Genomic DNA, 64,623 nt, shown 5'->3' on the forward strand with positions numbered 1-64,623 from the left:
AAGTCGGCTTGGACTGACTTGGATATTGTTGAACTGTAACTTTTTTGTAGCTCTGTAACTTTTCACTAGCTGCTGGGAAGATAATACTTTTAACAGGAACATGTGAGTTCTGGAGCACAGACATGCCTTGATGGGAGAGTGGGGATGGCAAGGAAGGGCAACAGACATGAAATGCAGAGTTAATGGCTTTCCTGAATATTTTAGGGAAGGGTGATGTGCTGGTTACAGGCTGGTGAATTCAAGTATGTATTTAACATTCAAAGTCAAGCTCTGCTCTGTGTAGGGCCGGTCAGAGCTTGCAGGGTTTTACCAGGTGTGTGGCCCAGAGCAAGATATGTATTCCTGTTGGTGACCATCTAAACTAAGATCATGTGCCACAGCACAATGTTTATGGTGAAAGCACTGATTTTTGCAGTGCCAGCCAATTCCTCTGCTTCATCAACTGGAAGGAGCAATGCTGAGGAAAAAGGCATGCCCTTCCTTTGCCCAGAGCAGGTGGGTGCTATATGTATAGATCTGAACTACAGCTTCTTTGGATTTCCAAGCCAAACCTGTAGTGGTATCCAAGGCGAGGGCGTAGCACCTGAACATGAGCTGTCAGAGGGGAATTGATGCCTGTGCCATAGTTCCCTGCTGCACTGAAAGGCCTTAAGTTCTCTATTGCTTTGTATTTGATACGGTGCATTTTTCCAGGTGGGAAAAGTGAACGGAAAAACTCTACCCAGGGCAGTGTATTGTGAGGGATGGCTCTAGGCCTGAAGGAAGAAAAGCAAGAGAAAGTGGGAGGCTAGAAAGCTGTAAAATAAAAAGGGGTAAGGGACAGTCTTCATACACCCTTTCCACCTTTCTTTTAATTTCCTTGTCTGCTAAACCTTAGAGCAAAAGCTTAGTTGGTTTATAATGACATTATGCAACAGTATAGCATACATCCTCCATAAGATCTTTGTCTTTGCCACAGTAAAAAAACCACAGAGAATTTAGTGTGATTATTGCCCCTTTTATTAAGCAAATATTTTGTCTGTGATTCCAACGGAGGCGAACTCACAGCATTGTTCTTCTTTGCCAGCTACTCTCATAGACTGCGAGGACCCACAAGACAGTACTAGTTATGATTTTTGTTACCACGTCAGGGAAGAGCTTTCCTCACCAATTAGCCAGCTTCTGGACCTGTGAAACTTTCAGTGTGAATCTGGCATCATGGTTCATTTTCTTAAGTGCTGCATGGCTTGCAAAAGAGGAATACTGATTTGACTGTTCCTGTGTCATCCACATCTGTGAAATGATAATGTTACAAAATAAGGATCCAAAATACAGATATAATATTTATTTTTAAACTAATTGTGAAAAAAAGCAACTATCTGATGTAGAATACCTTCACTGGTGACTTTTCACCGTTTAATGTCCCAAAATACTGAATCACAATTGAAAGTTAGATGCATTGAAGAATACGTTTATAGACTCTGAGCCCAAACAACCATGTTTTTACTGCGCTTGAGTCCCAGCTTTATCTTCCTCCTTTACCCAGGTCCAAAGCCTTACTCCCTCACTGCCACTAGCTATTTTGTTGCTGCTGGTTGCTCATGTGGTTCTTATTTATTGTCATTTGACAGAAACTAGAAATGCAGTTCAGAAAATGCTTTACCAAGAGTAATTTGTTCCCAGCAAGACCTTTTTAGCTACACAGTAACATGAAAGCATCAAATGCCAGGAGAACTTTTTAAAAATAAACTGCCCTGATGCTAAAATATGCTTTAATTGATTGAGAATTGCACTGAGCCTGACAAACTGAACAATTTATTATTATTTTTCCTTTCACGCTTCAGCTTCATGTGATTTAAAGTGACTGAATTACAGTTCCCACATACCTTCCTACCCACACTGCATGAAAAAAACCCCACGCACAAACTTCTTAGCTCCAGAGAAGCTGCTGGATACACCTGGAAGAAAATAAAAAAGCTGATTGAAAGTGAACTTTAAATAAAGGTGATGATGTTCTGGATGAATGTTCTGGAAAAAAGCCCTATTCTGGCTAAATGCCATGCTGTGCTTCCCTCTCCTCAGAGCAGAGCTCTCCTGGGGATGTCTCTCCCTGTCACAGGCATTTCTTTAATGCCTGCTTGCAGAGCACTGGATCACGTAGGCCAGATGCTGTCGTGACTCCCTGCGTTGGAGATTAACAATAGGCTGTGGATAAACTACCACTCTGTCTTCCCCATTTTAGGTTTTTAAAGAAAAAAGCACAACCGAGTGGCTGTACTCGGCTATTTAAATAAATAACCTGTTGCAGGCTCTCTAGCAAAAGGTCAACACCACCAACAAAGACTGCTGACAAATGTGCAGAACTTTCTGGCCGATGGAAGGGAGGCTGTACTGGCGGTCCTACGCTAGAGAGAAGTAAGCACTGGAAGTAGGTGGAATATACCAAATGTCATGGGGTCAGTTAGGGGGTTTCTTCTTGGCAGTACGTTGTGGAGGACGGAAGTCTGGTCAGACATTCATTAGTGATAACGAGTGATTCTTTTAAAAGTATGTCAGCCGTGCTCATGGCATGTTTGGGTGTACAAACAGGGAAAGTATGGATCACTGCCTTCGGCCTGGGGAGTGTTTTTAGGCTCAGGCCAGTGTAATGGGGCTCATGGGTCATGGGTAGCTGCAGTTTCCCCAAGGGCTATGCTTCGTTCGGGTTAGAACAACTCCCAAGCTAGCCCCAAGCTTTGGTTGAGTTTAAGAGCTCACTGTAAGTCCTCATCTGAATCGTAGCCCTGGACAATTCACTGCAGCCAAGAGCCAAACAAGGATTTTCATTTAACTCTCAAAATTTCAAGAGGAGGAAGATGCTTAAATACCCCTTTGGCTGCGGCCCTCAATCTCCGTTGCCATGTCAGCACTGACTGTGATAGTGCTGTGACATTTACGTTCACAGAGCCAGCAAAGCTCAAACTGCTGGTAGAGGTTAGGGGGTGATCCAGGCCCTGTCTACGGATGAGTTTCTTGGTCTGGGTGGCTGGCTGTCTCCTCGGGACTCCCAGACTTGTTTGTCAGCAAAATGGACCATCGTCGCCTTGGGTTTGCATCCTCATACGTGTTTGCAAGCTGAATAAGTTGCATGCTATCAAACATCACCTCTAAATTGCCATTCCTGCCCTCTGTCAAAAGAGCTAATAAATCCCTCTCTCACCTTTCCTTCTTGCCTGCTTAAATTATAAATTCTCATGGCAAGAACTGGCTCTGCTAATGCCCAGCTGCAGTCCTGCTCCAGGAGTGGTCTCCATTTGCTACCCTAATACAAATAAGCATGACCCAGGAATTCATGGCAGATCGCAGATCCAAGGGAAGGAATTTGAAAGGGTCGCCAGTTTTATTAATAGTAACCGCATGCAGGTCAGACCGGACACGGTGCAGAGCTTAAAAGCTGAATCCACGCTATCACAGGAGGGGTAGAAAGATGTGCCTAGTCACAGTATTGTAGGGATAGAGATTTCTTTCTTTAGGGTTGGTTGTCCAGATTTCCAGTGAGCACTTCCACAGTGCCAGAAGAGTGAAATAAAATGTATTTCAGGAAGAGTGGGAATTTTTGAAGACGGCAGAAGCCAGCTGGATCTTTTTTTATTTATAATTTTTGTCATGGACTGAACTAAGCATGGACTAGCACGGACTATTTAAAAAATCATGATGTGTCTGAAAATATATTGGCTTTGCCTAGAAGAGTAACTCAGGTAAACAGGTAGGCTACCCAAGTCAACACTTGTTGCCTACGGCGTATAGTTAGTAATGTAATCAGTGCTGTAGGAGGACATCATGAAGAATGGTTTGAAAGCTGATTGTCTGGACTGCTTGAAAGTGTGTGTGAATTGAAGCTGATGATTAATTCAAGAGGAATATACTTCATTCCTTTGAATGTAAAATCAATGCAGAACTGTGGTAAAAAGGCAAAGGTAACTTTTCTTAAATCATTTTCTATAATAGGTCTGTTCTACATCTTAATTATAAGCATAGTGTAAAATTTTTGAAGTACATAATTAGCTGATTATTCAGAGGAATATTTTCTTTTTTCCTATTTACCCCCATTCTGATTAGTACTACTCACTGGCACCGCAAAACATATTCCAAGATAAGATTCATCGTCTCCGTGAATTACATCTAACTTTATATGCCGTATTATAGGTTTTTTAAATATCTTAGATTAACATTTTTATTTTTGCTGTAAAAATGTGTTGTTAAAATAGTGAAATATTTATTAATTGGCTTTTTCAGCATTAGATAATGTGTGATCCTTATTCTGACCATGGGAAATATTTGTTCATTGTCGTTAATGCTAGAATATTTTCAGGGAAAAGAAATGTCAAAACTTTCAACTGTGTGCTGGTTTTGGCTGGGATAGAGTTAATTTTCTTCCCAGTAGCTGGTATAGGGTTGTGTTTTGGATTTGTGCTGGAAACAGTATTGATAACACAGGGATGTTTTTGTTCCTGCTGAGCAGTGCTGACACAGAGTCAAGGCCTTTTCTGCTCCTCACCCCACCCCACCAGCGAGCAGGCTGGGGGGACACAAGAATCTGGGAGGGGACACAGCCGGGACAGCTGACCCCAGCTGACCAAAGGGATATCCCACACCGTATGGCGTCATGCTCAGCGTGTAATACTGGGGGAAGAAGAAGGAAGGGGGGGACATTCAGAGTGATGGCGTTTGTCTTCCCAAGGCGTGATGGAGCCCTGCTTTCCTGGGGATGGCTGAACACCTGCCTGCCCATGGGGAGGAGTGAATGGATCCCTTGTTTTGCTTTGCTTGCGTGCGCGGCTTTTGCTTTACCGGTTAAACTGTCTTTATCTCAACCCATGAGTTTTCTCACTTTTACCCTTCCGATTCTCTCCCCCATCCCACCACGGGGGAGTAAGCAAGCAGCTGGGTGGTGCTTGGTTGCCAGCTGGGGTTAAACTGTGACAAACTGCCATTAAACTTGTAAAGTGAGTGCCACTGATTCCAGCACTTTCCAGGCTTTCATTAGAAGGTTTTAGGATTGGTTTTCATGAACTAGGTGGGAGTTATGACTTCCCTGGGATAGAGGCAGGATCATGTTCCTATTCTGAGAGCAAGTGTTGGCCATGGAAACCCTTTGACCCCTCTCAGTCCTGTTGATTTGGTGCTAAATCCAGGGCTCCCATGCAGTGCTCTGAAATCAAACTAATGCTTTTAACAGATGAGTCCTGTAAAAGTAATTTGGTCCTGTTTCTTTTTCCCTGCAGAGAAACTGAGCTTCCATCGTTCTCAGTTATTTGCAGGGTTGTTGTGAGCCTGTAAAGGATCATAACAATCACACTAAACTTCCAATATTTTCTAGAAGCCTGGAAATGCCGCTGGGGAAGCAAGGCTGCCCCTAGCATCCAGCCCAGCTTAGTTTTGCACTTTGCTATACGTTTTGGCAAGCCCTGCCATAAGGAACTGTGAATAGTAAATGTGCAGCTCTATAGCCATGGCAGCCTCTGCATTGGAGCTTCCTACCAGCGAGAGGAAGACCTCGCTTCTTTTCCATCAGAGATGGTGTCAGCAGTGTAAAAAAGGGATATTTCATTTCTTCTCCAGTGCCTATGTGACCCATAATTGGAAGGAAACTGGTCATGATTCAATAGATGATGTAATGTATATCCAGTGTACAGACCATATGCTATCTTCAGGACACTTCCTCCAATTCAGGCAGCTCCACAGGTAGGAGGCCTGGTGCCAATGTAGGCGTTGTCATCTCCTCGTGGTTTAGCCCAGCTCAGGAGGAAATAAATGTTTACAGCTTAACTGAATCCTTTCAGCTTCCTTTAATATCCCAGTTTAAGACATACGGATTTGTGGCAGTGATGGGGGACTAGACATTGTGTTAACCACTAGATTATGCTAATAAATTCATGTTTTATATCTTCAAAAGAATTGATATTGATAAGCATATGTTTATGAGTTTCATACTTAGCAGAACCTTCCAGACATATACCTAATGTGCCAGTGCTTTGCAAAATCAGGGATCTAGCAGTTGACATAGGCATCGTAGAAACTGTAAATAGACTTGATTTAATTTTAAGTTAGGGAAAGAAAAGATACTAGAATGAGATGTAAAAAGTGTTCTGCTAAAACCTTTTACAGCCCATAGTATTCTGCTGTGCTGTGTGTGAAGTTCTTTAATCTGCCTAACAGTCATGAAGAGGAGTGGAGAGTGGCTGAGCAGGCTGGGAGAGAAAAAATCCTGAAGGGGAATGTGAAGCATGTTTTGCTTTAGTCTGAACCTGTACAATACTGTGAGTTTAACATGTTTAGTTATGTATACCGTAATTTAAACAACCAACAGACAGATCCTGCTAACCGAGGCACTGAACACCCTTGCTTTCAGCTGAAATTAGAGTGCATAATCAGTCAAACACTGATTCAAATGACAGGTTCAGTGAAAGGTACTTAAGGAAATTCCTAATCAGACCTGCCCATCAGAATTGAATTTTTCTGTTTCATTTGCATTAAAAAATAAACTGCAGCTTAGAAATAAGGGCTGCATATTGTCCTTTCAGCAGAGAGAGAGATGTGCTTGTTCCCTGCACAAGAGAAGTAGAGTCTGACTCCTACCACGTTTTGTCCTTTTGCTAATTCAGCTTTCCTTGTGTGGAGCTTCAGAAACATGGTCTTGGTGGTTAGCCAAGATTTCTTTGTCTTTGAGATTCAATTTTAACTTCTTTTTTTTTTAATTCAGTTCTGCTTCATTTGGACTTAAGAGCAAACGATGAGCTCCCATTGGAGGGTATCACTGTCTGGAGCATATTCATGTCTGTGTTAGAGGGCTCAGAGTCTCACTGCTCAGCCTGGAGGAGTTTCTTGTGATAGATTCTCTCTGGTGATATTTATCAAGCAGGTCACATACAACATATAAAGGGCAGCAATGTGTAAGATGGGCTGCTTCTGGCAGCTTCATATTATGATAGGCTATGAGCAGTTCCATTTTGCCACTGTTGCTTTAGCCTCTGAAGTCTATACTCCAAGAAACAATATAGGAATACCCTGTCTGAGCTTGTGCATATCGTGCAGCTTATCCATCTCTCTCTCACCATCTCATAAGAGGTATTTTGAGTAGCTGATACTAGTTAAGTGATACTTGATCCTCTGGCGATGGAAGAGATCTTATTTACTGGGTTCCTGTGCTCTGGCATGATGCTGACTGGAGTATAGCGTGATGTGGCCTGGAGTCCCTGTATGTTACCAGTGTCATTGTAGCTACACTGCCCGTTGCAGGGTCAATGCCTACGTGACTAGCAGTCAGTGCTGTACACAGCACTTGAGGCCCAGTCATGCCCAGCAAATCTGTGTTTGCAACACAACTTACTGTAATGTCCTTTTCCCCAAGCCCTTCTCAAAATCTGGAGGGGCTCTTTTGTTGGTCGTTGCTTGCTTAAGTGCACGGTGCAAAATCATTTAAAAAAATGTAAATTGTTCTCTGCAGAGGCCTGATGCTTTCAAGGAGGCCTGTAGCTGACAAGCCAAACTCTCAAAGCATCCCTGGGGAGGAGTGCTGGCATTGCTCGTTCAGCCCTTCTGCATGCACCATGTGACTATTTTCACTCACGACAAATATTGCAGGCAACCTTGAGCATCCTTTAAAAATTTGTCGAGAGACATCCTATTTCTTTATGCTTGCACAGAGCTGCTCTGCTTCCAGTTCTGCAGTGTTATTGTAGTACTGGGCTGAAGGCAGCAAACATTTCTTTTACATATGACATCAGGAACGGTGTCTGTGCAAGATCTGGCACAGAAAGCCCTCTCCACTTGTAAAATATATCTTCGTCCTTTGCCTTTTGCTTTAGGTGTGCAGCTCTCCTGCACATAGGCCTCTCAGGTGCTGTATCTTCTGGCCAGCTCTGGTATAGAAGAGAAGGATGAGAAGGCACAGAAAATCAAAGACTGACTGAGAGTATATGGTGCTTCTGGGCTGTCTACTGCAGCTCAGGCTGACCATCAGTCCAGGAGAAAGAATAGCTGCGAAGCGTATGAGTTTGGTGCACTACAGCACAGATATCTCAAGAAAAAATCACTTTGAATGGAGGGGAATAGAGTAAGAAAGGCTGAAAGTGTGTTTTCACCAAAACCTAGGTGGTACTAAAATCTGCAAAACTGGCATCACACCCATAGAAGGTCATAAGTAGCCAAATTCTGCTCTCTGATACTTTGCTGTTATTGTAAAATAACTCCTGGAGCAAATGAGACAAATTTCTTGGAGAGGATTTTCAAAGCTATCAGTAAAAATCCAATAAATCAAAGCATTAAGTACCTTTTCCTTCATATCTGCCCTTGCTGGCCTTACCTCTCAGCTTCCCCATACAAATCTGCCTGTCTAGTATCTTGTGGGGTCCCAGCCTGGGATTTCTGATGGCCAGACTGCTTTTCCTGTTACTGAGAAGGGTATGTGGTTAGATCCATCTAAATGGTACGGTTCCTATATGGAAACACTCTCTTATATGGGCTTACGTGAACTGGTTCTTAAAAGAAACATATTTGGCCCTAGAGCTGATGACTTTGACAAGAGGGAATCAAACTGCTTTTGCTATTTAATTTGCAGTCCCCTGGTATGTGCATTATTCCCAGTACAGTACAAATGAGTGCATCCAACTCAGTTATTTTTCTAACCAAAATACTGTTTTTCTTCCCCCGGTTGAGGAAGACCCTGAACCACAAAATAGTGGGAGAGCATTTCCAAGGAAGTATCTGTATGTCCTTGTCCTCTTCTAGTTTTCACTGTGTATCCATCACTGGCCAGTCAGGGACAAGGCACTGGGCTGGATAATCTTTGATCTGACCCGGGATCACCACTCTTTTTATATGCACAGGTGATAATTGAAGCATTTAGCAGGGTTCACAAATGCATGTGTGGGAGCTTTGGAAGGGACTGAAGAAGGACGTGTCAGAGGCTGGATCCCTACACCTTCTCTGCAAAGGCAAGGGTGTCTGAAGGGCTGGTCTCCCCTGGGGTTCCAGCCTGCAGGAGTTCAGGGCGACCAGGTTCCTACCTTAAACACTTTTGATACTTTTGTTGCTTAAAATTAGGTAAGGCAAAGACTGCTTTAGCCCTTGATTGTCTTTCCTGAATTGCCATAGGTCATGCTGAAGACTAGCCCTGGCAACAGGAACTGGGTTGAAAGGGTTGCACAAAGTTACCTTTGGCCCTTCTTCCCATGCAGCACCAATTACAGCTGAGACAAAGTCCAGAAACAGTCCGTTTGCTGCTTCGCACATCTGGGCTGCTGGCACACTAGAATATTTAGCATACACTGATTTAACTGCTGGAAAATTTATTCACACAAAAATCTTGCCATTCTCTTAGACAAAGGATTTTTTTTCTACATTTTGTTGTCAAAATCCTTTTCCCGTCTGCTATGGGGGCAAACCAACCTCCTAACCAGGACGTTTCATTCATGGATAAAGCTTTTATTGGAACTTACTGTAACAAGCTAAGGGTTGGGGGCAGATTTTTCTCCCAGTGAAATCAGCAACAAAACTCCCATTGATCTCCCTGTGGGCTGAGTTGAGCCTCTCCTGACAATGGGGAGATTTTTAGAGGAGTTATGATGGCCGTGGACAAGGTCTTGTTGCTTTGCCCTTTCAAAAGAGAACTGTTTCTGGTGGAGGAACAATCAGAATATTTGTCTCTTTAAATGAATGGTTCTTAGAGCCTGCACTGAGAGGCAGTCTCCCTCTCTGCGGCTGTGAGGCTACTCAGAGCCTCCAATAAATCAGCATGCAGGAACCGAGAGCTCTGTCCTTGAAGAGATGCACAGTGACCTTGCTTATGCTTACTCTGGAGGAATAACCAGGGGAAATATAGGAGCCCAAATAGTGAGTGGTCTATGACTAAAGGCACTGCATTCTGCATGCAAATGCTACGGTACCAAAGGCACGGTACGGACGGCACGCTGCTACACAAAATGCAGCTTTCCTGCTAGTCTGACCAGATTGCTGCTGTTGTTTTTTGCAGGGGACTGAATGAAATCCTCATGATTGTTACATGCTTGTTCAATAATAGCACACCCCAGTCACGTCTTCTTGCAAGCACATTTCGTTGGAATCACTGAGCAGAAGCAAAGAAGAGCTGACGACTATGTGTTTCCAACGCGGGTTGCCGGAGCCCTGTGTTTGCCATTGGCTGCAGTTTTCTGGTTTATTTGCAGCTTCCCCCATCTGGAATATGAAAATGGGATTGAAGTAGATAATTGCTAGCAGCGGGTTTTCAAGAGAGGCTTAGAGGGAACAGAATGCTTCTTGCACAGCACAGGCTGCCTGCGCTGAAAGAGCTCTGAGAGATGATTTTAGATGTTACCCACGTCTGAATCTCCTGGAAACTTTACCGTGGAAGCAAGCCATTGCACACAATCCTGGAGCTAACATCCAAAAGGGGCAAGGAAGGGGCAGCAGGGCCGAACAATGGAATACCTTGTCCTTGGATTGCTCAGAGAAAAGCCAGCGAGCGTTCCCCTCCGCTTCCCAGCAAAAAGGGCATGAAGGTGACAATGAACTGAATTTTACCCAGCAGAGCTTCAGTGGCTTTTCGTAAGGATGGGATACACTGACCCTTCGTCAAGCAGGGATTTGCTGGGAAACAGAACTTTGTTCTTCATATTCATCTGCGCCTTTGCCGTGGTCACCTTGCTGCAGCAGATCCTCTATGGGAGAAACTATCTCAAAAGGTAAGGGGGGATTTGAGGGAACAGGAAAAGTTGTCTGATGGGGCTGAATGGAGACAGAGATCCAGCCATACCATTATACCGGTTCAAACCACTTCTTGGTGGTGTGCTGACAATATTAATCTCTTGTCAATCTGGGAAGATGCATCCGGCATCTGTAATGTCTGTTAGATTATTAATAAAGGAGAATGTTAGGCAGAATATAACAATTTGTGTGTTTCTTAGATTGTGTTCTAGTCCTCAGCTGTTGTAAAAATCTGGGTCTTACTTAAGCTAGACTGACTTGTACCATCTGAGCATTTGCCCCGGTCAGACCCTGCCAGATAGGCTTTTCACCCTATGTAAGTTCCAGCTGAAATAGCTTGAGAGGTTGAATTAAGGCAGCATGCTCGTTGCCTAAACTTTAATGTGTTTAGAAACAAACATGCCGATGCAATTCCTAAAATCAAAGTGGCTATATTAGTGTTCCAAATAACAGAGAGAGCACTTTATTTTTTCACTGCTGTATTCTCATGAATTACTGCTGAGACTGCTTTGTTGTAGAGCACATCAGTCCTTGATCTGAAAATGGTACTTCTCTTTTTTACAGCAAACACCAGTGGGGATCTTCAAGTGTTTAACCTTGACCCATGCAGAGTTTATTTTGCTTAAATCTAGTTTGAGGTGTTACAGCTTGTATGATTTTATAAAGGGGAATATTTCTCTTACATGCTTTGAGGTAAGTGGGTTTCAGTAGTGTAGGCAGCTGCTGTGGAATTTTTTATTGGAATTTAGCTGCATTTTGCCAGAAGAGATCAATGGTTTGGTTCTTTCCTGGTTTGCAACTCATGTGGTTGTTTGCCTTGTGCCAAGAGCAAGCAAAATGTTGACAAATCAGCAAATGTTTCTTGCTGGGGGGGAACAGCAAGCATAATATTAATACGTATAGACAGGAGTGTTGTAGTTTATCCACAGAGCAATTTGTGTGCCTTGCTTAGCAGTGAGGCCTTGGCTGGGGGACTCTGTCTGGTTTTGGGCACCTCATTTCCAGCAAGATGTGACTCAGTTGGAAGGAGCCAAAGGAAAGCAGCAAGAATAAGCAGAGGTGTAGAACACCTGTGTTTGGCTTGGAGAAAATTGAGGGGAGATATGACAACTGTCTTGACACACCCAGACTATTTCTGCCAAGAGGAAGGTAATAAACACATCCCTGTGAAGACTCACGAGGTGACAAGAAGTCATGGGCTTAAGTTGCAGCAGGAAAAATTTGGCTTTAACTGTGAAGGGAAACTTTTAAAGAATAAGGCTACCTGAAGAGGTATAAAATCTCCATCTTTGGGGGCTTCAGGAACCTGTTAGGTAGACAAGGGTAGTACCGAGCTGCCTTGGTGTTGAGAGGATGACTTTATGACCAGTTCAGGTCTCATCTTGCCTTATTTTCTCAGTTTCTCCTATTTGTGCTAGAGGCCTTGCAGCCCTACCAATACTTGCTTTTCTAACTTGAAATGACTGCAACAGGATTACAGCAATGAAAAGTAAATCCAAAGTATAGATTGAAATGAAAAATAGCAAAGTAAAGATAAAATGGTGAGAAGATGCAACTAAAACTCTTCCACTGAGTGATGTCTGTGGCCAGTCTCTGTCCTGCCTCGTGCCCAGGGAGCCTCTCCTGTCATCAGCGGGCTGCAGGGAATGCAAAAAAGGGTGATGTCCAATTCCCAGGCTTGCTAGGAGAAAGTCTGATTCTGAGCACTCTGCCATCAAAGGGGCTCAAGCAGGGAGATGTGCGTACGTTTTGACACTTTGACTAGAAAATACTGTTTATTTAATTTTTTTATTCCAGCTTGTAATGATTTGTTTCTTTTCCTTTTTTTTTTATCACATGAAAGAGTCTCAAAGAGGGTTCCCCCCGACTCAGTGCAGAGAAAAAGCACTTTGACTCCTTTCTGCTGGGAAGTGGTAGTTCCCATCTTTCATGGAAATAAAAAAGCAGGATGTGGCAGTCTCAGGCTGTCAGTTATTAATGATAGAAAGGTGATTTAGCTTACATCGTTACCATAATATTATCATGAAGGTACTTTTTCACTTTTTCTTTCCCTCTCTCACTCTCATGCCCTGTAGTATGTTATGGTGACCATTCCCGGGCAGTTTGATTGCCAGTCCGCTCCGTGCAGGGGTAGCTGTAACCTTTAATTAGTCTTTTCTTTCACAAACCTCCGGTGTTAAGTCCCCTGTTAGAAGCTGATGCCGGCTGTGAGGTTCCTTGGACACGTTACAGCTTGCACCTCCAGGGACCACGGTGGAGCTGGTGGTTTTGGAGAGCATCCTTGCAGAGGGGAAGTGGGATATTTATAGCTTTGGTGCCGCTTGCCAAGCTGGAGCCTGGGGACGCTGCCTAAACCTAAAGCCATTTATTTACTCACTAGGATTCAACATACTGCTTGTTTTATGATAGCCTTTGCTTGCATCCCAACATCTGCAACAGTAACAGGCCTCTGGGCCTCTTCCCAAGGCAGTGGGAAAAAATTCCCTAGTGTATTTAGAGAAACCTGAAAATTGCCCTAAAGTACTATTCCAGTAAATGTACAATGCTTTTAAGCCTAAATATAACACAGGGCTAGCGTTTGTCTCTGCAAGAAGATGGTGGAAATGGGTAAAGGCCAGCAAGGCAGGGGGAATCTGACCTAAAACAAGCAGCTTGGGCACAACGCAGGGGACAGCATAGACTAGAGACTGGTCCCAATAAGTGGTGTGGACAAAGGCACCCTTTTCTGGGAGAAAGATGGGAAAGTTAGCTCTATGGCTGTAAGCTGTGCCATGCCACTTGCCCTTACAAGCAGGGAATGGGCTGGTTTTATTGCCATAAAAACCCGCCTGAAGCTCTCCATGGAGGGTGCCATGGAGGCTCGTGGTCCTGCGTTTGCTCACGGCCATGCTCCCAAAGCCTGGCTGTGGGGATGGCAGGACTGCAGGCGGGAGAGCATGCTCCAGGAAATAAACTCTGCTCGGTGAAATTTGATAAGGGGCCCAGCCTCTGGTCAAGTCCTCTCTTTCCCCTTAATGAGATATTAATGAGTTCCTGGCATTGCTGGAAGAAGGGGAGAATATAGAGATTGAATTTCTAGGTATTCACACAATTTTCACCCACCATATAATGTTCTCTGCTCCTTCCCCTGTTGTTTTGTACCGTGTCACTGGAAAGCAGAATCCTGCCCACCTTTTTTTTCCCTTTTTCAGTTTTCCCCCAAGTGGGATGGATGTGGGTGCTCTCAGCAAGGCCAGTGCCTCATCCCCGTAGTAGCAGCTAAAGTCCTAACGAGAGAGTTAAACTGCAAGCTGGAAAATGACATCGGGAAACTCTGGTCTCTGTAGCTTCTGATCCTGAGTAAAAAGGATGATGAAATGAGATATAATTAAGGGACTTTAATACGGATCTCTGGGGTGATTATTTTTATTTTAGGATTAATGTGATGATTAAAAATCCACTGCATTGATCTGCTAAAGTAGGTTAAACGCTGTGGACTTCTGCTTAAATCCAGAGCTGCTGCTTGCTTTTGTATTGACTCATCTTTCCAATGTTCGGCTTTCAGCTGAATTTTCTTTTGAATCAGATGCTCAGCTGAGGGCTGGCCTTTTTTTGTGAGCTTTTGTTTGGCCAGCAGGGAATAATCCTGGATTACATCAGGAAACTGCCAGTACAGTAAAAAATGTTGAAACGGTCCCTGTCTTCATCTCCCAACCTGTAGCATAGGAGAGATCAATAGGACGGTCCTTGCCTGCTTTGGCAAGGGAAAAATATCAGAGCAATACTTTGCTATATACCAATATTCTATTGACAGGGAATTCACTAAATACTGTTCTTTTAACAGCCTGATTTCTGCACAGGGTGAGAGTCAGCTGAAGAAGGGAATCTGCTCCTTTAAAACTTTTGTTTTTTTTCAGCCGAGTGAGGAGAACACATTTTCAAAGCTATTAAAGGCTTTAAACAAAGATTACCCTGGGGTCTGTCAGAGCGGGCACTACAATAACTCAGAGAATCACACAGCAGGAAACAGCAAACCTTCCCATGCAGGCAGCCTGCATTATTTGAAAGCTTTACATCTCTTAAATGAGAATAAAACATCACTCCTATGTGTGTGTACCCTATAATTAATATCAGACTTGAGGTTATACCACCATTTTGGTATTTCTGAAGCAGCTTTTATCCAACAGTTGCAAATCAATCCCCAGACATCTTTACCCCTTTCCTTACCCGCATAAGAAAGATAGCTTATGATCATTTTTTGCACAGCATGGGCAAATAAGGAATAAACTCACAGAGAATAAACCTAGACTACACCTTGAGAGATCTTTTAGTCTGTACCATGCTATAAAACAAGATCATATCTTACTTATACCAGCGACAGCAGTAGTTGTGATGTGGGTACAGAGGCTGCATGTGGCCTGAGTTGTATTTTGTCCTAGGCTGGGCTCTTGAGGAACTACAGCCAGCTCATGTCAGTTGAGAGCTCCTGCCCCATACCTGGCATGTGCTCCTCTGGCCTGTTCATAACACCCTGTGAAGATGTTAACCGTAACCTAAGACCATCTATTCCAGTGTTAAAAGTCTCTTTCCATTTAAATATTTTTCCCAAGAGACGTAAGCTGAAGGTCACCTAGTGAGTCATCTCTCAACACACAGCTCTGTGCCCCCTCCATTTCTAACCAGAGTGAAATATTATCCCAGCGAAATGACATGCGACCCGTGAGTCACCTTGCTGAATCCCTGATGGGGCTGCAGAGCAGGTCTTGGTTTCGGTCGGTTTTCTTCAGAGGAGAAGAGCACTGGAAACTTCAGGAGACAGCAAAGTCTTGAAGCTATATACACCAATATGTGTATATATGGCATATGGCCATCACCTTAAAGTGACCAGATCTAGTCTAGCATAATAGGAGAAGCTGAGAATCCAGCCATGCTGTTCTTGCTACAGGGTATTCCCAAGTGCATTTCAAGGGGATGGGAACTGGGGAGCTGGCATCCCCATCGTGCCTAACTAACCTTGCAAAGACAAGGAGCTGAACCAGCTCCCCGACAGGTCAGAGGAGCACTGGAGCCTGTGCTGGGGGAGAGATGGCAATGGGATGGAGGGGGCAGAACAGACAGGCAGCTGGTAGATTAACTCAGCTGCCTGCAAAGTCATCCCCCGCTGGTCATCCCATTCCCTTTCTCATTGCTGCTGTTGGTTGCTTTATGTAATGCTCCTGTCTCCCCACATCAAATAAAAGGGGAGAGCTCACAAGCACGTGGCATGTGAATTAAAGCTCTGCAAAACTTTGCAAACAATCACAGCTCCATCACAGGCTGCAACAGAGACTTTTATTGTGAAAAGTGTCCCAAAGCCAAATTCTTACCTTCTGCTACTTGGAGTTGTTTTCTGACTCATAACTTTCATTTGCTTTTAAAGGAAAGCATCAAGTGGCTGAAGTTTTAGTACCAGAGCATGAAGGTATGTTATTTCCTCTCGTGAGCTCCCTGGCAGTGCTCTCTATGGCTCTGGTGTAGAAAACAGGCAGGGTTTGAATCCCTGCTCCCTCTAGACTTGCTTTATTTCTAGCATTGCTGAGTTGCACCTCTGCTGTTAAGATGGCAAAAACACTTGCTGATCTAGTCTGTGAATTGCCAGTCCTTCTCCATTTCCCAGATGACAGTAAATTAAGGTAATGGAAGTCAGTTATTTCAATATTTTACATGTGCAAATTGCATTATTCTGAGTGTGTCATTCCCCGGTGTGTTACACCACGGTCCTTCCTGAGCTCAAACCCTGGGCGATGTGAGTCACTACAGAGTGACCTACAGACGCTTGCCCCTTTCGCTGTGGCTGTGGCCACCCGGCAGTCCCTAATCCAATTCCCACAAGTCCACCCTGCACAGGAGTCGTTGGTTTGCCTAGGGTTTGAATCATGTTGGGCTGTAGGAGCTCTTCAGAAGCTTCTTGCCCTGGAGTGGTGAATTATAGGTGTCCCGTTTACCAGCCAAAAGGTGGCCATTACCCTCGCTGATTAGTACAGAGACAATTAAATCCTAATTCATGTAATACCCAGTAGCAGCTTGCTTCAGTCTCTAACTTTGTTCTGTGGGGATCTAGGCCTACTTCTGTCCATGCAAACAGCTCTTTTTGAATATTTGGCTGAATATCTAGGCTGACTCCGCTTTCTGCACTTTACACAGATCTGTTGCCTCTGTATGACAAAGTAATGGTTGAGTTTTGCCAACGCCCAGCATTCAACAGCTGTGAATCAAAGCCCTTTCATCCAAAGTGGTTTAAACCCTGTGGCATTTCTTTCAAAAACATCTCTGTTATAATCTGCCATCAACATGTTTTATGTCGTTTTGAAAAAATTAGCTGCATGCCCTCTACATGTATGGGCAGGTACAAAGTTCAGTCTTATCTATGTTTGTAGACAGCCAAATCCAGAAGCCAGTCTTCTTGTTGTGAGTGGGGCTACACCCATGTCCCCCACAACCCCAGCTGTGAGCGATCACATCCGTGACCGCTGACCTCTGTGGCCAGTGTTGCAGACCTCCTGGTAATTGTCTTTTATTTTTGACCTCATTGGAGCTTCCTGATCGTTCTTACACTTGCTGAATTTGGTTCAGACATAATCGCTGTGTAAAGCTTTGTATTTTCTTACTTTTGCTGTGCCTCATTCTTACCCTTGATTGCTTTTTAATTTCATTTCTCATTTTTTAATTCAAGTGTATTCATTGCTCAGCAGTCCATGCCTCCCTCAGGCAAACTGCGGACTTAACCTCTCATTTCTTTGAGGCATCCTTGGCCTCCCGTTGCTTGCATCCATTTTGCTTTTTCATCAGCCCCACAGATAGTCACTGTCCTTCCATGTCCTCTTTATTTAGTTAGTTTTACGCTTTAGTTCTCATGATGAAAACCTTAAAAGCAATCTCTGTCACTGATGGTTTCATCTCACTTTCCATAAGAACAAATATAACCAAGGCTAGGCTTTTCACAGTCCCAGCTGAAAATCTTGGGCAGTCAACAGTTTGGAGGGCTTGCACAAATGGTAGGAGGAGATTGCGCCCTCCACTTCTATGCGTGGAGAGAGGGAATATTGCCTACTCCCGTGGCTGATACTGCATACAGAGACATTGACTCTAAATGGCATTTTGCTCATTGTCTTCAGCATGAGTCCTCGGTGCAATTGGGACTCTGTGTGTATGATTACACAGAAGAATATAGTGCAGTGTAGGGACACTTGACCTGGTGCTAAATATATTAGTTTTGGAAACATGAGATGCAAAGCAATTAGCTCACTCAGATCTCTAATGCTATGATGAGATTGCTTGTGGTACCCATGCTGCGTCAAGTATCTTTGCACTGAGCTACTGTCTCAAATGTCAGAATTTGCTGGTATCTTAAAATACTTGGGATTTCCTGTGAGCCTCTGTGCTTGAGGCTTGATTGGCCTTTTTTCTTGAAAAGTTCACAACCTGCCTCAATGTCAATTCATTCTGTTGTGGGCCTTGTGCTGCGCCTAATTATTACAAATAATAATATTTTAATTATGAATAATTATTACAAATAGAATTGATACAGATTATCTATTACTCCTTGGATGTTTATCTTCCAGCCACAGATGAGAAAAGGAAAGATTGTATTGTTTTGAAAGGCATCCTTTGATGACCTTGATGTCCTAGTCAACACTTTGTCCCGTTTAAGCAGACTAGTTGAATGTTGGTGTTGAGTCTATTTTATCTTTCTTGGGAAGTGATTTTAGATCAGGTTTTTTAGACGTTGCATGTGAATATCTGATACAAGGTTTAACCCAAATGTGAAATGTGCTACATGAAACAAAACCTTTTTTCTGTATAATAGTGGTTATAATCCAGAAGCTTCCCACCCATGTTTCCAATTTTGCTCTTTGTGCTAGTCAAAATATACTCCTCCACCACTTTATTACTACAATTTCCCTTTAATGTGTAGAGCCAAGCTTGTCCCTGCTATAATACTGTATGGCCAAGCGTGTGGTGTAACCAGACGTGCCCATTTCCCACATCCTCCATCCATATTTTGCTTTTCCTGGGACCCATATTATTTCATTTCTTCCTTTTGTTGTGAATATACCATTCCTGCTCTCCCACATACTTTCATACATTTTCAAAGCCTTTTCTAAGGGTTTTCTCCCAATAAGATAGCAAGCAATCAGCTCAGCAGTCACCCACTGTCAGTCAACTTGCAAAGCCATAGGTCATTAGGGCAAAGATTGGTCTCTTAATGCAATGAGCAGAAGTAGGTATGTGTATGTATCCAGACTAAAACTTGCATTTTGCTAATTTTACTGGAGAAATAAGTATTTTTCTAAACTGGACTGGTCAGATTCAGCTCTGCTTCCACTGAATGCAAACCTGAGTTTTAGTATGGACTCACATAAGAAGGAGAGCATCCTGCTCAAGTACACGACTTGGCCCCAGAAATGTTTTATTTCTTTGTGCTGTACCTGGTAGGGTTATGCCCATGGACTCTCCACTGAAAGAGGCCGATGCACGTGTGGTATTTTTCTGGCATTATAGCACAGGTGAATTGGACCTGGACTGCTACAGGCAGATTTACGTTTCTTTCTTTCATCTGTGCTGTGTCTTTCTAGATTGCTGTGCCTTGAATATTTATTTCAAAATGGATTGGAGTGTTTGAGGTGATATTAAATTATTCAAGTAAGCATTTGCCTTTCTCTTGTCATCTAACTTCATTGTCTTCAGGGACTGAGTCTGTCCCTTTTGTCAGGAAAGGGGAGTTTTTGGACACAGAAGCTAGTCTGTCTTGACTCTGCTGGGTTGGGTTTGATCTCAGCATCTCATTGTTACCTAGGGGATGCTTTACCCCTTTCAAGCCCCTCTGATGTCTTTTCAAGTGCAGTGTAAATAAACTTGCTGTTTCTGGCCTGCATGAAAAAAACCTGGATCCTTGTTTTTTCTCCAAAACTCCTCTTATTGTTATCTCTGTGGGCTCCTATGCTTGTCTTCATTTGTGCAGCAGTCTGTCACATGGGAGACTTCCTGATATTCCCCTTTCTTACCCAACCGCCTCTTACTCTCTGATCCAGTTTAGTGAGTGCTTTCAATCACTCTCATCTGCAGGTCATTCATGCATACCACTGTTTTTGTTTTATTTTCCATACACCCTGTGGACACAGTGAGTCGTATTTGCCTTATTTTGCAGAAAGAAGGAACTTCAGCAAGATTAACCATCTGACTTCCCTATACCTCTGTGGCATCCCTGTTAGTAGGCTAGGGGCATCACTTTCCATTTTCAAAGAGAGTAGCGTGATCATTTAACACTGAAGTCTTAGTTCCTCCTCTCAAGGGCACAAGAATTATGAAACAGGGAAACTGAGGTACAGTGAAAGTAAGTGATTTTCCACTGACTTTGGGAAGCCTATACATAGCCTGGACTGTCTGTTTGTCAGGGCAGGGACTGTATATGGCTTCTGTGTTTGGGTAGTTTGTAACAGTGTAGTGCAGCACCATGACCAGGCCTGTAGAAATATGATTATAAAATTTTTAATGATGTATACAGAATTAATGTATATACTATTAGCTTATAACTTAAACAGGAGCTGGAGTCACAAAAGCTGGGCTTGCTGTCACCTCCTAATGGCCTCTTTGCTAGGGAGAATCCATATAGAGAAGGAATATGAGAACTGCTAGAAAGAAAGAGCAGGAAAAGTGAAGACAAATAAGAGAGGGACCTCAGAAAGAAAATGAAGTAATTTGCCTTGCTCTTGGGGACATTTGTATCTTCCTTTCGCGCCTTCAAAGAAGGAGTCTACAGACTCCTCTGCTTCCCCTTGCTTGACCATCTGTGGTAGGCCAGCAAGCTGAGTCAGATTTTGGCTTAGCTTCACCAATATAAAATGACATTGGTTTCTGTCTGTTTTTGCTTGCTTTTGGGTTTAGTCTGCCTCTGGTAGATGCAGGATGGGGGTAGTGGTAGCTGTCACCTTGAAAGATGAGTGGAAATAGCCTACTGGCTGCGATTAAATGAGATGAGCTGGTGTTTTTTGGGGAATGGGTTGGCACTGGAGTGGCAGGTGCTCTTCCATGCCCTCTGCTCGCACCACCTGCATGATGTCCCTGTTGCCACTCAGTCCTTGTTACCCGTAGGTGCTGATCACTCTGTTACTCAGCCACTTGCAGCAAACTGCTCTTATGCCTTGAAAGCATGTAGATCTCTCCTGAAAAAATTCTGCTGCGTTCATGGTCATGGCCTGCTCTCTGGTTAGAGCCCAGACAGGACCGCCAGCTGTGCTTAAAGTCTTTTGGGTCTTCTCCATTTATTAGCAGTAGAATAGCTCCCTTTTAAAAGCCTTGCCTTCTTGTCTGAGCTGAATTTTCACCTTGCCTTCGCACTTTAGAAAGGTAATGAGACACCCCTGAGGTGGGATCTCAGTGTGACGGCAGCACAGATACGAAGCTTCTTGCTGGAATCTATCCACTTGTTCATTCTCACCTTATCGTTCAAAAACCTCATAATTGTTTGGCATCCTCTGCTATTAAAACTTCTGCTTGTGCAGGAGTTGTTTCTTGTTTGGATTGCGGCAACAGGCTTTTTGCTTTGCTTCCTGCTGCTTCTTGACAGCCGGTCTTGACAAACCCTTCAGAATTGCTGCTGCTTTGTTAATTTTCTGGTTTTTTCACCCCCTCCTGCTATTCTTACATTACGCCGGTGTTTATTTGACCACATACTGATTCAACATTTACAGTTACCAATTAGGATCAAAATATGCTTTGACACTTACCTGAAGCTCAAGGTCTTTATTGCTGAGACATCCAACTTAATGGAGTTTTTCTAACGCAAGGCACAACATTGCTCATACTCTTATTTGTTAGGGGTAAGTCCCGTGATTAATGACGTCCATAAACCTTGATGAGAAATTTGCTCACAGTGAATGGGCAAAACATAGCATCTCTGCACTAAGAGTGTTTCTGGTTATTACATCTTTTATAAAGTCTTCCCTTGTCATCATCAGCACCACACACTGGGGAAACGTACTAATTTTAGAAGGAAATAACATTAGGGCAAATTGAGCAAATGGTGGAGTTCCACCATTGGTAATCATGGATAATGATCCCAGGCCTAAAATTAGCTTTTCTTTTTCTTTAAACCCTTTGACATGAACTGTCTAAATTACATAGGAGACCTCTATGTCTAAGTCATTTCCTCTGCTTTCCTTCCCTTCTTTTAATCTTTCCTTACCCTCTTTGTTCTGCTGCTTTTCCTCTTCCTTTTCTGTGTTCCCATCCTGCAGGTGCTTTTCTATTGCAATTCTGATTCACAGAAGCTTAATTTACCTCTTCTTTGTTTACCTGTTAAAAGGTAGTTAGTGCTGAGAGGGAACGTGTTAGAATTTGACTACCTTAATATGCCAAAGAAATGTACTGATGGAGCCGTTCATGTCTCTGTTCTATTTTCTCAGGCTGTTTGCAAATTTGGCCAGACAGCTTGTGTGAACACTTACGACTCACAACTGAGAGGATTAGAAAATTTTGTATTTTTAAAATTGAAATCTCCCAACTCAAGGTTGATTGCAATCAATGGTAGAACTCTCAGTAATCTTGTTAGGAACAGAATTAATTCAGGTCAGTGTTTTTAAATGTCTCGTCCTTGATTTCTACTCAGTCCTAATGCTACAAACCATTATTCATGGGAGTTGTTCTTACTAGGAGGAGGAGGTTTATTGTACCATCACTCCAGAAAATGCAGTGCAGCAGCTTGGTCTCAGTCTTGCAGATTCACAGTGAGACACACAGTCCTACGAGTTGTGTAATGTTTCTTCAGTGGTGTGTTTTGTGTATATCTAAGTCTATGTGTTGTTAACCTCTTGAGTACCTGTTCGTTGGAAGAAGAGCGCTGTGTGGTCCCCTTTTCCTGTCTGGTTCAGGGTCGGGCACTTAGCTTGCTCCTGACCCTAAGCTCAGCTCACAACTTTGTACTTCGTCCTTACCATGCAGAAGTGTCACACCCAGACCCTTGCCTGCCCTTGTTAGATATTTTTGTACCTCAATTAGATCCCCCTTTCTGCCATTTCAAAGCTAAGTATTTTAAGCTGTTCATCATAAGACATATCTACCATTCCTCAGTGTTAGTCTTCCTGATCTCCTCTTGGATCTTACCCAAAATGTGCATGTCCTCCTTTAAACTTGGTGCCTCAGCTGCAGGACACGCTGTTCCCCAAAAAAGGCTTGATGAGAGGAAGGCATTAAGAAGTGGTTCTATAATTTCTTTTGCTTTATGGACAGATTCCCCCCCTCCGCCTTTGAGCGTTTACTTAGCTTTCCTTCCAGCTGTTACATGTGGAGTGAAGATGTACAAAGGGAAAGGACTTTACTGAATGTTTTAATTCTTCATTTCATCTGCCTGAATATTGGCTATGCTTTAGGAGAGTTTACCTCTGAAGGACACACCAACACCAGCTGTTTATCTAGATTAATGCTCTCTGTTTCAGTTTGCAAGTAAATATCTACGCCCAAAATATCTAATTTAAATCCAATTAAAAAGTACAATTCCAACTTGGTTTTCGCACACTTCTACTCTCTCTCCCCATGTGTCATTTAGTGCTGCCCTTAGCAATTAAAACATATTTTTAAGGTCATATATTTAGATGCAGTTGACAAAGACATACACATTCAAAAGAAACATGTTTCCATACCAGTTACAGTGTGGCAAAAAAAATGTGTTAGACTGTGGTACATGGGAGAGAATCACAAGTGTTTATTTCAACAAGCCTAAAAGTGAAGGTGTCTTAGTAAAAGTGAGAATTTTCTCATATTTTCTTCACACCAATATTCTACTCGGAAGTCGTACCTTGGGCAGCCTCAGCTGATTGAAAACTGTCAGAGCAGCATAGAAGGTATGGGACTCCCTGACAAGCCATAGCACTGCATTACCCTATAGCCATGATAGCATAACCTATACACCCTTTGATGTGATTCTCCAAATTGATCATCAAAGTAGCTCTCTCCAAGCTGAATGTAAGATGTAAGTGTGCGATATCACCTCATTTTGCTTATGGCAATCAGGATGGTCTCTTCCACTTGTTCTGATTTTTTGGAAAACAGGAGAATCGCATCGATGTATTTAATTAAGAAGTAATCAGAACGGGTCTCCTATGAGCAAAAATTTGGCTTCTATATTTGAAATGTTCCCATTTTTATACTTAAAAAGTTTTTCTTTGAAAAAGCAAAATTTGTCCACTGGAGAACATGCAAGAAATGAAAATGCATTTGAGAGATTCAGAGGAAGCTTTTTCAATATTTTCATAGTGCTTTTCTCCCACCTTTTGTGGTGGGAGGCAGCTTGGGAGGGGAGGGGGCAGTTTAGGAGGCTAGCTCTTTCCTCAGTTCAGAGTGTTGAAATGGCTCCCTACCTTCTTCAGAATTCCTTCTCCCTCAAAATGCCTTTACCAAAAAGTCTGTTTTCAATTAAAAAAACCCCAGCAAACAGAAAGATTAAAAGGCGCAAGACATACAAGAATAGGCTTCTTAAATTCTTTCAAAATATCTTGGGTTTAGGTCAGAAAAAACGTTTGTGGTGACATGCACTGCACTTCGCTCGGGTGGTGGGATCCTTCTGTCATGCGTGCCCACACTACAAGCAACTCCGGGCTCCCTGTACTGCTGATGGGGGAAGAGTTTGGGGGATGGATCAGTTCACCCTAGGGTGAAGGCCAGCCTTTGATCAGGTGAATCGTTCCCTAAACTAGCTGTACTAAGCCAATCTCTATTGATTTTTAAGAACGAAGACAATTAGCTCATGTGGAAATGTCTGCACTGCAGATACTTGAAGTGAGTTAGACAAGGTTGTCTTAAAACAACTATGACAACAAGAAGTTATGTGCACACATTTCCACAATGCAGAACAAATAAACTCCTACTATAGGTCTTTGGAGCTGTTTAGAGCTACTCCCCTTCTCTGCTGCAGGAAGCAAAGAGGCCTTATTTTAACGCCCCGTGTTGTTCCTTCTTAATTTCCTATGCTTATTACTGCTGCCAATTAGACTAGAGGATGGATGTGGTCTGAGAGATTCTCCAGTCCTTGTCATAAGTCTGTTGACCAAGAAAACTAGCGGGGTCCTGGATGCCCTTTCTTTCGGGCAAAGCAGGCTGGCAGATTGCTTGCTGGCTGTCCCCGCACAGCCCAGGCGGGAAGTTAACTTTCAGTATTGGCAGCACCAAATGTTCACAACTCAGCTGCCAGGTTCTGAAATCATGAAATTGGGTTAAAATGGAGAAGATTAAAAATAACAATCTGCGAGATTCTTTTTCGTTGACTTCTGAGCTAAGGGAAGGATCTGACTTGTGTTGTGAAATGTTTCTTCAGACCCAGCTTTTTTAAATACATGTGAGATTTCTACCCAGCTATAGGTGGAGTTTCCAGAAGACTGCAGGCATCATGGGTCTTGGAATGAATTTGTGAAAGTTTGGAAAACAGGGAGTTGTGATGATTGTGATATGCTTTGGCTTAAAAAATGTCGTCTTCTCAAATAGGGAAAAGAAGCAATATAGTGTGACTTCTCTAAGTCATGAAATGACAAATCCTTTGCTAGCATGGCCAACAAATCAGACGAAGGACCCAATGCCCACCACATTTAACAACTACTGTAGATGTAAAATTGAAGTTTGGAGGGTTTACTTCTTCGGCCCTGCAGTTTTCCACATGAGTCTCCAGCTTTTTGCACTTGCGTCTCTGGGAATGAAATTTCCACCTTGCTCCACACATATGTATGTTGTTTGTGGCCTTCCAATTTGGTTGGGGAGTCTGGTGTTGTTTTCAGCCAAGGACTTGAAGAGTCATGGGAAGTGAAAATTAATTGTTTCCACTAGTAAGATGATGTCTTGTGGTTCTTCGTATCTTTTTATTGTTTTTGATGAATGTGTCATAGTCACATTTCTGTGTTAAGAAAAAGGACATGAGAACTCATGCTGATAGACTTAACCTAATACATGATATCAAATATCAACTGCCTCGTTTTTTTGCTAGAGGGCTGCAGTTTAGCTGGCAGAATGGAGAGGAATTGGCAAATTGGACCGGCACCTTTAATTTCACGGATGGCGGAGCAGTGAAGAGTGGCAGTGACACAGGCATCAGGTACCAACACCCGAGGGAATGACTACAGAGATCTCTCTCTCTTTGTATGAACCACAAATGTGAGCACAGGCTGTATGAAAAATGAGATTTGCAGTTTGCTTTGGCTGCTCGGTACTGCTCCCCATGGCACAGAAGATGCCAGGGATGCCCAAGTGCTGTGCTGTTTTACCCCTTCAAGGCCTTGGGGCCATTTTGGAATATGCCATAAGCATCCATGCAGTACACAGGAGGATGACTTCTGTGTCCTGGCCTCTCCTGTTTCCATTCTCCCACCAATGCTATCTGTCAATATGTGGCAGTGCGGGAGAGTGGGACTTGGGTGGGCAATGTCCCAACATGACAGTATTGATGCATGCAAAGCACACTGGAGAATCTGGCCCAAGGCTTTCTTTATAATAGAATATGTATTCTAAGAAAACACAGTTTAATTTGAAATCTTTCCAGGGCCTAGTCGGGGAAAAGTATTTCCCTCATTTACACTATTTTGAAAATGTAAGAAGCACTGATGTGCCACTGCACATTTTGTACTTATTAATTTGTAGTAGGATCCTTTTGACTGACATGTATCTGAAGGGTCATGACGAGCCATGTGCGTAGTCAGGAAACTGGCTGCAGTCGTGCCTAAAGAGCTCCGTGGCTATTGCAGGCCATCTGCATAAATCCGGGTACAGGCATAGGGCGAATATGTGGGGTATCTTCCTGGAACCTCAGCTGCAGTGGTTAAAAATCCTGAGTCATGTGTAGTATCAAGTTCAATAAGTAGCAGGGTAATCTTAGGAAGACTGTAGGTTAAATTAAGACAATTAAAAGAAGCTTACATTTAATAGCTACGTATAAATAAAACTCTCTTCGGATAAATTACATATTTTGTTTAAACTATCATCACAGTATATTTTGGTAACCATGCGCCCCTACAGCTGTGGAGCTGATAGCATTTCAAAGGCAAGCGGAAGTACAGAGTCTGACCTGCCAAAAATCATCCAGTCTCACTGAACCACAGCAATGCTGCAATTACCGTTATGGCTCTTCACTGTAAGGTGATCCTGTATGAGTGCTACCCGCCGCTCGGCTGGTTTAACTGGTCAAGGTTCTTTATAAAAAGAACCAGCTTAAGCTGCAGTTTTTCGCTCAGAGCAAGGGAAAAATGGTTCATTCTATGTGTGCATGTATGTATGTATGTATGTGTGTGTGTGTATCTGTCTGTCTGTCTATCTCTACTTTTGTTGCCTTTTTTGTGTATGCATCTATAGTCTGTACATGCAAAGTCTTCAGTTTAGGCACTTGGCATATAAAAGAACTGAATGTGGCACAAAGACAGATATCTTCTTGAAGACATGAGGGAATTAATAAATATAGATTTCCCCCTCTAGGCACCCTTGACAGAGACAATTGAACCATCATTGATTGCAGGACGGGGAACCAAAACCCTTGACTGCAAAATACATACTAGTTGTGAAGCACTGAACGACAGTACTATTCTCAATCTGTTTAGCCCCTTCAAAGATAACGAGGTTCAGGATGATGCAAGTGTTTTTTATACAAACAGGCTCAAACTGCACAAGTTAGGTATAAATTTCAAAGGTTGTAATATCAATAAAAGATGCAAATTTCAAAGTCTGTGTCATGTTAATGAATGTGGAGCTGAAAGATGAGGATTTTGAGTTAGGGATAAGTCTAGCTGCAACATATATTGCACATAAGTGTGTTATGGACATTATTTATCCATTTGTCTAGTGTCTGAAAGCTGAGAATACAGCAAAATAAAAAAGAACTGTATAAATGTGGAGGTGAGACTGGAGGTGAGACTGTGTGGTGAATAACTGCAGACCTATGTCATAAATTGTTCACTGTTTACCTTTGATCACCTTTCTTACTGTGTTATCATTAGACATTATCACCTCCTCGTGAAAGGTTTGGTGTTTAAAGATATTAATTGAAATAAATATTAATAGGCTTTTCATTAGCTTATATCATTTATGTATCTATGTGTATATAGATACATGTTTATTCATACATATGTGGTATCAACCCATGTATATTCTATAACTACTCTTTATCTTTTAATCATGTAACTTAATACATGGTGTAAAGACGTTGACAACTCATTCTGTAGGAGTGATTTATTAGATGAAAATGAAGGACTTCCAAAGCAAAGGCACACTGAGAGACTAAGTGCATTAGAATTGCAAGACAGCCAGGCTTCACGAGAGTAGTGGCCATATCAAAACCAATGAACAGTGAAGATTAAACATTGCATGGAAAGGATCAGGTAGGACAGAAACGAAGAATGTCATGTTATCTGATTTCAGTAGAAACTGATTCAGACCTTAACTAACGTATGAAGTTAAAGCATGGCTTGCAATTGGAATGTTTTTTACTGTCCAGGGGAGTTCATTACACAGTTTCGGAAAATGAGCCCTACTCTGATTGCAGACAGCTCCGCTGTGCTGGTGTAACCAAGCTAACCAAGGCTTTTCATCCCAGTGTGTAAGACACTTCTTCAGATTGCGTAGAACCAGTCCATGGAGATAAAAGCTAATATCATGAGCTCGGCTCAGTATGTGGTACAACTGAGAGTGTGGATCATGTTTGTGGCATCTGATATTGCTGTAGGTAGATGCCTGACAGAGATCTCTATTTGCTGGGGCTTTTTGGGTGCCAAAAGCTTCATTTTGATGCATATTGCATTGCTGCAGGTCTTCTAGGTAGCAAAGAAGTTGTGAATACTTGCAAGGAGCAAAAGTGAAACACTCAACAACTCCCCAAAGCCAGAGGGATGTGTACTTTCAACTGAAGGAGGATTAGATGGGCTGCAGGCTCTTTGAAACCCTCACTCAGATGCAATGTCAACCAATTGTCAAATACTGGCTTATTTTTGGTTCTTACATATCAGCCATTGCTCAGATTTCTACATTCTGCTTTTTGTCTTGTGCTAAGTATTCTAAATCTTACAACAACCTTGTGGGGAATTGGTAAAGGGTTCTATCTGATGCTGGTTATGAGAAGTAATATATGAGACGACTTCCTGGAGCCCTGTTTCCTCTGTTCTCCTTTTAATATGTTTTGCAACTTACTGGGGTTGTGAGTCTTCATGCTTAAAGCATTTTTCATTGCCAAGAAGCTGCCTTAATGACGTGATGATCTATCTGCCATATTAGCTGGATTATGGTGTTCTCTGCTACCTTCAGTCCATCTGAGCTGAAAATAAGGTTCAAAGTAGGACTTAGGTGGTGAGACCACAGAAGCCTTTGATGGGCGAGAGGAGACGTGAGCTTTATACTTTTGGGCCTGTCAATTTTTACACTGAATTCTCCAGTATGACAAATCTGGAGCTTTGTCCCCAGTGGCTACAAAATAGAAAGTATAATCAATTGGATTCCTCAAATACACATTTTACAAGAATGAATGTAAGGGCTTGAGACATCAGAGGTCATTGGCCAGGACAGCAGCTGAGGATGTTCCTTAAGTCATAGTGCTGAACTTCTCATACAAAGATACTAAAATCTTGAGAAGCACAAGGAAAAAAAAAAAAAAAAGCCATTGCTTGCAATGATTGATAAACTAAAATGTGTTTTTGGAGATGTTATCGATGTGTAAGTGTTGTCATGTGTTTTGTTATGCCTCCGAGGTGGTCATATGGTTAACAACATCAGCAGCTTATTTCAATCAGAGTGATGGGAATGGGCTTGATTAAAACAGCCAAACAGCAGTTTACTAAAAATTGGAAGAGTTCTGAAATGACATGAGTAAAATAGGACTCCCTGCAGCATACCCCACTGCTGCTTGTCAGGAGCGAGTGTTGTTTTGGTACAGTGACTGTGAAAGAAAAGAAACACCAAAGTGTCCCTGAAACTAGAATTCAATATACTCTCCAATAAATCATTCTGGGGGTGACACGTTGTACAGTGGGAAAACTTCTAAACGAAGGTGCGTGGCAGTCTGTGTGAGAGAAGACCCAGGAAGCACAGGGGGTAGTGGTGTTGATTCAGAAGTACGGTCTGCAAGGCGGGCTTATCCCAGGTGGGTGAACGAACTGCAGGAGGTAGCCTGGACTTTGCTGTGTCATTTAAGGCTCTTTCTGCTGTAGCTCCTGCTGTTACACCCACAGCTGTTGCAGTAGAGCTGTATTGGGTAGCATATTAGACTGAAATTTTGGAGAGACTTGGCTCCCAAATAAATGGACAGGTGAGAAGGGAACAACGTGGCATTGGCTGGAGTGGATGTTTGGTCAATTCACACTGCTGATGTGGCACTGGACAGCAGAGCCAAGCAATCCCAAATGGTCTGTGTGTTGAGACATGAAGACAGGAGATCAAAATCAGAATGGCAGTGAGCAGCCAGTGCCGGTTTGCCAGGAGCTTTCATAGTCGTGATGAAAAACATATCCTCGGGGTATCACAGCTATCATCTTAACTCTACAGATGTGTAAGCTGTCTGTGAAGTCATGGGACCAGATCAAATAAGGAATCCAGAAAAGGAGCACCTCTGAGATATGACATGCGCTTTTCTAAGGTTACTTGGGAGGTACACAGAGCTATCAATGAACTGCTTTTGAAGGACAGAAATATAAAAGCCACTCCTCTTCTGTGGAAGATCAAACTTACGAATTTAGGGCTGGTTCGTGGAAGCACTTTTGGTTTTTTTGAAGTAAAAATCTTTAATTCGGAAGATAGGCAGGGTATCTTAGGAAAGTACCCTTGTCTTGGTGGATGGACGTTTCTGATGCCATCTATTATCAAAACCCAGAAAAAACTTGTGACACTGTAAGGAGACAAATCTAGCCAAACATTTCGAAATATCCTAGGTGGAAGATCAGGAGGTTCATGAGTTAATATCTTTTAACCTCAGTTACATGAATCTCTTGGGAAGCATGAGTCCCTGTACAAGAATTCCAGCTCCTGACTTCTGTTTGTTTATTCTGGTTCTTCTAGAAAGAAAACCAGCCTTGAACTAAAGATGCCATTTCTATCTTCAGCTTGCAGGCATCGGATACAATTTTTCCTTCCTTGCTATGCTGTATTGAAAAACCTCCTGCTACTAGCAGTTGCTTCCTTGTGCAGTGTCTCCCTACTCAGTCGCCATATGTTTAGATTAAGCTTCCTACGCCTCTCATACTTTTTGGAACCCAAATCATTTCTGCAGGTCATTTCGTAACTCTTGCCAGTATCTCAAACCCTCAGACTTGAAATATTAGAATGGGGTGCAGTAATTCAGAAGAGCTGCTACCACATAATGTATACAAAGATGTATGACCATTTTCTCTTGCTTATATTTTCTTTTTTTTTTATATGACACAGTTTATAATGACACATTTTGTTCCCAGCTACAGCCACATACTGAAAGTTCATGATCAGTTAGACATCTACTACATCTAGTGGCATTAGATATGAAGGTGGTAAAAGATTTAAACCAGTTAATGCCGGTGACATTGGCATCAGCAGGTGGTAGCCAGGAGGAATGTGAACCATCTTTTTTTATATTTGTTTTCCCCAAGGAGAAGGTAGTCAAATAGTTTCACCAACCCATATAGGAGAAGACTATTGCTTCTCCAGCCTCCTCCTTCATGCCCACAGCACCTTCTCTCTCAGTTCAGTCTTTCAAGCACCATCCTGTTGTGGACAAGTCAACTCAGGCTCTCAAATGGCAGAAACAACACATGCAGCAATGTGATTTTTTGTGCCACAGCCCTAGTGAAGTGTAAATTAATCTAAGGGCATCAAACACTTCTGCTTCACTTGCCAATTCTCAGAGCAGGGGTGTCTCATTTAACATCAGTACGTCCACAGGTGTTTTCTTTTGCAAGGTGTAGTATGAAAGGTCATTATGATTTCCACCAACTTCAGAGGCTGCTCTTGTTCGTGGTGGTAATCGTGTAGTCTAGGCAGTGTCTATGAGAGCAGAGCCCAAGGTCCCCATTCCTACCTGCCACGGACTTACCTGTCAATCAGCCTCTACATCGGCTTTATCTGCTAAACAGGGATCGTGCCTTCCGAACGGGGTCAAAGTAATCTTAGGAGAATATGCCGTGCGAAGTGGTAGGATGCACTCTTTGAGGGAACAAGATCGCTGTATTGTTGTCAGGCCCTTAAACCTTTTGACCAAATCTTGTAGTTTTTGATGTTGTCCCATAGAAATATTAATAGAAGCAAAAGCTACCAGGATTTGGTGGCTCACTCCCAATGGACTCTCTGATGAAGTCAACACCTAGTTTGCTCTGCTCTGGATGAGTTTTCCAGAGCCCCTATAGCCATGATATGTTCCACCTCAACAGTATTTTTGCTACATGTGTATGAAGATCCCATGCCAGCCCTGCCAGATGAACGTGAGTACCTGTGTGCTTTGGGGAGTGCGATCTGGCACACTTGCAATGTTCCTGAGTAGGGAAGGTGAATCTAGATCCAAGGTTGGCCATGGATCTGCCCATACTGATGAGTGCAGGCACTACTAATTGGACAGTTCTCTTAGTAAGTATTTAGTAGAAGCCTGCAAGGCTTGGTTCATTTATTCTCATTTCTTAGTCACTGGATAATGTAGAATTTTGGAAGATCTTTGTTTTTCCTGCAGGGTTGGTGCAGGAAATCCGTCCTGCGATACTCTGCTCTCTTGCAGCGTAAGTGCTGCAGCCTCACTGCAAACAGTGCAGTGCAGGAATGAGCGAAATGGGAAGGTGGCTCGTGCAGGAGAAAATGGTCTTGTTTGAAAGAATGCCTGACAATTACACTCAATTCTATTTTAAAACCTTTGTGCAATGTATCAGACAAATCAGTGCCTCAATCCAAGAGTCACCTGAAGGCAGGATTGAAGTCTCAGGCTTTTTAATTCATGTAGCATGATCAAGAAAAGCTTACTGTTGATCAAAGCAGGAGCAGCCCAACTGCAGATGATCAAAGACCTAGGAGTTAGCTGGTGTACTGGGAAACCAGTACACCAGAAATCTGCCTCTCCCTAGCAAGCTCAGTAAGCTGCTCAGCTGGAGGTGAGGTTGCAATGGGAGACATGAAGGTTAGAAAAGAAGAAAGTCTCAGTTAGTCAAAAATGGAAAATTACAGAGTGAATAGCATCTCATTTCTGGGCATTCAGTACTGACAGCCATAAAAAAAGAGTCCTCTCTGAGCACTTGCAGCTTTTGTGGTGTTCAGATACAGGATTTGATCTGGAAAAATGTTGTAGATTTGAAAGCTACAATTGACTTGAATGGACATAGAGCAGTGAGTCGTGTGTAGTGCCTGGTACCCTGGGAAAATGCAGTCCTGCGTGCAACTGTGCTGTTTGTTGTGATCTGGTTGTAGTTGTGTTCCCTATTGTAAAGAACCATGAATTCTCGTGTTGGTTTTCCCGTAGGCTTGCGACCTTTGAGGGGTAAAAATTATTTAGATTTCAGCAGGGGAAGCGAAGGCAATGCAGGGAGAGGACATTCTGGCGGTGACATATCAACTCTGTTTTATGGATATGAAACATGACTGTCATTCTTGTAAAGCTGAAACACAGCCCTTTTCCGTAGGAAAAAGAGTAGCATAGTCAGGTTTGTCACTTGTCACTAATCAAGAGCATAAATCAAAATAAACTGCACTACACCCTTGCTTCTTAGCTGGATATCAGACTGAGGAAGATGATGGGGAGGACAGTTTCCATTTGTGCTAATTAAGCTTTCTGACAGGCAAATGCATCTTCATTCACAGGGAACTACATGGTTTAGAGTGGGAGTTAATAGGCAGAAGCAGCACTCAGAGCCCAGGGAGGGGTTGAGACTGATGCTTCCTCTGGGAGGGTGCGGGGCAGCTGGTCTCCAAACTCTCCCAGCAGGACCAGACCCTGCCGAGCGGAGGAGCTGGGTTTAAAGGACATCCGCGGGGGTTGAAGGAACCCATGTTCCTTGTGCTAGAGCCTGGTGTTGTGCAGAAGCTGTATTCTGGGAAAGTACAATGTGAAGCACTTTTGCGGGAAGGGGTTGGCCGGTGCTCCAGGGAGCTGCCTCTACTAATTTGCCTCGGTGTCTGTAGCAGGAGGGGGATTGCTGTGAAGCAAATAAATAGCATGAACACTCCTGGGAGAAAGAGAGGAAACTTTCTTTTTTTAGTCTATTGACCAGATACTGTCTTGCAAATTCCTTAATGCTGTTGTAGCATCATTAATGCTTGCATCCTAAGTGCTGCAGCATCAGTAGCATTAACACTAAGGAGGCTTAGTGTCTGGCTGTCTGCTTCAGATGTGGTTCAGGGCTTATGAATGACAGCCCAGATGATGATTATTCAGTGGCTCAGGCACACTGAGTTAATTTCAATCGAGCTCACCCCGTGGCCAGTAGCATCTTCTCCCCACTTGGTGCAGAAGTGACACCGCCGTTGGTGTCACCTGCCTTTGCTGCAGGAGGCACGTGTCCCATTGGCAGTGTGTCATCCAGCCTGTTTCACGGGTCCTCCCTCTGCACTTCCACGAAGAGCCAAATGGTGAATTTGACACTCCCAGTGACTCTGCTGGAAAAGCTGGAGCTATTGTGAGAGTTAGAGACTTGCAGGACAGCCCTGTGCTTGTCGAAGCTGTAAGCTAATGGAATAACTCTCCTACAAATGCAATGCTGCCTCATGGATTTCCTTTCAGATCCAGAAGTGGTTTATTTTTTACTTAATCCTTTCCTCCTTACCCTTCTGCCTCTTTGGTAACACATCCTTTTTCATTTCTGTTTTTTGTTTGTGGATTTGGGTAAACAGGCAATGATCAAAGGGAATCTCTGGGACTCAGGAAGTTTCACCTCTGTTACATAAAATGACATCTTTGTCTCCAGTGCCGTGGGCTGAAGCCAGCTTTCCCCCACTGTGGCATTCCCACGTGATAGCATGTGCTGTTTGACATCTGAGCTGCAGTTCTCTAACTTAGCAGCAGAGCCAGAAGTGTGCAGGAAAGATAAAAATACATGTTAATCTAGATTTTTGCCATTCTTATCTGTCCTGAGGCACATACAAGGTACTGAAACCCAGTGTTAGATGAAAGGCGAGGATGAGGCTGATAGCCATTGCTATCCCCCTTACGCCCAAAGAGGTAGGAGTGGTGTGTAACGTGCTGAGTGTTGCGTGGGGTTGTACACCTGCCTCTAGCTATTGTGTAGGACATGCACATTCAGGGTCCCAGCCTTGTCTGACTCAAAGAACCAAAGTAAAGAATGGATACCGCAAAATACAGTAAGAAAAGTTAGTATTGCAGGAGGACGAAAAAGTTGTCTGGACTGGTAGCCAGAGGGGACTCCTTCACCCCTATAAAATTCTGTGGCCAGCAAGAAGTCCTATGGTGTTGGCTCCACAGAGAGAAATTTCAGTTTAGTTTTGGAAACTTACCTGGAGTACATCCACACAGGGCTTTGGCCTGGTGCAACCAGGTGAGCTCTTTATCCAGTTTCAGTTGGAGCAGCTTTCAAAATACACAAGTTGCTCAGCTCGAGCTCAACAAGGCAAGCATGCAGGAGATGTGCCAGTGCAATGGATTTCAGCTACTCCTTAGTAAAGGCTGAATGTCCAGGTGAACAATTGAGTTGGAAGGAGAGCCCAAGCCTTTTGATGAGAGACCAGATGAAGGTTCATGTTACATGAACTTCATCTCCCTTCTGGAGGCTGAGAAAGTCTTTTCCCAGATTTGTCACTGATTATGGAGCGCTTTAAATACATAATTTCCTCTACAAAACTCATAAAAATATAATTGTTGCCTTGAAGACTATGCAAACACATTTCCAAAGTCACATTTTTTAAAGATTGCTGAGCTATTGTTTGTTTCTGACAGTAATCAGTTTACTTCTTTATTAGGAATTTATGATGTTCTCCTGCCACCTTCTAGGCATGGCCTTCTTCCTTCAAGTCTCCAGCTTTGTGTCTCTCACTGGATCACAGAAATGATTGGTTTGGCATTTGACAAAGCTGAGGCGGTGAAAACCTCAGGGAGGGGTGAAGGAGACACATCCTAAAGCAACATTTGACAGGATAGAAACATTCCCAGTTGGTAGCAGATTGCTTTGGGAAACTCTTGGGCTTTTTCCAGTCGCATACTATAGTCCCTTTCTCCCTTCTATAGGTTTCTCTCTTCCCCGCTTTATCAGATTGATTTCTGGATGTACCTACAAGGCAAAATTCAGAAGCTGTTTTTAGTTGCTTCTGGCCTTTGGAGGCCCTGTTGGAGATACCTGGAGATGTTGTTTTCCAGACACTCTTCCTTCCTACAGTTCCCCTGGGAGGTGTGAACACTTAGCACTTCTCCAGAACAGATCAGTTTTGGATCCCCCAAAATTTTTATATTAATAAACATGAACTACTAAGGAAACTAACAAGGCTTTCCTTCTTAAGTATTATATATTCAGACCTGAACAGACATTCAGGTCAAACATGAATTTTGATGTTATTTTAAAATGACACAAAACCAAAATATTACATTTCCAACGATGGTTTAAATAAAGCTCTTCCAGGAATCTTGTGTTTTTCTTTCATATTGAAAATTCAAAAGATAGTTTGGAGTTACAGCCTCATGAGTTCTGAGATTGTAAAGGATCCATCAAAATAACTTGCTCTAGCCTTGGTCATAATACCTATTCCTTCCAGGTTGTCTCCCTGTATTTCTTCATTATGCTCATAACTGCTGTATGGGTATGCGCAGTTCTTAGGTATTAGATTTTAATACAGACTTCTAATGATAAGTGGCGAAACTGATACAGAGCTTGGTTTAAACCCTAAATCTTTTCTGTCATTTCAATACAGTCTCACTGAATTCACTGGACAGCCTGGGCTTTCTCTGGCCTCTAAACATGAGTAGCTACCATTGTGTTTTGTTTTCCCTTCACTCCAGTCTGATGGTTAAGGTAGAGGAATTTAACCAAAAAAGTAAATATTTATGTCTATATTTTAATTAAGAATAGCACTGTCATTTGTGCTGTGTCTGAGCATTCAAATCCTTTTGTTCTCAAAACCATCTCAAATGTTTTGAGAAGAAAATCCCAGCTTCCCTTCCTGTCTGAATATACCAAAAGAGTAAATCCCAACGAAAAGCTCAATTGCGTAGAGGTATGCAACAGTCTCCACAGACAAGATGCAACCTCCAGCACTTTGCTTTCTGCCTAAGAGCAAAATTTAAGGAACTGATTTTTAAACTCTCAGCGCATTCAGACACCCAAAGGATGGGAACAGCGTCCCTTAAGTGATCAGTGCTTTTCCCCTGACCTTCAGTGGCAGCTGCCATGTGCTGACTGCTGGAAAAGGTAGCTGGTCCTTGTTGGTGCCTACAAGACAGATGAACTCTTGTAGAGATGGACAAAGTGGACATGGGTGGCTGTTCTACAATCAGCAGTGACATCTGTGTTTTCCTGTGAAGTAATAACCTGCCTATGGGCCAGACAGTGTAGTCTCAAGTCAGGCAGAAATCATAAATGACAACTTTAAGCAGATTTCTGTTGATGTGTAAGACAAGTATTCCAGTCTAAGGCTTATTTATAATCTTTTTTCTTGTCCTTCTTCAGGTATTTTGAGTTTTATGAAGGGCCTTTGGAGTACAACTCTACTAAATGCCTGGAATTACGGCAGGACATCATTGAGGTGAAGGTTTTGTCTATGTAAGTATGAATGTATGTTTGCTAAAAGGTAACTTCTCAGGCAGGATGAAAATGATAACTTACAATAAGATTGTCAAAGATGCAAGGCTTAAGAGATCCCATCAACAGGGATCTCATCAGGGATTCCTGAGGTTCTCTTATATGTGCAAATAGTCACATGTGAATTTGATCTGAGGTCCGTTTGAAAAAACTGGAGGCATTTCATGTACATTGAGGCATTTTGGTCAGGCCCAGTATCATTGGTTAGAATGAAATACAGTGTAATATTATTTGTAATGTTATATTCCAGGCCCTCTACTGAGGGTAATTGAAGAGTAAGAATAGCCAGACGGACTCATAGCGAGTGTCTATCTAGCCTAAGGCTCTGTCATTGACAGTGGCCAGCAGTGAAGGCTAAGAAATGAAGGAAAAAGGTGAGCCCTTCCTGATAACAAATAATGACTGGCATGGGGACTTGCTGAGTGGTAGGTGGTGACTAAACTAGTCAGAGTGGACAACAGACCTCTCTGTTAATTTGTTTAGATCTTTTCTGAGCCCATTTGTACTTTTGACCTCCACAATTTCCTGCAGCAGTGAGTTTCATAAGTTAATAACACTCACTAAGAAGTAGGAAAATGTGATTCTGAGAAATAATAAAATATCTATATTTTGTCTTTTGTGGTCCTATATGTACATCAGAAAACTAATGAGTTGAATGAGATGTATCCATGAAGCCATAGAGGTGGAATCAGGCAAAAAAGTGAGGTTGCCAGGGGAGCTCATTGGACAGAGCAAAGCAGGGTATTTTTGTGTCGCCCTTTTGCATTTTCAGCATTGCACTGAATTTAGCTGCTTAGATTATGCCTAATCCCTTACCATATCTAAACCCAGTGGTTTAGTAATCTTACTGACAATCCACAAGGCTTATTAAGGTCTGTAAAGCGCACTGAGAATCTCAATTGAAAGTGCAGCTATACAAGCTCATAGCATTAAGCAATCAAGGCTACAGCAAATACAATTTGTTGCTCCAGGTCAGCATGAATTTTGAGCATGTCTCCCTCGCTGACTTTGTGCACGGAAAAATGTAGGTTATGTCCTTCTCTTGTGTATTTGGTACTGGATGAAGGATACACAAGTAACAACTTTGCACTGCTTGCTGACTTGCAGTGCTTAAAAATAAAAAGAAGGGGTGAGAATGTGACACTTCTGCCAATGTTCTGCTGAAGACAGGGAGTTTTGAACTGCTTCTCTGCATACTTATCAGATGGTACAGAGAATTACTCGTTTCTCTTCATCTTATCCAATGGCACATAGAAGGTAGTGGACTCCTGCTCAGCTGGATGGAGTTAGCCTTACTTTTACGATAGATGCCATTTGTCATTAAGTTCTTTTACTATGCTGGGTTCTTCTGATGTGCTTGCTTCTAACATGCTACATTTCCTAAGTCAGCCCTTACTGTAATGGAAGATTTCCAAGTTAATGTGCTCTGGTGGGCTACAGAAAGTACAATATGACCTAATTCCTTCCTGTAACTTCCGCAGCCTGGGAAATCCTAAGTTCTACTCACTTTAAATATATAATTATCTTAAAAGTCTTTGCTTTATTCAAACATTCAAAGCCCTCAAGCCTGAAGAGAACTCATTAAGACCTATCAGTCTTGAAGAAATCTCAGACTTCAAAATTTCCCAGCCAGATTATGACATTTCTCCCTAGCTCTAGGTATTTGCAAGGCCTTCATTATCTCTGTTGTCCAAATACAGAAGAATATGTATGAACTCTAAGGTAGAAGTGGTTGGAATGATATCACCAAAAATGTGTCATCCTGTATCAGCCTAGTGGAAGTAGGGATGTCATTTTTTGATAGAACTAAAACTGTATTTATTAACAGAGAGGGAGGGAGAGATCCTTATGTAAAGAGCTTTTCATGTCCTCTTACCGTCACAGATGCTTATCCCTACACGTGTGCTACTGCAGTTTATAAAATGGATTTACCAACAGTGCTGTTCTGTAGGATCTCACGGATTAAGATAACCTCACCCAAATATAATGGCTGTTGGCCAAATTATCTGAAGTATCCTCTTTTCCAGTACCCCCTCTGCTGGGCCCTTCTGCTAGGTGCAACTTTTCCCCCCAAAGCCACTGTAGTTGCCAGACACTCATTAGCTTCCCAGCAGACTGTGGACAGACTTTGGTACAGTAGATGCTTCTTGCTTGATATTGCATTTTTTATCCTGAAGAAATGGAGAATGCCTATCAGGGAATAGAAAGCAGTCCCAAACTTCTGAAGAGCTCCATCAGTACCTGTGTATACATGGCTTAGAGTTGCTATGTCTGAGCAGAAAAAGAAATAAAAACGATAAATTTTGCACTGGATAGACTGGCTGGTTTGCCCTATCAAAAGCCTACTGCATGGTACCCTGGCTGCAGCTGTTTTAGGAAATGAAGCCCTTGTAATAAAGTGAATTTTCATTTTCTTTCTTTTTATCTTTTAGGGTGAAACAAACGGAATTGTTTGACAGATGGAAGAGCCTACAGATGTGCAAATGGGAGATGAATGTCACAGAAGCTAATTTATTCAAGTAAGAATGGTCCACATTAATGAGACTGAGTAAGATTTACTTTAGTTTGAGTTTAGTTTCCTATAGAGAGATCAAACCTTCATATGGATAGCAAGAGTAAGCATTATAACACTGTTACTGTTGGAGTACCATCCTTTTGAATAAATATGGACTTTTTTTTTACTTTAAAAAAGTCAACAGCAAGAGTGAAAGAGAGCTCTTCTGGCACGTGGGACAGTCTTCCCAGGAAAGGCAGGGAATTTGGTATGGGAAAGACTTTTCCAGGTATGATTCAGGCAGACATGAGGATGGAGCCAAGACTTAATGGCTACACCTAATACATCAACCTAACTCTCTGGTGGTGTAAAATGGTAATATCATTGGTGACACTGCAAATTTGGCCTACAAAATACTCAAACCGGATTTTTTCTGTGATGTATTAGGTACTGCCAGACTCTGTTTATCAATTCCTTTTTTTTAATGGCTTCTCAGCTATTACTCCCTGACTATCTAGATATTTTTTCTGGTCTTCGGAGACCTCTGCAGTTTGTTTCTGTAGTACTCGGTCTTTCTTCATGTGACTTCCTCTTTGCTGAAGGTCATCCGTGGTCCTTTCAAGATACAACTTTTGAAATTGGTCTTGTGAAGGCAATAGTAGAATGAAGCCAAAACAATATTTTAATGTTGTATCAATATACATCAATGTACATATATTCAAGGGCCATATTTGAGTAGGTCTAGAGAAACCACATTAATTCAGAGTAAGTGGAATATAGACTGGTTAAGTCTGTAAGTCACTGGCATGATTCAGAGCTGTTGCTTAGAATAAGGCCCCACAACTTTCTCCCAAATTGGCTTGCATGATTGCAGGAAATAGCTGTCACGAGTTAATGAGACAATGTGAGAATGCATGTGCTGAGTTAGTCATTAATGTCTTTAAAAATAACTAATTGTTAGTCCCGGGCTCATAGCAGTTTTTCCAGCACGAGCTCCACACAGACATAAGTTTTTTCAGGGTTTTTTTAGTATATTTTTTTCTGGAAATTACTTGATGGGCAATTATCAGAGCCCATTTTGAAGACAGGATCCATTCAGGATGAGAGAGACTGCTAGGAGTAAGAGAACTAATGATTGTGCCCAGAGTGCAAGGAGCACATTGCAGTATGGAGGCCAGCCCAGAGGTGGGAGCAATAAGAAAGGACTATCTAAAGATCATCAGGAGGACCATCACTCTCTCTCAGGCCACCAACACCAGCATATTAAGCAAAGAACCCCTCTCCATCCTAGAGAGTGCCTTGAGAGAAAGAAGAGATGAAAGACTCCTATCGCTGGCTATACCTGCCTGCCTGATATATCGCTGCTTAAGAAACTCCCACTGGCACCTAGATGTAACCTAACCTTTGTTAGCTGGTTCCAGGAACAATAATCATGCTAGTCACAAAAAAAAAAGTTCAAAGTCTGTTTCATTTTTGTCTTATGGGACAGAGACTTCAGTGTGTGAATGTGTGGGGAAACTAGTCCCTTAAAAGCAGACCAAAGTCTCTGAGGTTGGAGGGTAGGCTAGTAGGAGGCTAAAAGGTGGTGGTCTAACAACACTGAGTTGTGGGCTTTTGAACTTTGCCAGTTCTGGACCATCAAGCGGGATGGGGAGAATCCAGCAAAAGTTAAATGGCAGCAGGGAGGGAGGGAGCACAAAAATCACACTAGCTTTTGTATCTGGAGACTAAGGAAAACAATTTCCTTGACAGTCTTCCTCCATCAGATACGAAACATTTACACTAAGGAACATGCCTCTGGAAAACCAATTGGACATTAGATTAAAGAACGACATCTCTTTCAATTCCTTAATCCAGAACTAATGAAGAGTTTTTTCATATCTCAAATATCACAATTCAATCCCACTACCTGCTTGTAATTATTTAATGATTTTGTTATTAGAAATTATTTATTGACTTATTCAGTCTCAATTGCTACCTTGATCTGATCACCATATTGTGTCATTCTGCATGAGTCAAGTCTATAACAGTAATTGGGCATCACTGAAATGTTTGTATAATTCTGTATTTGCTTTCTGGTGCTTGTAATAAAGCCCATAAAGAAGACTGGCTTATTCTTCCAACTCATAATGAGGCCACATACCCGAGAGGCAAGGTATTTAATCTAGGTTATTTGAGAGCCATTTGGCTTTGTCTTCATGTTTGTGCATTTGCCATGACATGTATTTTTCATTAAAGTGTAAGATGCATTGACTGAGAAACGAACCAGCTCTGGAGTAAGAGTAAGCTGAAGTCAGGGCTTTCAGTTCCACCAGTAAAAGGAGAAAAGCATTCAGGGAAAGATGGGAGCTAAGAAATGGACCCCTATTTGGAAAGCTGCTTTTCCTATTTAAATGTCATATGAAACTTATGGTAAGGGGATCAGAGCTGAATGTTTTTTCTCTCATGCCGTGAATCCCATTCTTGAGATTTCAAAACTATTCTTGTTTGCATTGGAATACCTGCCATTTTGTCCCAGCGACCAAGAAAATTTTGGCCGTTTGTCTGAGATTTTGGAGTTGTAGCCATGACCAGTCTGCCTGGCACCCATCCGTCAGGGCCACATCATCTTCCTGATGCACATATGCAAGGTCAAAGGCAAAACTAAGACCTTTAAAAGGTTTTTTTTGTAATCAAAGTCTGCCGTGCTCCACAGTAGTCTGGTAAGCGGGGTAGTGTCTTTAGGTATTGCTGTGTTTAAGTCCCTGCCCTGCCCAGCTTCCTCATCCCCAGCTGAATACTTTAACCCCTGCATTTCCTGCCCAGTGATGAATAAATACTTTACAAAAAGTGGAAGACCTCTAAAGCAGGGAGGGACTAATTCATCAGGATGCTTTCCCCAGGATATTGGGGGCAGAAGCTCAGCTTTGGGGTCTGGAGCAGGGCAGAATCTGCACATGCATTTCCTGCAGCCTAGAAGAGACAGGTACAGGGATCTCATTTCTTCTGTTTTTTGTTTGGGTTTTTTTTACCTAATTTCCTCAATCAAGGAAAATTTCACTGAATCTGAAATTTTCTAAAGGAAAACCCAGCAAACCACCATTTTACCCTCCTACAGCTAAAAAGTTTCTTTTTGCTGAAAAATACCTTGTTAGGAGTGATAGTAATTGCAAATCCTAAAGCATGCTATCAGCTCCTTGGTCTTATTTCTCTCTTTTTCATTTTACAGGTCTACTTTGTCGAGGTGTTGCAATGCCCCTGCCTTTCTGTTCACCACCCAGAAAAATACTCCCTTGGGAACTAAACTGAAATATGAAGTGGATACTAGTGGAATCTTCCATATCAACCAAGAAATCTTCAAAATGTTTCCAAAGGTGCCTCATGCCTCTGTCCGTTTGCAGAATCAACTTCACCCTACTTGCTGCATTAGATGCTATCCTATAGCCAAGCATTTAGCAGTTGGCTGTTTGACATTTCTACAAACTTCATTGCATATATTTTGAAAATGTTTATTTTTGTTATGATATTTTAGCTGATTATCCTATGTTCTAGTCATCATCTGCTCTAGTATACAATATATATATATTTTCCTGCAGAATATTACTGACCTAGCAGCAAAGTGGCTAATGAAATAAGAAAGCTGAGTAAAAGAGGCGCTTACTGATCAGAACTTTTTGAAAGTACAATATTCACATACAATAAATCCAACATTTTGGGTGGGTCTGCTTATTTAGGGGCATGGTTATTTTATAATTCATATTCACAGTGACTAAGTATTTTTATACTGATTTCTGTTTGCAGCTTATCTCTGAACAGGCTGCACAATTTTAAAATGTATTCATCATAATGATTATTCAAAACCTTTTCAGCAAATAATCCTTGACCTGAGGGTCATTCAAAGTTATAACCAGTGGCCAATTCCCATTGCACACAGTGACTGATGTGCAGAAATGGGCTTATGTGACTACTGATTTATCATGGAGCACACCTTATGAATTTAAAATGGCATATTTGGAGGGGATAACTGAAATTTATCCCTTTCAGAAAGTCAGAAAAATATGCAAGTTAAGTACTTAGATTTTTGTCATTAACGTTGTCCTTCAGGGCCTAGCCACTTTTAATCCATTTGCTTTCGGAGCACTACTAAGAGGTAGGGCAGTGCTGTTACCTAAATGTGCACATGGGGAACTGGGGCAGAGCAGGGGAAAGGCTCAGATCCAGGAAAGCACTTTGGCATCTGGAGACTTGCGAAAAATGAGTACATCTAAGTCCAGGTGTATTATCCTCAAAACCCTGCCTGATTGCGCGGATGAATGGATGAAAGACTAGATGCCTACGCTTTTGCTAGGGGTGTCCTATAGCTGCTGTTATATTTATCCAGGTATGCCTTGAGGATGCTTTGCCGGCTCTATCCCATGCCAAAGTGCCTTTGGGATTCACTGGGCAGCACCTATGTGGCCAAAGCCACCCTCTGCCTAGGAGCAGGGCTGCAGCATGGCAAGCGTAGGAGATAAAGGGCTGAAAGCCTGGGAGCACGACTGTAAGAGCCTTGTGCTGAGTGCGGACACCTGGCTTCTGATCTCCCTTTCAGGACTGCCGAGGCATTTTGTGTTAAGAAATCTCTGGATAAAGCACAGACAAGTCTATATTGCCACTCTGTTAGACAGCTGCTGCTTTTCTCAGACAAGTGTAATTGCATGCCCTTTTGCCTTTTTGCTTATGAATACTATGGAAAGATCCTGGGAATAATCACCTAGAAATGTCATGTCACTATCGCATCTCTCTAGTTTGCGGTATGAAATTATTGATAAAATATGTATGTACCAAAACGAGCACTCTCATGCTTATATAAACACATCTCTACATATTCATAAGGTGTAGCGCGGCTCAGTTCTGTGCCCCAGCCCTCTCACCCTAACGGCCCAGTTCTGTTCTGGGAGATGTGATTTTCACCTTCTCCTGCTTCGGTGGCAGCAGCTGCATGTCTGCATGTGAAGACAGAATTTTGCCCGAAGATTGCAGAAAGGTGCATCCTACACGAGTCCAGAAAGGTGCCTGACCAAAGGCTCTAGGCACTCCTGGTAGTACAAGTGCTAATTAATGATCATTAACACTATTAGTACAATTAGTGGTAGCAAGCGCTAAAATTTGGGCTAGGTTCTGATAAATAGCTGTAATGTGCTGTCTGACTTAAAGAGACTTCTTGGGCTTTACTAGCTGCTCTGGAACTATGTGTGCAGACTTCTCAAAAGCAGGACATCAGAGCCTGAGGAGCAAGCAGTTTGCAGGCAGCTCAGAAGGCAATGCCTGGGGAACGCTAATTTTATGGTTCATGCCCTCATGTGGAAATCAGAAGGGAAAGCAAGTTTCTAAAATGACTTCTTCCGTTATTAAGTCTGGACAAAACCGTGTTACTGCTTTTTTTCCCTCTGAGTTAGTTGCCCATACTATCTCTAATTGCACAGAAAACGATCCCATCCGTTTAGGTACACCATGGGAATATTGCGGGCCAGAACCAGTGTCAACCTCCTATGATTAGTGCATCTGCAGCAAGATGCAGCTGCACCAAAAAAAAGGAAAAAGTAAAAAAGGGACTTGTTGCGGCCATGTTTCGGGATATTTAACTGTTTCCTTGCTGTGATGTTGCAGGATATGCCGTACCACCGCTCCCAGTTTAAGAAATGTGCAGTGGTCGGGAACGGAGGAATTCTGAAGAACAGCAGATGTGGCCGGGAGATTGACAGTGCAGACTTCGTGTTTCGGTAATCACCACAGCACCATTTTTCTTTTTGCCTGTTTTAATGACAAATAAAGGATTGCAAAGCTGTTCTCTCTCACATGGAAACACAGGATTTGCCAACCTGGCCATATCAAGCCTGCTTCTTGCACAAAAAGTGACGTTTCGAAAAAAACACCTCACTGTATAATATTTATTTAAAAATTATGCTTTGAGGAATTATTTCTCCCTAACTCCATGTGGTTAATCATTGACTCACTGACAAAGTTTGACATCCTCGTTCAGGATGTCCCCTGTTACTCAGGTTGTGGGTTTATCCTTCCGTGGACATTAGTCCAGGAGCAGTGTCCTGTGAATGTGGCCGTAATTTTCTGGGGCAGTTCTGAACCAGAGGTACAACCTCTATTGTGTGACAAGCGGCTTGGCCAGATGTTAATAGCTCCACGCTGTGCAGCTCACGTGCCTCAGAGGTGTGTTTCTGAAGTAGTGCAGAGCTCAAGTGCTGGATAATACGTGTCACAGTAATCAGTACTGTAGACTCCAGGGTGTGCAGAGATGCCTGAATAACTTTGAAGGTTGAGTGTCTTCATATTGTGCTCCCCACCATATGTGGAATTATCCAGGTTTTGCATAGACTGGGACATCCCACGACTTGTGTCCCTGGGTAATGGAATTCAGCAGCACTTTTATCATCTTAATATATATGGGAAAGACTTCTTTATTATTGTATTGGGTTTGCATGTCAAGGTTTTGGTAGCGGGAAGGCTACAGGGGTGGCTTCTGTGAGAAGGTGCTAGAAGCTTCCCCTGTGTCCAATAGAGCCGATGCCAGCCGGCTCCAAGACGGACCCGCAGCTGGCCAAGGCTGAGCCCATCAGCGATGGTGGTAGCGCCTCTGTGATAACGTATTTAAGAAGGGGGAAAAAAAAATGCAGAAGTTGCAGCCAGAGAGAGGAGTGAGAATATGTGAGAGAAACAACTCTGCAGACGCCAAGGTCAGTGACGAAGGAGGGAGAGGAGGTGCTCCAGGCGCCAGAGCAGAGATTCCCCTGCAGCCCGTGGTGAAGACCATGATGAGGCAGACTGTTCCCCTGCAGCCCATGGAGGTCCACGGTGGAGCAGGTATCCACCTGCAGCCCGTGGAGGACCCCACGCCGGAGCAGGTGGATGCCTGAAGGAGGCTGTGACCCGGTGGGAAGCCCGCACTGGAGCAGGCTTCTGGCCAGACCTGTGGACTCATGGAGAGAGGAGCCCACGCTGGAGCAGGTTTGCTGGCATGACTTGTGACTCCGTGGGGGACCCACACTGGAGCAGTCTGTTCCTGAAGGACTGCACCCCATGGAAGGGACGCACGCTGGAGCAGTTTGTGAAGAACTGCAGCCTGTGGGAGGGACCCACGTTGGAGAAGTTCATGGAGGATTGTCTCCCATGGGAGGGACCCCACGCTGGAGCAGGGAAAGAGTGTGAGGAGTCCTCCCCCTGCGGAGAAAGGAGCGGCAGAGACAACGTGTGATGAACAGTCCGCAACCCCCGTTCCCCGTCCCCCTGCGCCGCTTGGGGGGAGGAGGTAGAGAATTCGTGAGTGAAGTTGAGCCCAGGAAGAAGGGAGGGGTGGGAGGAAGGTGTTTTAAGATTTAGTTTTTATTTCTCATTACCCTACTCTGATAAAAGATTAATTTTCCCCAAGTCGAGTCTGTTTTGCCTGTGATGGTAATTGGTGAATGATCTTTCCCTGTCCTTAGCTCGACCCACGAGCCTTTTGTTATATTTTCCCTCCCCTGTCCAGCTGAGGAGGGGAGGGATAGAGCGGCTGCGGTGGACACCTGGCATCCAGCCAGGGTCAAGCCACCACAATTATTCATATGCATGACTAATCCCTCTCTAAATCCTGTTAAGCTCTTTTCCCAGGTCATGGCATATGACAGCTAGCTCAGAGATACATGACCTGTTCTGTAGAAAAGAAAGATCTTTTTAGTTCTGTTGGCCTATTTTCTGATCTTAGGTACGGTCCTGTCAGTTTAGAATAACTGTGCATAAATCAATGAATTTCTCTGATTGCATACCAGCAAAAATTAGGTCAGATTTTGGCTCATTGCATTCTTAATTTGATTTGGCATCAAATGAGAAATAAAATTTTACCGATCCTACCTTCACTATTCATTATTTTCAGACCCCTTGTGTCTGCCTCTTGTGCCCATTTTATAGAAAACTATTGCCTTATTTTAATCTGTGAAACACTCCAGGCTTCACATAATTTGCCTCTTAAAAGCCTAGTGTACCCTATATATATTAAATAGTTATTGTAGATTCCCTTCTATTGTGCTGGATCACAGCTATCAGTATAGTTGAAATGAAAGGTACATGTTAGGACGAGAGGAGATGGCCTCAAGGTGCACCAGGGGAGGTTTAGATTGGACGTGAGGAAAAATGTCTTTACTGAAAGAGTGGTGAAACATTGGAACAGGCTGCCCAGGGAAGTGGTGGAGTCCCCATCCCTGGAGGTATTTAAAAGACGTGTAGATGAGGCGCTTAGGGACGTGGTTTAGTGGGCATGGTGGTGTTGGGTCAACGGTTGGACTCGATGATCTTAGAGGTCTTTTCCAACCTTAATGATTCTATGATTTTATGTTACACATGGAGGTGACAAACTGTTGAGTGGAAGTGGAAATACGGGCAGCAAATGTCATCATTTAGGTATAAGAACTTGCAGTGGAGGTCCCTCTCTGCCACTGTTGCTCTTTCTTGAACTGTACCACAACTGCATAAAAAGAGCAGATCAGATCACTACAGAACTTAGAAATTGCTTTTGGTACCAGTAATTAATTAAGTAGAGGCTTAAGTAGAACTGAAATATGAATAAGTACATCAGTACTCGTGCAAAAAAACCCCCTGGCTCACCACCTCCAAAACATGTGGACCAGCATTATGCACAAAGACATGCTAGTGTTTAACAGCTTAAGGTCTGCTGACATCAATTTTAAAGTAAAGCTTGTGTTTAAGGTCAGGTCTGAACGAATCCACTTTCCAGTCTGACACCAGTTCACCAAACTGTCAGGAATCACCATCTTGGTCACCGACAAAACAATCCTTTAAAATATTTCAAGAACTGCCTATGGAGCACTGCTAACATTCAGTGAAACATTCAGGACGCCTGGGAAAATCTTTTATTGTCAGGAAGCTTGTGGCCAGCAGGATGCAACCAAGATTTTTCTATGAAATAAATTCTGATAGCAATTAATTATATTACAGTAGACTATATAAAATACACACACACACACACACACACACACACGAATTGCATTTACTAGTTGTTATTGTCTATCTCCATCTACTGGCCAGAGTGGAGATCTGTGATGAAACATTGGGTGCATTTATAGATGGGACTACTCTCTGCAGGGATGAATTTTTGGAGTTCTATGACAAAACTACAGTTTATGCGGATCGTATCGTTTTTGTAAGGAATTACCACTTTCAACAAATTCACTCTTTCTTAATCCTGGTGGGAGTTTACTGTTTGAAAATATTGAAGCTGAATATTTGAAAACCTTTTTCAAATATAATCTAATGAGCACAGTGCCCAGTGCTAGGTGGAACTGGGGATGCTAGAGGACTTCAGAAGGACTTTGCGTGACCTAGCAGAGAAAAGTGCTGGAAATAACATTGCCTATGAGAAGGATGAGGTGGCTAAAAAAATTTCTCTGCCCTGATAAAGAGGGACTCTCTGGGAGGTACATGTGAACCTCCTGAGTCTGAGAAGGACTTTGAAGGATTTTTGTGCGTCCCTCTGCTCCCCCACTTGCCCTCTCCCTGTGACTGAGAAATTATGATGGTAGCTGAACTGCAGTATTGTGAAAACACTGAGCACCGCTTACCCTAAATACCTACACCGTTTTCTCCTATTCAGCCCTGATCTTCAAAAATACAGAGGTGTTTGGGAATTAGGCACAGCAGTATTTTTGAGATGTGGGGATCTTAACAGTGAAGGCTTTTACTGTGGCTTGTAGATCGCTTCAAACAGTTTTCAAAATGTCAGCAAATATCTAACGCTAGCTTAAACTGAGTGTAAAACTAGTTGCAAGGCCACTTATGTTGCCTCTGATAATGCGTGCTGAAGCTTTTTTTTAGCTAGGTTTCCTATGGAAGCAAAGCTGGTGTGATAGCTTGTGTGTATGTGTGCGTGTTTCAGTAACTTCAGCATCTCTTGAGGGATGCCCTAAATTTTTTGCGATGATGAATCTAGGTCAAGGCCAAGGTGAGTGGAGGTTGGGCAAAGTCAAGGTTTGCAAATCTTCACAAGTTTGCTCCTAATAGCTTTGACATCCTCTGGTGAATCTGTAGAGTCAGAATTGCTGCTCTTACACTGCGCTGGGAGTGTACTTATAAAGGGAAAAGGAAGGGCAGCAGATTGTTTTGGATTAATTAGGACTGGACTGATTTGTCTCTTGTGGAGCATTTCCCCTAAATTCTCTTGGGTATAAAACAAAGCATGTTAAAGGCAATGTTATAGATATAGTTTATCTATTAATCATTGAATACAGCTCAGCTGCTGTTGAGGAAGTCTTTGATGTTATAGGCTGATTGTCCTTGGGGCTTCATCCCATTTCTTGTCCTAAACTGCAGAAGTAAATAGTTGAACTGCTATTAAGGAAGCAAAATGAGCGAGCATTGGCTACATCTGCAAAAAGGGGTCATGTCTCACAGACTTGGGGAAGAAGAGAGGTCTTCATATAGCCCCTAAGAACTTCTTACTTTAATGCACAGTTTCGGCATCACCATGTTTTGATACAATTTTAAATTCTCAATCTGTTTCTAGATTTGTTGCTTAGGAGAGATGCTTAAATAAATTCTACTTTCTAGTCCTGAAAAGGTGCAAGGAATTTTTTAACTTTCTTACTAATTTCTTTCCTTTATAGATGCAATTTGCCTCCTATATCTGAGAAATACTTCACGGACGTTGGGGTAAAGACGGATGTCGTGACTGTCAATCCCAGTATAATTACTGAGAGGTCGTTTCTGGTTTTTGTATTTTCATCTCTATTGCTTTTCCAAATCTACCTTTCACTTAATTCTAACTGTTACAGAGAACTTTTTTCCCAATATTACTTTAAACTGACACTATGAATCATATATTTCATTCTGAATTGAAGTTATTCAGTATATGGAAGCAGTAACAACTTACAGAAATGTGTAAAACACTTAGACCTGCACATTGGTGATACAAAGTGGGAAGCTGATGAGCTAAAATTATAACAGCAGAGCCATCCTTCCCCCTGGAAGTCTTGTGCCGTGCTTGCAAGCCCCAGGCAAATGTCTCAGAAACATTCAGGGTGGAAGCAACCGGATCCCACCCTAAATGCTTAAATAAAGTAGCACACATTCTCATATGTTTTTAAAAAATGCCAGTTAAACTTTGTAGCCAGGATTGACTGGATGATTTTAATTTTAAATTTGTTAATACCTTAATGCCACCTTGCTGACAGGTTTGGGACCATGGGGCTCATGACTGCTTTCCTTTAGACATTTTAGACATTTGCTCTGCTTTGGTATTTGCCACTTTTTTATACAGTTCTGCACTGCATAATGCACTATACAGCTGTCCACACCTTGGAAAAATGACATACTTCTCATAATAAAATGAGAAGTGAGACATGATCGGAAATGTCTACAAAGTTTTTCCACTGTTTGATGAATGTATTGCCAAAAGAGAGGAGAACATGTATTTTTTTATACCCTGCATTTTTGCCCTACATATCATACTGATGCTTTATCTACAAATCTAAATATATTCCCCTTGTTAACGGAAACATCATTTCAATTATCTCTGTGTCAGAAATGTTTCATTAAAAGCCCATTGGAGGTTTCTTGTCTGCTGGGCCCACACGGAGTCTGCGCTGGTCTGACCATCACTTGCATCCTTTTCTCTTTAGATTTCATAAGCTGGAAAAATGGAGGAAACCCTTCTATGACGTGCTCCAGGTCTACGAGAACGCTTCCGTGCTGCTGCCAGCTTTCTACAACACTCGCAACACGGACGTCTCAATCCGGGTCAAATATGTCCTGGATGATTTTGAATCTCAGCAAGCTGTTTATTATTTTCATCCCCAGTATCTCATCAACGTCTCACGCTACTGGCTCGGCCAAGGGGTGCGGGCCAAGCGGATTAGCACTGGACTGATCCTGGTGACTGCTGCCCTGGAGCTCTGCGAAGAAGTCCACCTTTTTGGCTTTTGGGCCTTCCCCATGAACCCCTCAGGGATTTTTATAACTCACCACTACTATGACAATGTGAAACCTCGCCCTGGTTTTCACGCTATGCCCTCAGAAATCTTCAACTTCCTCCACATGCACAGCAAGGGGATCCTGCGGGTTCATACAGGGACCTGTAGCTGCTGTTGACAGGGACACTCCTTCCTCTGACGCAAAAGTGTAACAGGAACTCGATGCCTGTGTATGGTGTAGGAGGTTTTATTACACCCTGAGATTATGCAATAATTGTTTGATATAAATTTCCTCAAGGTATTGCATCCCATAAGATCTAGGATACCAGCATCTTTCCTGCTAGCAGAGTTGGGTCCGTAACAGCGTGGGAGAAGCAAAACTCCTCTGTCCCAGGGTATGCACTGCCCTGGAAAGCAAGTCAGATAAGAAGCACATTTCCAATAGATTTAGTGATAAACAGAGCACATTAATATAGTTATCATTTCACTATGAAGAAAAGCACCAAACTTTTGAGGAGAATCAGTGGTGGAGAATTTTAGCAGAGACTGTATGACTTTACGTAGGTTTCTGAATCGAGTACCTTGGGGCATTGCCAGATTTTATTGAAAGCACTGTTCTCTGGCATTTGGGCTTTTGAAAATACTCTTTAGCATTATAGTTTTAAGGGGAAGTATATAACTTGAGGTCTTTGTTCTGTAATGTCACAAAGTATTGGTGAAAAATAGCGGATAGATGTGATAGGAATAAACAAGATCACTTTGTGAAATTTTTCAGCCAGGATAGAAGAGAATGTTAAACTCCCATTCACAGCGACAGGTAACTGTGTTGATCATTGTGTGCAATTGTTTTAGAGCTTCTTTCTTCTTCTTGTATCTTACATTTCTGGTCTCCTCTGCTGATCATCTTTTCTTTCTCATTGTCTGTAATGCTTTCCTTCTAGCTAACGCACGAGCACTGTGTGTACTTCCTCCTACAGTGACCATCTCAGCTTCAGATTGGAGTCCTTATTGAAGAAACATGCTCCTTCACACTTCTGCAAGCTTTTCTTGGGCTGAATAGCAAGGAGATTACATAGTTACATTTTCTGAGTTGATTTTTTGGTTCAAATATCACAGCATAAGATAGAAAAAGGCATTTCTTCTTTGATTTTTATTAAAGACTTTGTAAGAGTATCTGAATGTTGATTCACTGTTGTGCAGGTCAAGTTAAATACTGTCAGGCATCTGTGATAAGTACTGGCAGGAAATGAAGTTAAAATACAGTGAAGGTACTTTGTGGCTTGGATTATGATACTTATTTTAAAATTACGCATCTCAAGATGTCAGATGTCTTAACGTGGCATTTTTGTATGTTGAGAATGTTATTAGGATAGTAAAAGGGCTGGTGTATTCTTTAAAAAGTTACCAACGTTAACTCTGTCAGTTATGCCAAGCTTAATTTTTCACCTGATACAGTTAGACTGGCAAAATCCTGATGCAGAAAAGATGCCACGTATTGCTGGAGTTTATTTTGGCTGCTGAACCGTGGTGTAGTAGGCTGCTGGTGTGTGCCCTTTCATACTGGTATGACTGCGTGCACAGGAGGGTGAGGTTTGCTGTTTCAGCTGTGCTGGCATAGTTAAATGAACAGAGTTTCCTCGTATAAGTTCTTAGTCTGAAGCACTTGGGCTGTTGTCCAGTGCCTTGTCTTGTCTTGATTAGATTACAACATCTTTGATCAAGGATTTGGAGTTTAAAGTGCTAGTTCTATATGAGGCATACTTTCTTTTTTGGGGGGAGAGGGTTTGAATCCAAATCTGGACTGGGATTTTGATTTTGTAATGCATGAGCGCACAAAGCTTCTTTTAAAATCCTCTGTGCTGTGCTGAAAGCTGTGAAAGTTGCTCACGCTACAGATAAAATGATCAGAAAGGACGTGAAGCACGATGGTCACCATTTCAAAAGTCCCTACTGACCAGCAGTGACCTGGACGGTATGTGAGAGTGTATTTCCTTAGCTTTACACTAGACTCCAGAGGTCTGATTACTTTAAAAGCAACCCATATCCTTGATAAAGGTGTCAGAGCTCACTTGGGAAATACCAGCCAGGGGTAGGTGAAGGACCTGTGCTTAAGCTTTATATATGTGTGGTGTTGTGCTTTTGTTCTTAGAGTTATACCGTGTGTTAGTGAGCACCGCCTCGTATCGGCTAGCTGTGAAATATGCAGCACACTAAGAATGAACTTGTAGATGAAATGGTTTCCTTGATTTAATATGCAAAAGAGATCTTTGTCTTTGCTGTGTTTTGTAAATTTATGTGCAAAGGGCTTTGATAATGAAGTGCTGTAACGAAAGTGCTATTTAGAGAGCAATGTGACCCTGTGGGTTGGCCATCTTGCTGTGCATTAAGCTTTATGATAACAGTAATGACGCTGAAGCTGGTACCTAGAGCCCTTACTCCTTATTCTGCCTGAGTATGGGACTAGTCATGACTTCAGTATTGCTTTGCTGCTGCTACTTTGCTAAGGTTACCTTCTTTAGGAAGGCATTTTTCTTTACTATGGTGATTGAAGTGAACAAAAGCAACCGAAAGGAGTCTGATACGTTGCGAGAGATACTTCAAAAAAGATGGGAAAGCACTTGAGAAGCATCCATATGTTGGAAAGAAATGGTGCAAATCCCTCTTTTTTATTGCAAAAATCCTTTTGGACTTTTTGGACAGACAAAAGGATAAGCAAAACTGTAATTACAGTTAACCTGTAATTACAGGGTCATAGACATTTCCTTTCCTTTGTTTGCTTCATGTAAATGAGCAATGTAAATTCACCTAGGCTATACTGTAATAAGTGCAGTTTTACTGTGTTTAGATTTTGATCGGTTATAAATCTATAGCTACTATATTTTTTTAATGATTTTAAAATGTGTGTGCAAGATACTCGCACGTATGCACCAAAGGCCCAGTCTTGCCACATTTATCTGAAAAGAGCTCCCATTCAAGTGGATGGGTATTTTATTTGTGTAGGGACTGCAGAAACAGGCCCAGACAAGTCTGCGAAGGTGTACATAGGTGTATAGTTAGATATAAGGAGTGATGCAAGCCAGAAAGATACTTAAAGAAATATGTATATAATAATCCTTGAGATGAAATGCATGTTGCAACGTGTTTACTTTCTGATTAATTTTTCAGGTGTGGCTCAAAAAAATGATTGAAAAACTATGGCATTTGTCAGAAATGCCATATGCAGAAGCTTTCAGATATTTTTTGGCTTCCTTGCCTTGCACTGGACACTGGAAAATGAGATTCCTGCTGCCGTACCGCAGCATCTGTGGTGCCGAGTGGAAATGGCGTGGTGGCAGCTTGCAGGAGCAGGGTCTGAGGATGGACCCTACCTGCTGCTCTGTTCTCCATGGATAGCAAATAAATACTGCCCAGGAGATTTTAGCTATGCGGAGGTCACTACCTGTGCAATGTCACTGTGGTAAGCCAGCATTGACCAACCTGAGCTTCTGCCCGTCCTGCTTAAACGGACGAAAAGAAGGGCTGTTGCAGAAAGAAGGACCCTCCTTGTTTTCTGCCATCATTCTTTTGTGTATTGCGCATAAGAAAATAACTCTTTTGACATCAAGAATGTGTCTTGAGTTTGAGGCTATTTTGTTTTCCCTTCTCCCACGTGGTCAAAGCTCCAAATGTCCAATCTTAACCTTCTTTGAACAGTGGGATACCTGAGTGATAAGAAGTGACTGTCAGGAAGCCGGATGTGTTTGCTGCACACTGTTATGGCAAGTAAAGGGCGTGCATAGCATGTCGTGCTTTCCCACAGGAAAGGCTGCAGGCCCCAGAGAAATCCCTTGATACAAAAATCTGATCTGTCCAAGAAGAAACGCTGTCAGCTGTCTGGTACCACATCCTGAGCTCCGGCTTTAATCCCGGCTCTGTTGCTGAGGATATGAAATCTGAGACAGGGAGAGAGAAAATTATAATATTATGGTTTAATCACCAACTCATATTATTTAGGAGAATCGCTTAAGAAGTTCCTGAGATCTGCATACACTGGCAATGCAAATTCAGCCGGAAAAACATAACTAGGACTGCTTCTCCTTTATTGTCAGGTCAACAGAGGAGCTTATGAATCTGCCAGTGCTTTCATCAAAGGGAAGGAAGTATTTAGTTGAAATAGTTTAGCCGCTTGCTTTTGATTTATGAAATCCAACTTTGCTGTTGGACAGAATGGATTAAATGGTGATAGGGCCATTATAATATTTTAGCATATTTTCTGTGATTGCAACGGAGTTGTCAAAGCCAGCTCATGAATTGCAAAGGGAGAGCCATGCCATGGCAGCTCCTCCTGCTGCGATCTCGGGGAGGAGATGCACCATAGCGAGTAGGTCCGTGATCGCCTGGAAAAGTGATGTAAAGGGAATATGGGAGATGATTGCAACCACCACTCTGGTCCAGAGCCTTTACCACTGTGGAGTAACATGGTAGTGATGATAGGTGAAGCTTCACAGCTTGCAAGGGCCAGGAGTAGCTCCCCTAGTCCCTGACAAAAGCTGCCCCCATGCAGGCTCGACTGATGATAAATTGAAGGTGATGTTCACGCGGGATGGTTAGATGTAGTAGACAGAAGGAAATCAACTCTAAGAACAGTCCACTCTGGGGGGGTGTCAGTGAATCGGTAGAAATGTTGCTCAGACCTTGAAGGCAAAACCAGTGGTGGTGCTGCAGCTACGTGGGCGGACTGCCCGTGCTCGGCTTTACATGGCAGGAAGGAGCAATCTCCGGTTTGCCTGTGAGGGAAACCGGGGTGGATAAAACACTGAGGCATTGAGCGGGAGGGAATCTGTCCTTTTTAATCTTCTGAGGTCTGGTGGCTTGTTAGCAAAGCTCTGATTGTAGAGAGCATGAGCTTGGGTAGTGAAAACAGAGAGCTCTGAAATGGTCCTTTCCCCCATCTCGCTTGCGTCCAAGCGTGCAGAGAACTTTGGAGCTTTTACACGTATATGAAGAAGGAAACATAGCAAAATTCGGCAATCCCTAAGGGCCAAATTCCCTGGGAAATTCTGGAGTGAGCTGAGGGTTTAGGAATAAAGAGTCAGTATTTATGCTTAGGGCCTTTTCCAAACTCTAGTGAAGTCTGGGGGAAGTTCGGTGTACTTCAGAGCAAGCCTCCAGAAACGGGCCCCGATCATGGGCAGGAAGAGCAGCCTCTTGTTTCTTACTCACTTGATTTCAGATACATTTTTTAAAATATTGTAGATACGGTGCAGTAGCAATACTGTGTTTTTAATGGTGTGCATAAAGAATAAGCTTATCTGGAAGCAGAAGTGTTGTGATGGTTGCTCTCCCTTCCAGATTTTGGCACTTTTCATCTTTTCAAACTCATCTATGCAAAGCATTTCATCGTGGTAGTGTAAATCGCCATATCAAATCACAAATGAACCCTCTGTACCTAACTGTATGTATGCGAATCGCATGCCTTCAGAAAAGAGGTGTTTTTCTGCTTGCTTTAAAATACCAGTGTGGAATTCATCAGTGATACGAATGTGTTCAAGGCAGGATTCAGCCCGTTCCCTTTGAAGCCAGCACAACGTTCGCATTTGGCTTCAATAGAAAAAACCATCGGGTCCGATGTTTGTAAGTCAAGCCAATAACCTGCATCTCCCAAAAACCCCTCCCAGACTATTATCATTTTATGTCTTATTATCATCCTGTCTAATGTGGGCAAGGCTGCTGGGCATCCCTGTGTTGTCTGCATGGTATTCAAAATCAACAAGCAATTGTACTTAAGTGCTTTTTTAAATAAACTTAAGGGAAATCCAAATGTACGCTAGGCGTTAGAGTGAGAGAGCTTGAGTCCCAGGCCGTCGGCACCTCCAACGCTCCCTGAAGCCCTGAGCATCTGAGAAACATCAGAACTGTGGGACTGGGCCATAGTGGGAAACTTAAAGAAAAGCAAATCTGCCTCAGCGCTTCAAGGATTGAAAGCTGTAACTACGTTACCGACATGTCTGACTTTCCCTTTAGAAGCCATAAATATTCTCAGTGTTTGATCTTTGGGTAAGTTGATGTGTGTTTTTTAACTGTACTAATCCTGTAAAATGTGTTAGCATGTAAAATGGTGACAAATTAAGCCAGCAAAATCAGATACTGTCTTGGTTAGTTCTCGAAATTTCTGTTCTACTTGACACTGTCTGATGGACCAAGACACTGAAGTATCTCCAATGCTCCATAGGGCTTATGAGGACTCTGGTTATTACCTGTTTTAGCAGTGGGGAGCAAGCAGAATTGAATTAATCCCTGTTTGTTAACCTTGTGTTGGCCAAATGGTACACGCTTACGTGTGACACTAGAGCCTGTGCCCTTAGAGACGAGGAAAACTGCCTGTACCTGCTCCGTCTGGGACAGGACATGGTGAATTTTGCTTCATTTCTGGGTCCTCCTTATCGTCAACCATGAAGTCCCTGATCAAACCTCTGCGTTCAGCCCTTGTAAATTGTATTGAACAGCTGCTGCCTGTTGAATATGTCCCCTGTTTTCACCTGGTGGAAAACAAGTGCTTAGTTTGGAAATACCGGAGCAAAACTGTGCATCTTCACGCCAGGGGAGCTTGGGCTATTACGAATATAAAGCTTATTTCATGTTTGTTATTTCTGTAAGGCGGTGACGGTGGGGGTGGAGAAATCCAAGCGGAGTCATGGTAGTTTCACGCTGATGTTCATCCCTCGTGTCCATTGACTCACCTTTCTTTTTTCAACCTTCCACCCTGTAATTTTTGATTATTGTTTCTGTAGGTGTATTATGGTTGTAATAGAAAGCCTATCAATTGATGTAAGCCATAACTAAAACAGTAATCAGGGTATTTTTTTGGTCTGTGTCACTGTGTTTGAAAGATGATTTAATTCTATTGAATAAACCACTTTAACAGTTTTATGGGAAAGGCAAGCTTTGGGCCACTTTTTCTGCCTTCAAACTCATTTTGTATTTTCTGCTGTTCTGTGTCTCTGAACAGAGGGAGTTGGAAGCTCGGCTGATAGAAATTGGTTCACGTAACTAGGGAATACCACTGTAGAATTATACGATGATATAACATCATATATGTATACAGATATGTAAAAGTATATATATAGGGCTATATGATGATATAAATTGACAATTTATCGCTGGACGTTCAATGTTACATTCTGGATTGTAGCCTACAATATATATGGGCACAGGAAGGTAATTTATTACTAGAAGCAGCAATCTGTATGCAGACAAGCTTTGAAAAGCTTCTGCAATCCATGGGTTTTGCCTACTTACACCTTCCCAACAGTCTGTCTTTTACTGTCCTCGCCTTTTACACAAACTCATCTTCCTCGGGTCTGGTCTCTCTTACGTAGCTGCAGTCTTACAAGCTTACACTTCTGTCAATATTCTCAGCATCAGGAGAATTAAAACATAAATATAAAAATATTTGTGGGAATACAGAATAGCAGATGAAACAACCATATATTTTTTTAAATTGGGTATTTTCCCGTGGCATTCTATTGTCCCTAGATTATAAACTGAAATAGAAGTAGGTAATAGAAATAATACGATCCTGATATTAGCATTGGTATAAGGAAAATGTAAATGACTTTGAAGATGCAGAGCTCTGGTGAATGCTGGAGGAATCAGTTCTCATTCTTGCTACCATTAAAACTGATGGATGTACTTCCTTCCCCCAGCTGCTTGTGATTATTGTTAGTGATTATTCAATCAAGAAGAGGAAACATGTGGAGAGGGAAAAATGAATAGACAAATTGACGCTGGATGATATAATTGCTGTCTATCACATTGCAAATTGCTCAGCTAAGCAAGCAATCAAAGAATGGCTCATTTCCTAAAGACTGCAGCATCCGTCATTTTCCTTCGTGGCGTTTGCAGCCTTTCCTCTGAGAAAGTCTCGATAAAAAGCCGTAGTGAATTACAGAGATGTTTCACCACAGTCTGTCTCTGACAGTGCCCAGGAGTGGGTACTTAGGGAAAGAGCAGAAGAAATAGGGAACGTAATAAATGGCCCTTCTGCTGGTATTCCCTCAAATTGGTATTGCCAGTTTGTATTTTTGGCCTCAGCAACGCTGCGTGATACCAAGTGTCAAGATTTTAGCTCTGCGCTCCCGTGACGAAGTGATTCCTTTTGCTTTTGTGAGCTGCTCCTTTCTCCCAAGGGCACCCAGCAATATGTCTTTGGGTTGTGGGACCTGCGCGGTGGAGCCAGGGCAGATACTGACCTCCCTTTTTCCACCACAAGCATCACAGGCATCACCTCTTGGAATAAAAGCTTTATGAATATCTATTTATCCTTTTTTTCCTTTTTCTTTCCAACCAGCTCTAGAGCTGTGATGAGCACTGCTAAGCAGAATCTACTCCCGGGCGGTGAAGTGCTAGCTGTCAGGTAATTTTTATCACTTAGTTGTTTTCTTGCTCTAAGGCTTCAGTCATCTCTAAGACCTCCCAGTGGATCTGGATAGAGGAATAAACCATTTAAATCCATAAAGGAGCTATTGTCCATCACAGAGAGGGAAAATATTCCATTAAGTGCGTATAACTGCTGCCACGGGCACCTTTTCAGGTGGAGAAAACGCCCTGGTTACAAGGATGTCAATGCCAAAGCTTCCTACGTGTAGAAACTCAGACCCCACTAATTTTTTTCTACACTTGAGAACTATTGATTTAGCAAGTTCAGGTCTTAACCAGGAGTTGGGAGCATGAGTATTTTGTTGAAGGTGGGATGTAGAAAATAGATGGCTATGTAGACCTCAGAGACAATAACACAGACCACAAATCCTACCACTGAATCAACAGAAATGCTACAGGAGGGTGTCTCACTAGGTGTTTGATAGCAACTGTGGTAGCCCTAAGTAGACGTCTGTAGGTAGAAAGGCAGAGATGCAAAACAGAACTCTGAAATATTTAACAAAATAATCCTTTTCTTGCTCTGCTTTTGAACGAGTGATGTACACGTCCCCCAGTACACTCATTATTCTTATCACCTAAGCCTACAGTGTTACCCAGTACACCGGCACTGTCTTAATTTCTCTTGGAGGTGTCGGATATCGTTTCACAAACCTGCAAAACCAGTGGGCAGTTATTTCAGCTCGTCATCGCCGGCTTTGTTTTGCATTTCATTACAACTCGTGGAGGTGAAATCGGAGGTCCAGAACACCTCGCCTGCTCTTTTCTGCCCAAAGCTGTAGAAAAACACCGTGGCACTAATGTCCTCCCTCCCTGCTGACAGCATCCCTCCAGGTGCTCACCCCTCTCTGCCTGCATCCTCCAGCGCCTTGGGGCCGATGGGGATGCCCGCTCCATCCCTTGCCTGCAACCCCTCTTCCCCTGGCAGCACCTGGCAGGGACTTGTCAGAAAGACAACGAGGGCTTGGCGGTGGAAAAGGTTTCTTGGGGAGCCACCGAATTCTCTGTCACTGGTGGGTCAGAAATCAGGTTGTACGGAGGTCCTTGCTGTTGGGGTGGCTGGTCCTGCAGGGGAAGGACAAGGGGCTCTTGGACCCTGTCCATCCCGGTTCCTGTGATTCGGTGCTGCCTTTTGAGACCTCGGGACATGCTGATATATGAAGGGTCTCTCAGACGCAAGGTTTGCTGCCAGGCCAGGTTTAACCGGCCTGATAGAGAACGATAAAATTCACCAACAAAAATAAGCTTTCTCTGGGCTTCTGTGCACCTTTGGAGAGAAAAAAGGACTTAAATCCACTGTTTCCCTTTCACAGGACATCTTTTGTTTATTTTTGCAAGGAATAGATCTTGTCAGCTGTACTAACAGCCAGGGCTGTCACACTGTCAGTTTTAGCAGTCCTGCCTTGCTGGACTTAGAGCCAGTTTTTGGAAAACAAAGTTCATCCTTTTCCCAGACAAGGTGAATGAAATACCGTCGAGGCATCTGAGCTGATGCCTGGAGCTTCATGGGAGCGTTTTCGTCTCATTGCCTGTTTGCTTAGCGGCACTTGACGAAACTGCAGGCTGCAGTCAGGTCAGGCAGGCAAATGCCTTTCAGGCAGTGGAAGTTAATCTTGGTAACATCTGTGTTTCTAGGCACGTTATTTCCCTTGAGAAGTGCTGAGGCACTGAGGGAGTCTGATAATTTTGCAAATAATTTGCAATCTTTGCTGCTCAGTGCAAGTGACATCAGGCAATAAAATAAAATACTTGAGTCCCCAATGCCGTGCTCTTTGGATGTTTCCGTGAGCATGTGGAGAGGATGATAAATATGGAATATGTGTCCCTTTCCCTTGAAAAGATTAAAGTCAAAAAAGCATTTTTGACTTCCCGTATAGGTGTTTCATGAAGTACCTTGTACTGAGAATGTTTTTTTTTGTTGTTTCAGAAGTGTCTCCTCAATCATGTCTTTAATAAATCTCTCAGAAACTTTGCTTCACATGGCAACATTTGGGAAAGGTTATGCAACAGTGATGGATTTCAGTATCGCACTACGTGGAAAACTGATTGAGTAGGCTCTTTGAAAGATGGTGAGAATGAAAATTAACCACCATCAGATATTTCTCTTTTTCCTTTACGGAGTGTCAGTTTCTTACACAGAACTGGTGCTATCCTAGCAACCAGAGGAGATGGTCTCCTTTTCCCCTCCAGTTCTGATGGTCCAAGTATCCCGTAGATAAAACTGGTTAAGTCAACATATTTTGGAGAAAGGATAGCCATGTCTCTGGAGCAGCGAGGGAATTTGGCTGAGTATCCTTCTCTGTTTACTTGACATGCCCATTTTATGACCGGCTCGCCTCCACTGAAGGTCCCATGGGTGGTGGGACCCAGATTTGCCACCTTTGGGAGGAGACCCCCGGGGATGATGGTGGCTTTTTCCCCCCGTCAACCCCATGTGTGTGGACCCCCCCATAACCAAGTGGTTCGACATGTGCATTGCCTCTCTCCTGCTGAGATTTAGGGTGGGTGACATGTTCAGCCACAACCCCGGGAAGGGAATATCATAGTGTGGTGCAAGCTACTTTGTCCACCACCTCCCTTCCCTTGCTGAAGCGGGATGATTCTCACTGTTCCTCCTGCCTTTTTCTGGGAATCTTGTTTGCTTTCTCTACAAGGTAATATGGAAGTGGTGAGGAGTCCCTCCTTGTTCTGCGAGACCACATAACTCTAGAAAAACTTCGGTCCACAGCAATCTTCAGGCTGCTGTTTATGGCCTGGGGGATCTCTCTGCTTCTTTTTTTTCCCACCAGCTGAAGGGAGGCAGGAGGATGCTGCAGAGCCTCCACACATCACTCTGCGCCACTCTCAGGCCAGCCCCAGAACCAGACTTGGTCTGACCTTCTGCCTTGCTGCCTGCCACTGAGAAAGCTTAAACGCCAATCTCGCTGGGCACCTTTGCAACCTACCCCAGGAGGTTCCTGGTCTTGCTCGAGCCGCCTTCTTTTCTAATGAAGGTGCATTTTTCGAATGCATTTCTTTTTCTCCTTAACACTCTCAGTTTTATGGCTCTTTAGTCTCTCTTGCCTTGCAACCATATACAATGACTTGTATGTAGCAATACAGGTGTTGGGATTAGATGGATTTCCCTGGATTTTCCATGCTCGTGGGAGCAGGGAAGCCCCGCTGTCCTCCCGTTGCTTCAGGGGCAGCTGCAGCAGCAGTACATAAGCCAGTCCTATATTTGTTGGTGAATATAAGGGTTGAGAGTTGTCCCCTTGCACGCTGGGGACACGTAGGCGGCAGAGGTACAAGCCACCCTCCAGGTGCCTCTCCAGCTCACCCAGGAACAAACACTCTTTGTTTCCCCAAACCACTCATTTCTCCTAGAGCTATATGCTAATTTGTCATTCTTCTTTATTATAAACCCTTAGGGATAAAGAAGGACAAGCGTAATGACTAGCTCATCTCTAGTAGCTGCTTTAGTTGGAGGTTTGGAGTTGTTTCATCTCAAATCACAGACCTGTTAACACTGGCAGGAAAACACCTTTTGCCTTTCAGTATTTCTTCATCCACTGTTACAGACAAACTATCCGGTTCTGTTTATATGATTGTATCTGATCAGTGTGCTACCTCACTCATCTGAATAAAGAATAATTAGTAAAAATCAATGTATGCAATATTCTACAGAGAGCAGGCCTTGTCTCTGTCTGCACAGGCCTCTTATTCTATAAAAAAACCCCAAAACCTGCTGGCATCACTTTATTTAGCCTGCTAGCAGAATTAAATGTTTACACATCACCACAGGAGCAACCATGTGTGTCCACAAGCTGAAAACATCTAAAACACATCCAGAATAGTTTTGTGAGCAGTGGAGCTGAGGAAAATTGTCTTCTTCTGGATTTATGGATCAAGGTGGGCAGGTTATTTTGTTTAAATGAGTGCAGCAGTGGGTTTATCCCATATTAGATCTTGTAGGACTGACCCAGCAGAGAGATGTTACGAATGCTTACATGAACAGAAGAGATTAAATCAGTTTTTCTGCCATATTAGACACCAGAGACCCCCCTCCTTGGTTGGGATTTCTCCCCTTTGCAAGTTCTCCAGTATAATGAAAGCACAAGCATGCGTGCACTATCCACAATAGCTCTTTATTTCCCTAAAATGTTCCATAAACTACCTAGGAAGAGACTGTCTCTGTAAGCACTGACTCGCTCTCAGCCTTGATTGACATTTAGCACAGGAGTTGGAAGGCAGGAGGGAGGGGCTGGCAGACGGGCACAGGCAGGAGGCTTACACAAACCTTTCTATAAGAAATCACGTCAACAGGCAGTATTGACCCCAAAATATTAAGGACTTGCCCGATAAC

At 42.8% G+C, this 64,623-nt stretch overlaps 1 protein-coding gene across 2 annotated transcripts; it reads left to right on the plus strand.

Annotated features, from left to right (window-relative positions):
- The first annotated feature begins 10,110 nt into the window (after nucleotides 1-10,110).
- On the plus strand, nucleotides 10,111-58,779 carry LOC143172768 (alpha-2,8-sialyltransferase 8E). 2 transcript variants are annotated; one of them, XM_076362519.1, is made up of 8 exons: nucleotides 10,111-10,700; nucleotides 25,709-25,816; nucleotides 37,305-37,397; nucleotides 39,869-39,955; nucleotides 43,139-43,283; nucleotides 45,559-45,671; nucleotides 50,559-50,651; nucleotides 51,573-58,779. In XM_076362519.1, exons 1-8 carry the CDS (start codon nucleotides 10,570-10,572, stop codon nucleotides 52,039-52,041), a joined length of 1,239 nt encoding a protein of 412 aa, XP_076218634.1. In that variant the 5' UTR covers nucleotides 10,111-10,569; the 3' UTR covers nucleotides 52,042-58,779. The 2 variants fall into 2 exon arrangements, with proteins under 2 accessions (XP_076218634.1, XP_076218635.1); XM_076362520.1 differs by lacking the exon at nucleotides 25,709-25,816.
- The last annotated feature ends 5,844 nt before the right edge of the window (nucleotides 58,780-64,623 follow it).

The sequence above is a fragment of the Aptenodytes patagonicus genome, chromosome Z (assembly GCF_965638725.1).
Source record: "Aptenodytes patagonicus chromosome Z, bAptPat1.pri.cur, whole genome shotgun sequence".
Lineage (NCBI taxonomy): Eukaryota > Metazoa > Chordata > Aves > Sphenisciformes > Spheniscidae > Aptenodytes > Aptenodytes patagonicus.

What these genes read in the sequence shown, in the direction of transcription:
- LOC143172768 (XM_076362519.1), top strand. Translation starts at nt 10,570, where the DNA reads ATGGGATACACTGACCCTTCGTCAAGCAGGGATTTGCTGGGAAACAGA. An exon ending in GGCAGTGACACAGGCATCAG is followed by an intron (nt 25,817 to 37,304) that starts GTACCAACACCC and finishes GTCCTTCTTCAG; the next exon opens with GTATTTTGAGTTTTATGAAG. An exon ending in TCTTCAAAATGTTTCCAAAG is followed by an intron (nt 43,284 to 45,558) that starts GTGCCTCATGCC and finishes GTGATGTTGCAG; the next exon opens with GATATGCCGTACCACCGCTC.